The 66,158-nt window shown below is 34.2% G+C and overlaps 4 protein-coding genes across 8 annotated transcripts; 3 read left to right on the top strand and 1 right to left on the bottom strand.

Moving 5' to 3' along the window:
• The first annotated feature begins 2,763 nt into the window (after nucleotides 1-2,763).
• Nucleotides 2,764-6,642, top strand: LOC106126036 (inactive peptidyl-prolyl cis-trans isomerase shutdown). Its single transcript, XM_013323496.1, has 6 exons — nucleotides 2,764-2,872; nucleotides 3,120-3,239; nucleotides 3,739-3,887; nucleotides 4,608-4,723; nucleotides 5,348-5,550; nucleotides 5,836-6,642. Exons 1-6 carry the CDS (start codon nucleotides 2,820-2,822, stop codon nucleotides 6,575-6,577), a joined length of 1,383 nt encoding a protein of 460 aa, XP_013178950.1. The 5' UTR covers nucleotides 2,764-2,819; the 3' UTR covers nucleotides 6,578-6,642.
• A 231-nt stretch (nucleotides 6,643-6,873) lies between these two features.
• On the top strand, nucleotides 6,874-17,747 carry LOC106126031 (multiple coagulation factor deficiency protein 2 homolog). 5 transcript variants are annotated; one of them, XM_013323488.1, is made up of 7 exons: nucleotides 6,874-7,083; nucleotides 7,351-7,457; nucleotides 8,277-8,306; nucleotides 8,699-8,834; nucleotides 9,861-9,903; nucleotides 10,224-10,372; nucleotides 16,514-16,683. In XM_013323488.1, the coding sequence occupies exons 2-7, from the start codon at nucleotides 7,359-7,361 to the stop codon at nucleotides 16,666-16,668; spliced, it is 612 nt and encodes a 203-aa protein (XP_013178942.1). In that variant the 5' UTR covers nucleotides 6,874-7,083; nucleotides 7,351-7,358; the 3' UTR covers nucleotides 16,669-16,683. The 5 variants fall into 5 exon arrangements, with proteins under 5 accessions (XP_013178942.1, XP_013178943.1, XP_013178944.1 ...); XM_013323489.1 differs by lacking the exon at nucleotides 16,514-16,683 and adding an exon at nucleotides 13,864-14,045 and having other exon boundaries at nucleotides 6,876-7,083; XM_013323490.1 differs by lacking the exon at nucleotides 16,514-16,683 and adding an exon at nucleotides 17,494-17,747 and having other exon boundaries at nucleotides 6,883-7,083.
• Nucleotides 17,748-19,761: 2,014 nt separating this feature from the next.
• Nucleotides 19,762-30,812, bottom strand: nvd (cholesterol 7-desaturase nvd). Its single transcript, XM_013323528.1, has 9 exons — nucleotides 30,725-30,812; nucleotides 24,686-24,954; nucleotides 23,827-24,010; nucleotides 22,643-22,828; nucleotides 21,949-22,121; nucleotides 21,706-21,811; nucleotides 21,247-21,371; nucleotides 20,484-20,654; nucleotides 19,762-20,038 (listed from the first exon to the last, which is right to left on the bottom strand). Exons 2-9 carry the CDS (start codon nucleotides 24,944-24,946, stop codon nucleotides 19,874-19,876), a joined length of 1,371 nt encoding a protein of 456 aa, XP_013178982.1. The 5' UTR covers nucleotides 24,947-24,954; nucleotides 30,725-30,812; the 3' UTR covers nucleotides 19,762-19,873.
• A 20,990-nt stretch (nucleotides 30,813-51,802) lies between these two features.
• On the top strand, nucleotides 51,803-58,910 carry Cyp307a1 (cytochrome P450, family 307, subfamily a, polypeptide 1). Its single transcript, XM_013323527.1, has 2 exons — nucleotides 51,803-52,274; nucleotides 57,406-58,910. The coding sequence occupies exons 1-2, from the start codon at nucleotides 51,899-51,901 to the stop codon at nucleotides 58,638-58,640; spliced, it is 1,611 nt and encodes a 536-aa protein (XP_013178981.1). The 5' UTR covers nucleotides 51,803-51,898; the 3' UTR covers nucleotides 58,641-58,910.
• The last annotated feature ends 7,248 nt before the right edge of the window (nucleotides 58,911-66,158 follow it).

Below are 66,158 nucleotides of genomic sequence, written 5' to 3' on the forward strand. Positions count from 1 at the left end.
CACATCTTTAGGTTTGTTATAATAAAATTATGAATAACATCAACAATATGTGATTTAATAAAAATAAAGGTATCTGTAATAGTTTATTTTTCTATTTAAACTAAGTTACCAGCAGTTACATCCAACCTCTGAAGTTTTTGTAACTTATTAAATTATAAGAATAAGCTTTACAGTTATAATTAACTACAAAGGAAGAACATTGTATGAACAACTTATCAATTTTTAATACTTTCTGTTTTTAGGTGTGAAACAAGTAAAAAGCAGTAGAAAACATAATCTATGGATTCACAGAAATAGAATTTGAACAAAGATAAAATTTTACATTCTATTCATATTTAAAAGAACTAAATGTTGAACTAGAACTTATGACCTTTTGCTAATTGCTGAAAAGTAAATTTACAACAAAAAATGATGAAAATAACATAAAAGTAAGTACAAGACATATGCCAAATTCTACATGGTAAGTGGTAAATATTAAGTATTAATAATAATTCCCAAAGCACATATTTCCAGCAATTATTTGAACAATTTTAACCTTTTAAATTGGCTTGATATTTAGTATAATATGGTTTGCTCGAAACATGAAAAAGATTCAATAATAAAAATTAACTTAAACATTATTTAGGTTGTGTGTAGAATATCTCTCTATTATTGTTTCAAATATTGTAGATTAAACTGTAAATTGGTCATGTCATGACAAGTTTTTCAAACTAATTTGATTAATGATTCTATCATAGACATTTCACAAAAATGGGCAGGCAATAAAAGTTCCAAAAAATCTGTACCTGTAAAAACTAATCATCATTTTTACATGGTTTGTGAGTTCCATCATTGTAGAGAATTGAATTTCAAATAAGTTTTGTAAGTAAATGGGGAGAAATCTATATAATCAAAGAAAACCAGTTTTTTTTAATAAGGTATGTAATTAGGTGGAAAGCAATAATTAAGTTGATTATGTTGTAGACTTGAATCAATTAATTACCATTTCATACTGTTGCAGATGAATGATTGCACCTCTTCAAGTTCTACAGAATTATTAAATGAAGGAATCTGCTTCAGAATTACTGACTGCATGTCGCTGCAACATCTGTGCTACAAAGTTTGACTGTTTAAAATATTGTAATTCTAAACTAAATTTTGAAAAATAACTTATTATATGAAGTAGTTTAACCGCAAATCTAAAAAAGAGTCACCATGTTGCAGGAAATGCACAAGCATAATAACTATATTAATGTCAATATTGATATATAGATGTGTAACCTATACATTATTTATATTATAATTTAGTGTTTTATACTAGTTTGATGTTAATATTATGACAATTTTTAGAAATATGTATTAGACTTTAATATAAAATATTCACTAACATAATAAGATTTTCTCGAAATTGGGAAATGCAGTGTATAGAAAATAAAAATATACTAAAATATAGGGAATTAAGTATCAAGTACAAAAGATAAAAAAAATGCCATTTAGTGAAAAATATGAAACAAAATTAATTTATTAAATTTGGATTTTACAAATATCACAACTTATTATATATCTTAAACTTTTTTTGAACTAAGTAATAAAAAATAAACAGAGATTGTATACAATTTTCTTACAAGTAATTTAAATTTCAACACAGGTACTTTTCCCCAAAATGATGCCTCCTAAGCTCATTATTTTTCCTCGTTAAGGAATCTATAGGTTACACATCTATGGAGAATAGTAATAACAAAAGAGTTAAAATGCGGAATCTTTAGGTTCATGATAATTTTATGAATTTATTTGAGAAGTAAAACTTAAATATTGTATTCTATTTTTACAGTACATAATATTTAACATGACTTGTACATTTGCAATGTTTTGATAGGAAAAGTTTGGATTAGGGGACTATTTGGAGCGTCGGCAGTGCAGTTGGCGCTTGACCGGATCATATTTTACATATCCAGGTACGATCTCCGCTATATAGTAATGAGTTCTTCGAATTTCATGATAACATCCATCAGACATTCTTACTGTAATTACAAATTGCATACAACTGCATAGAAATTCAAAGATATGTGTGAAGTCAACCAACCCTCACCGGCTCTGCATTGTTGAATAAGACCTAGTCGCATTCTTGAGGGTAGGCTCCGAGCTCCTCAGTGGAGTATAGTGTGATTTGTTTTGCTTCAATGCATATTGTCTTGTTAGCAATTTTCTAAATATTTTACCAACAGAGAGGAGCTAATCTCTTTCCAGTGTTATTCTATTTCTCAAGACAAGAGTGGCACTACTACTCCAGTTCTATCAGAAAATATGATCTATCAAATAAACAAACTGGAACAAATAAGCGTTTATCAAAGTTGGGGTATTTTGTTGGTGAACTAAACAATAATGGTATTATTACGAAAGCAATGAGCATTATGTTGCGTTCTTAAAATATGTTCGCTTTAGTCAGAAGATTAAATAAAGTTGCAATTAACGAAATTGTTTTATTTTTCCAAAATTGTTTTCCCTCGAATAATACTTTCAAACGTCAAAAAGGAAATTGACAGATTGATTTTTTTAGGTTGGTAGCAACGTAGACTTGTTCATAATATTGCTAGCATTGAAAATGTCAATTTTTATTCTCCGTTTGTGTATCTAATTAGTCAAGAGTCCCGTCTCTTATTTTATATACTCTTTGGTCCCGTCTCTTATTTTATATACTCTTTGGTTTCGTTGTGTCTGATCAATTTTGATATGTTTTGCCGATTTATTTAGATATTTTAATTGAGATATTTTTCGATTTATTGCGTTTGTAATTTTTATAAGTTTATAATTAAGGAAAGTTTGTATAAAATAGTTTCAAAATGGAAGATGTTTTAAAAGAGCCCGTACAACTTTCGAAAGGAATTAATTTAAAGTAAGCAAATTACGAAATGATTATTTTATAAATTTAACTTCAATTTTATTTTTTCTACTGAGAATTAAAAGTAACTCACACATTATTATATCCAAGGCTTATACTTAGTAATATTGTACATAAAATTAATTTGTTATTTTATTAAAGAAGCCAAGTCGAACCGCAATATTTTTCCCGCTCATCCGAGTTTCTCGCTTATCCACATTCGACTCACATATACAAATACTTGAGAGTTTGTTTCTTACAGGGAACTATTCACATCACAAACGGAGTTTCACATCGATACAGACTTTAAAAAGAAGAGGCCTGATTCCTTTTTAAATATGAACAATGATTTAATGCTGGATACTGATGATGAAGATGACAGGTAATTGAAATAATATAGAATTAACTTAATAGTAAAGAGTTGATGGAAGTGGGGACTTATAGGCAGGAGATCCTACACCAGATGTGGTCTGAAACTCTGTCCATGTGTTCTTCCAGACTATGTTCTACATCTATGTCAAATATCAGCAAGATCCTTGCAGCTGTTCTTGAGATACATTCAAACAAACATACATCTAAATATTCGCATTTATAATATTAGTAAGATAAGATTGTCCCTCTGGTTTCCATTAATGGTAGGTATATGCAATCTTTTATATAGTCCTTAATGTCAATGGGATGTCCCTTCAACTGTATGATCAGTTTACATCTCCACTGAGGTTCTCAGAGCCTACCCTAAGTTAGACTATGTGATAGTGAATGCTGACCCAGTGCATGACTTCACACATTTTGACTTTCTCAGATATGTGCAGCATCGCAATGTTTTCCCTCACCGTAACAACATAGGATAAATGTCAAATGCTTTTTTCTAATTGTTGCAGTGATACTGAAGATATTTTGAAAAATATTGAAACTTCAACGGAACAAATGTTGCTTTCCTCACCGGAATATCATTCGTTTAAGGATTTAGCTGCTAAAATGATTGATTGTGTACCCACTGGTGATGTAAAGATGTTAATTATTGAAGAAGGTAAATTTTACTTGCCCACCTTAACTTAGCCAGCGCAGTAAAAAATATAGCCTAGAACATGTCCGAATACATCAGGTACCTTCCAGTCCAAGTCACATCAAAATCTGTCCACCCGTTCTGGAGATGACCAGGGACAAACGCGGCCTTGTGTACAGACCTATAGACAAATAGATGGAAATTGGTTTTTCATTATTGTTTTTTTTCGATATTACATACAGACATTCCAATTAAGATTCTGACCGCTTGTAAAAAAAATTAGTAGCCTATGTGTTCTTCCAGACTATGTTCTATATGTATGTCAAATATAGTATATATAATCTAAATACATTGAGCCATTCCGGAGATAACTTCTATCAAACATCTAAACATTTCATCATCATCATCATCATCAGCACACTATATGTCCCCACCGAGGGGCTCGGACCCTACCCTAAGTTAAGGGTGATTAGGCCATAGTCAACCATGCTGGCCAAGTGCGGGTTGACTACACACATATCTTTGAATTACTTCTCAGATATGTGCAGCATCACGATGTTTCCTTTCAACGTAATAACGTCGAATAAATGTACATATGTAAATCGGAAATCGAGAAACACATTGGTACATGGCGGGATTCGAACCCAGGACCTGCAGATTGCAAGTCAAGTGCTTGACCGCTGAGCCACCGACGCTCAGTGGTCTAAACATTTGCATTTATAATTTTAGTAAAATTACTTTTAGGTGATGGTCCCCTAGTACCTGTAGATGCGGAGGTAACTCTACACTATGCTGCATATTGGGAGAAAGCTAAAATACCCTTTGATTCAACGCTAACAATGAATTCTGGCATGCCAATGGTATGTATCATCTTCATTCATCTTTCATCAGCTCTATAGATCCCCACTGAGGGTCTCGGAGTACCCTAAGTGAGACTATGTGATAGTGAATGCTGATCCAGTGCAAGACTTGACACATATGTTTGAGTTTGTCAGATATGTGCAGCATCACGATGTTTTCCTTCATTTTTCTATCACTCTTGGGAAGCTACAGTTTATATTGTGTGTTGGTCCTTCGAGTCAGATTTTGTCCACTTTGCTTGTCTTCCTACACTTTTAATTCATAATTACTGTATAATAGTACTAGCTGTCGCCCGCGACTCTGTCCGCGTGGTAATAGAAAAAACTAAATTAGTAGCCTATGTGTTTTTTATTACTATGTTCTATATGTATGCCAAATTTCAGCGAGATTACAGCCGTTCTAGATATACCTTAACATCCATCCATCCAAACATTCATATTTATAATATTAGTAACATAAATGTAATTTTGCTGCATTTCAGTTTGATATAGAGTTTAGTTAAAGTAAAATTATCTTTCAATGCAGCACTCAGAGACCTCAATTGGTCAATAAGGTACACTCTTAGTGTAAATTTTATACTAAAAATACATTAAGTGACCTTATATTAAACTAAATATTTTCAGCATATTCGTTTAGGAACAGGCAGCGTGTTACTAGGTCTAGAAATAGGTCTAACAGCAGTCAAAGGACCTAAGGCTAGGTTCCATTTACTGCTGCAGCCTAAAGTTGCGTGGGGTGAGAAGGGTGCCCCTCCCCGAGTGAAACCTGAGCCTGTGTTGTTCGTGATTGCATTGTATGATGTACGGGATACACAGGCTGGAACTAGGTTTGTTTTATTTTATTTTATTTAATCTGTGGAAGCCTTGACAAAGAGTAGACTTGTTAATCTTTTTTAATCGGTGATAACGATTAAGGTTTGGACAAAGAATAGTTAAACATTTAAGTAAAGAACTGTTTTTTTTTAATTTATGAATAAGATTTAAGAAATGAGTAAAAATTTTAGGTTTTGTTTTTTTTAATGGTTTTAGTGAAGAAGGTTCGACCAAAAAGTTTTCATGTTATATTTTATTTTTTTTGTTATGACTGATTTTAAATAAGTTTTCTTTTTAAGATTCAACGACCTACCAATGGAAGAACAAAAAAAATTCGAAGTAACAATGAGAACAGTTAAATCATTACACGCGCAAGCTAAAGACTATTTTGTTAAAAGAAAATACAAAAAAGCAATACAAAATTATCAACAATCACTTGCAGTGCTACGAATATCACAACCAAATGATCAAACCGAAGAAAATGAAATAAAAAATCTTCAAATAGTCGTATTTGTTAATCTAGCAGTATGTTACTATAAAATCGATAAACCTAAATACGTTATAAATATGTGCGAAAATCTAGACCGAATTATAGATATAGAAACTCATTGTAAAGGATTATTTTATTATGGTAGAGCATACGAAATGTTAGGTAAAAGGGAAGAGGCGTTAAAATATTATAATAAAGCCTTAAAATTAGAACCGAAAAATAAAGAAATCGGCAAAGCGTTAGTTGATTTTGAACGTTACGTTCAAGATTCTTCGCAGAAAGAGAAAGAAATGTGGCAGAACGCCTTCAAGGCGACGCAAAAGAAAAAAACAAATGTTGTCTATGACGTGGATGAAGAATTTCAAAATGGCGTCCGAGAGATGTGTCAAAATTTGATTGACAATGAAGAGCGCGCTCAATTTGAGTTGTCAACTGGACTAACTAGGAATGAATTAGATTTTTTAAAAGCGTTAGTTACTGAATTCGATGAACTAATTATTGATGAAGAGGGCGAAGGCAAAAGAAAAAGAGTGACTGTGGTAAAACTTTAGCTACGAACAAAATGAAAGTTGATTTTTAAGCGTAATTTATTTTTAAAGATTTTTTATTATGTTTCTATAATTTGTTTTATTTTTATCTATTATTTATTTTAGCTATAAAGATATTTGAATTGATGTGAAATACAATGTTGGCGATATTTGAAACCACCTTTCCTTTGTGATTAATTTATTACTGTAAATATTTCGAATTTTTGGTTTCTTTAAGTAAATTTTGTGTCTTAAATACTAAAATAATCTAATTTTATACAAATTTTATCGATAGTTTTAAAAATTAAAAAACAAGATATAAAAATTATAATCGAAAGTAAAACACATGTGAAATGAAACGTGTCTGAGTTTGACATTCAACGTCAAAGTCGAAAAACATTGACGCGTTGGCTTAAAATTTAGTTTCACAACCCTGTTTTCGAAAAACTCACGTGGAAACATTTATGTTATCAATAAATTTAATCGATAAGCCGCCTATCTACTATTCGTCCACGTAGTGTTATTACCAGGTAATTTGATTCTCCATACTTTAGTTACGGTTAATACTTACGTGTATTTAACTTAAACATTTAACTTATACAAACTCCTAAAAGTAAGACTTAAAATAGTTATTAATAAAGAGAGAGTTTTTAAAATCAGCTACCTTCTTTTACGTAGCAAATTTTAAAGATCCTTTCGTATTTAATACAAAAGTCGAAAGTGAAAAGAGTTTTTAACCAGCTTGGTTAGTTGAAAGTAAAAAGGTTTTATGCATTTTTTTTTACTTTTTATTACAGACAGTAAAATGTTGAGGTTATTAATTGTTGCTGCCTTCGTGCAATGCACAATATCACAACAATATCAACAGAAAGTAGCTCCTGGAGTGCCTCCACAGAATTATCAGGTAATCTTACTAATATTATAAATGCGAATGTTTAAATATCACCGGAACAGTTCAATGGATCTTGATGAAATTTAAACACATAGGTTACTTGCTTTCTTGGCTCTTAAGGTTTTAATTTCATGTGAACATTAAAAACATTATCATGGAGTGTTATAAACCTTTTAGAAGAGATGTATCTCGTAATTTCGTCAAAGAAGTCTGAAAAAAAACGAGAAATTTGATTCAATCAAAATTTAAGTATAGTAGAATAAGCTTTTTTTTTATACCATAAGGTGGCAAACAAGCGAGCGGCCACTTGTAATCGATGAAATAGCGAAGCGACCGTTGCCCATAGACATACGCAATTGCATTGATGCACAGAAAGAAAATATTTTCCCCTTCCATGCATCCGGAAAGTCCATTTCCACTTCACATCCCTTCCTTATGAGAAAAAGGGTGGGAAGGGTAAGAGGACTAAATTAGGCATCCGGGACGCACACTCATCAGACGAAACGCGGAATTGCTCCCACTTCACGCCTGTCTTCTGTGTGGTCAGATGTTAAAGCGGTCTCTACCACAGTTAGAAGCTATTTAAAAATTTCTGAATGTATATTACATTTAAATTTCTAACATTTGATGACAAATATTAGTTCGAAATAGTTATACAAGATAATTTATTGTTAGAAAGAAAATCCGACACTGTCCGACATCAGGGCAACATTGGCCTTGTTAAAATGTCAATGTTAATGTCCCCTCACTACATCTGACACTTGACTTGGTAACAAAACCGCACCATTCGCTCTAAATAATTCTAACTAATATTTATCTTCTTTCTTCTAGAACTACCAGCCTCCACCTCCACCACAGCAAGTAAGTTGTTAAATTGTTTAACTCTTGACTAAACAGATCTAGATAATATGTGGCACCTGTAGACTAGAGCGTCGGTGACTTAGTTGTTAAGCTCTTAATTTGCAATCTGCAAGTCCTAGGTTCGAATCCCGACATCTACTAATATGTTACATTTATCTTATGTTGTTACGGTGAAGGAAAACATCGTGTTGCACATATCTGAGAAAGTCAAAATGTGTGGAGTCTTGCACTAAACCAGCATTCACTATCACATACTCTCACTTATAAGCTCCGAGCGATCATTATAGATTACTGTCTTAAGGACATATGTTATTTACTTAGTTTCTAATTGTTTCAATTTTCACACAAATCTAATTAAAATAAGCTAAATTATAAAATTGTTTCATCTTCAGCAATACCAACAACAACCACCGCAGCAACAATTCCAACAACCGCAACAAATGCAGCAACAACACTATCAGCAACAAGTTCCAGTGCAACAAATACCTGTTCAAGTCTCACCACAACAAGGACATGCTCATCATGGTGGTGAGTATTGATTTGATTGGTAAACAAGCGGTCACCTGAAATCGCTGAAATAACGAAGTGACCGTTGCCCATAGACATACTCAATTGTATATACGTTGCCTTTAATCAACAAAGGAGAGGATGCATAGAAAGAAAATATTTTCCCTTTCCATGCATCCTCTTATCCAGAAAGTCCACTTCCACTTCCTTTCCTTATAAGGGTGGGAAAATAAAGAGGACTAAATTAGGCCTCCGGGGCGGACACTCATCAGACTGTAGTTGGAATTGCTTCGCACTTGAGTCGTGTCTTCTGTGTGGTCTTGGTATTTTACCGGGCGAGGCCAATTCTTGCGAAGATGTTAAAGCGGGCTCTACCACTGTTGCAGTGGTGTGCCTTGTCCGCCGCAATACCACGACCTCACAGAACACATGTCTCGAGTCACAACTCATTACAACTACAGTCTGATGAGTGTGCATGCTGGAGGACTCATTTTAGTATTTCCTTTCCCACCCTTTTCTTATAAGGAAAGGATTGGAAGGGGAAGTGGATTTGACAGAGTAGGGATATACTGTGCGTCCCCTCTGTGAATTAAAGGAAAACTATACATCTGCAATTGGAGATGTTTATGGGCATCGGTCACTTTTTTGACGAATCCAGTTGGCCGTTTCCTCGTTTGTCACCTAATGATATAAAAAAAACTTTCTAGCGTAAATCTTGTAGATATATAGAATGTCAAAGGAAACGCAAAAAACTAGAATTATTTAGTCTCTGAATAAACAAGATATTAGGAATATCTATGTAACTAAGCGTCAATAGCCTAATGGTTAAGGGTACGGATTAACGGTCACGAGGTCGGGGGTTCGAATCCCGACATTCGACTATTGTCGTAAACCATATCCTAGCACAAGCATAGAGCTTAGTTGAAGTACAAGAAATATTAGGAAATGTACAAAAAAATCTGCTTATATTAAAAAAACTAAGTTTATTATTTGAATGGAATCGCAGTTGACTTTTAGTCTTTAATAAAAAAATGTATAATTTTTCAGATCCTCAACTTTTAAATCCGGCTAACATAGCTCAAGAAAGAGAGTAAGTTTACCAAATTTTAATCTTTATTTCTTCTTACTAATATTATAAATGTAAAAGTAACTCTGTATGTCCCGCTTTAACGCCAAACCACTGATTTGATATAAAATCTGGTACACAAAGAGTTTGAATGTATATATGTTACCACATAACTCAAGACTGGTTAAAATTCCAAATAATAAGACTGCAATAGAAATTACACTATTTTATCCATAAAAAATAAGTTTTTGTTAATAATTTTTTATTGTTTTTAGTATTTCTTTTAAATTAATATGCAATAGACATTGTAATTAAGTAGTTTGATATTGTTAACCTTTTCGCAGCCATATCAAAGAACATATGGATGTTCCAATTGATACATCGAAGATGTCTGAACAAGAATTACAGTTTCATTACTTCAAGATGCATGACGCTGATAATAATGACAAGCTTGACGGATGTGAGCTGATTAAATCGTTAATACATTGGCACGGTGAGTGTTTTTGATTTACACACTTCATTACACACTCTTACATTGTTATTACACACTATCATATTGATTACACAATTTCGCTTAATAGAAAATTTTCATTTTAAATTTGATTTTTACACATTTCCATGATATTTTATTTGAGTGAACACCACTTTTATTTTTTACACACTTTCTAATAGTTATTAGCCACTTTAAAATGTATTTTGTGTAACATTTTACATACATTACACACTTTTACTAATATTTATCGAAATTTAACTACAATTTGAACAACTTTTCACTTTTACATAATTTCAAATACAGTCTGAACTTGGGTAAGCGTGAGTCTAAGGGACTGTGATAAATTTCTCGCTTATAGATGTTTCTCTCTTACCTGTTTCTCGATTATGGAAGTCTTCCTCCGTACCAATGACTCTATCTTACCCATCTTAGACTACACACTATTATGTTGTATATTTTAATCTTTAATTAAATTAATTGTTGTAAATATTCAGTGGATTAATTAATAAAGTGCGTTTAAATTTATTTTTTCATATTTATATGTTTTGTTTTGGGGGTTTTTTACTGTGTAAAATGTATTGTGTTGACAAAATTCATTGGGAAATTGCTTTGTGGGGGATGAAATTTATTGCGGGGTTTATATTGTTTTGGGAGAAATCATATTGGGATAGTATGGAAGTACTTCAAAATGTTTTTATTTTTTATTTTTTGAAGGTTTTTTTTTAGATTTAATTTATATTTCATAGAAATGTTAAATATAGTGCTTAAATTTGTGCTCTTTTAGTGTTTTGCTGTATTAAATTTGATAGTAGGGTAACAAATTTAATTTCTAAACTACAAATTTGACATCGGAATTTTCAATATTATTTGAAGTACTTTCATACATATATATTATACATATTTTATGTGTTTTTTGCATAGATAATAAATATTTGATCATCAGCTCACTATATGTCCACATTGAGGGGCTCGGAGCCTACCCTAAGTTAAGGGTGGTTAGGCCATAGTCAACCATGCTGGTCAAGTGCGGGTTGACTTCACACATATCTTTGAATTTCTCAGATATGTGCAGCATCACGATGTTTTCCTTCCGATATAAATATACAATTACTAATTTTACGTAAATTAACTTTAATACTCAGAGTTATTAATTTTGAATTACAGCCTAATTATTTTATTATCTATGTAAATGGCGCGAAACCACTGACATTCCAATGGACAGGATTATACAGACATTTTTTTGTTTTTTTTTTAAAACGCTAATCGAAGTTACTGTCAAATTGAAAATGGCACAAAATACAATACCTATAGCCTGTCTATTGGAATATATAGGATGAGTGAAATTCATTTTCGTGTTTGTTTTTTTATGTGTTGCCATCGCTGCTGGGAAAAAAACTACCATAAATAGAACAAGGTCATAAACAACAACCCCAAGCAGGGTCACCACCAGTTGGTGAGAAAATATTCAATGATGATGAACTGGTTAATTTAATAGATCCAATTTTAAATATGGATGACCATAATAGAGACGGATTTATAGATTATCCTGAGTTTGTAAGAGCGCAACAGAAGAGTCAAAATAAAGATAATTAATTTGTAAAGTTTGTAATCGGACTAGGTTAACGTTAAATTGTGAACTACGTGAAGTCGATTTTTAATAAGAATCATTTGAGAAATAAAAGAAAATTATGAATTTTTTTTACAAAAAAAATATCTCCGTTAACTCATATTACGTCGTTTACATTTTTTTGTGTTTTTTCTGTTTTTAGTTCACATTTGTATGACTAGTCAGATTATAAACTGACGTTATACGCGATATAAATACACATTCCTCGAGGAATTAGTAATTGAGATTCTTCAAATTTTTTAATTTTTTTTTTATTTTTTTTACTCAAATAGTTGATTTTTTGTATGACAACATTGTCAATTATGTATTGAAAAATGAACATTAAGTTAGAAGTCACAAATTTGAGTTTAATTGAGCAAAGACAATTGTATATTTTGGTTGTAAATTTTTTTTTATTAGTCTTCCTGAAAGTGCTTCCTTTACAAGTTTTGAGAGTGAATATGAAGTTAACAGAATTTACAGTGAAGTTATATTAAAAAAAATAACTCTGCTATTGGTCGAAATTTGGATATGTCTTTTAATTAAAAAAATACGCAAACACTTTTTTTTAGAAAAAATTACTTCAAATTTAAGCATTTTTATTCTCAAAACTTGTATTTTACTCGAATATTCTATATATAAGGTTTTATTTTCTTCCAATCCTAATAATAGTTTGTCATTTCATCGAATATTTATAATATACGCCAAACTTTATATGTTTATTTAAATAAAAAGACCCTAAGTTACTTAAATAAAAAAGATAATGGCGTTTCTCCAGACTTTTGGGAGTAATAATAAGTCTAGACTGAATTTACAAAATGGCATTTTTTTCCGCAAAAATTAGAATCTCGATTACACGTCAAACTTAAATTACACACTACACTATAAATGCGAATGGATGGATGGATAGATGGATGTTTGTCAGAAGGTATCTCCTAACTAGAACGGTTAGAATGGATCTCGATCAAATTTGTCATACATATAGAACATAGTCTGAAAGAACACATATGCTATTAATTTTTTCAATTCCGCGCGGACGCAATCGCGGGAGACCGCTAGTATATTTATGATTATATAATATTTAAAGATATCTTTTATTGTAACTATTGTTTTTATATATGTATGTAATCTGTATAAAATATTAGGCTTGGATTGTCTCGATTACTTACTTTTCTCCACTATTCTTGTGATATTATTTTTCTTTGAAGAAAACTTTATTTTCCTTATGAATAAAAACTCATCTGATGAGTATTTGTTGTGTATGAAGTGAATTAAATGATAATTATTTGAAAATATGGATTAAATAGTTATTTTCTTGTAATAACCCCTGAATCTTTTATAATTTATTTACGCGCGTATTAAGTTTTGACAGCTGACATTTATAGCGGAAAATAGCTGGTGTTATATAACGTTAATATGCGTTATTTTTATAACCGTTAATTTAACGGTTTATAAAAGTTATTTGACTTTTTAATTTAATAGACGTTATGTGAATAAAAAAAAATTGAATTATGTATGAAAAATAAAGTCTATTTTAACAAACATAGCCTTTATATTAAAAAAATATCACAGAAATTGTAATAATTGTTTTTTTTTTATAGCCACGATATAACTTACTAACCTAAAGAAAAGAAGGCAATATTTTTGACATTTTTTTTTTCACTAAAAAAATCTAACCTGCGCTTTTTTTAAATCTTGCTGACCAAGTTATTATGCTGCGATGTTATTTATTAACTAATATGAAGACGTAAACATGCAAATTAAGAGTTTTGCAGTATTTGTGAACAGATTCTTAGGGTCTTTTGGTATCGATCTGATTTTTTTTTATTTTTTATATATTTTTTAAGTAATAGTTCTATAGTTAACTAGAATAGATTTATTACAGAAGAAAGCGGTATTAGTTTACATAGAAGTCTAGCTTTAGAAGAAGCTATACCTGTTGTGGATAAATTGTTGTACCAAATGGACGTCGACAACGATGGATACGTTGATTGGCCGGAATTAAAAGTTTATCATGCTAGACTATAGATTATATGAGATGGGAACTCGTTAGTCAGCTCTGCAACGCTGAAAAATATAAATATTTTTTTTTTTTTACAAAATTAAAAATTGATTTTTTGTTACTTTTTTATTATTTTTTAATGTACCTTTTTATTGAATATTAGTGAATGATTGTAATTTTATAAATTGATTTTTTTCCCTTTTAAAAATTTTGCAAAATTACCATTTACGTTTTTGGAATATTGAACGGTCGACGATATTATTTACTGGTAACTAACATTTTATTTTAAATAAAATGTCGTATATTATTAACGATTTACGAATAATAACAATCATATATTAAAAAATATATATTTTTTACGATTTTTTTTACATGTTTTACCAATTTTATTTATTTCATCTGTTGAAACATTTGGGCGTTTTTCATAAAAGTCACGTATGTGCTAATTTTTACAATCATTGGTATATACACTATTTATCTAAATTTAGACATATATTTTTATATATGTAAATTAATTCGATCAAATCGTATCTAACATATTTTCAAATAAAAATACGTTGATAGCTTTTTAATTATTCAAAAACAGTTGATTAACTGTTATCGATAGTGAATAACGTTATTAAACGGTTAATAGTTAATAACGGTTAACGTAAACAGTTATTAATCGTTTCAGACGAACACGTCAAAATCGATCCTAATGTTCAAACTTTATCAGACGAAAGATTGGCTTCGATAATCGATGTAGTTTTTGAGCAAATGGATACAAATTTAGATGGATATATTACATGGGTTGAATCCAAAGCTAAAAATGGCGTTGCTGTGTTACCAAAATGATGTTAATTAAATTTGTTGACTGTTTTAAATTTCTTTTTATTACGTTTGGCAATTGATAATTTATATATAAATTAATATAGTTATTACAACCTTACATCTTACTAATATTATAAATGCGAATGTTTAGAACAGTGGTTCCCAAACTTATTTTATCTACAGCCCACTTTGAGAATAAATATTTTTTTTAGCGCCCCCATATTTTCACATATTTAAAAGCCACTATAACTTCAAATTAAATTAATTATTATGACATATATATGTATATTAACGGAGAATTCTAAACGAAACTTTTACTATAACCCGCAACTTGAGACCTGCAGCGCCCACAACGGGACGTTATCGCCCACTTTGGGAAAGACTGGTTTAGATGGATGGATGTTTGTTTTTAGATATCTCCAGAACGAATGCATGGATTTCGTTGAAATTTAGCATAGATGTAAAACATAGTCTGGAAGAACACATAGGCGGCTACTTATTAAGGTTGTTTTTTGTTCCGCGCGGACGGAGTCGCAGGCGATAGCTAGTTTATACAAAATGACATTTGAAAAATCGACTCTTTGATTAGATGTCAAATTTGAAACATTCTATATATAGGTTATGGGAGGAAGATTTTAGAAGATGAAAAGTTTAGCAAGACAACGTAAATTAAGGTAATATCCATCTCAGAATTATTAATTAGTCACTAAGGTAGACCGTTAGAATTGTCTTTAAGCTTTAGCTTTTATATGTGGTGTTGGAAATTTGTGTAGATTATAAAAAATAAGTGAAATATGCTTCGTTAAAATGTTTGTTGCATTTTTGAACCACTGACATCTGATATACGTTGGACTACTGACCTCTATAAATGGATAGGCGATTGCTTGGAAATGGCAGTTTATGCTCCGTTTAAATGCGTCTGTTGATGTTACGTGACATTCTATCTCTATTTTTATTTCTTCTTCACACCACCGCAAAAGGCTACCATCAGCGTCAAAATGGCGGAAATCAAAAACGCACAAAACACTACTTCTTAAAGCCAGTCCGTTTATAGAGGTTAGTAATGGCACAAAATAACACGGACTATAGCCTGTCCAGTGTAAAAATCTCTTTGAAAACAGAGTATAAAATAAACGTCATCTGTCAAGTTTTTTTACCGCGAACATAACCTAATTAACAGGACGAAGTATTGTGTTGTTTTTTTAAAACTCCTCACTTAATCTGGGGTAAGTTTGTGATTTTTTTTTGATATAAGTTTTTTTTTAATTTATTTGCGTCTCAACATGACATAGTTCTTATCTTTAGGAAATTATTTTCTAGAATTAAATATCGTTGAATTGTTTCTGCGTTTCACAGTATTTTGCAAGGAAGGTGACACTTTATATCTATCCCTTTCATTTTCTTAGTAGTGTGACATGTCATAATAGTGACATGTCGTGTTATAGAACAATGACGTAAGTAAGTCATAGAAGAACGTTTTGAAATTTGGTCGCTTTTTTATTTTTCTTAAATGTTTAAATGTTACTAATATTATAAATGCGAATGGTTATATGTTTGTTAGAATCTCCAGAACAGCTGCATGGTTCTTGATGAAATTAATCATAGATGTAGAACATCTGGAAGAACACTTTAAGCCATTTTTGTATATTTTACTTACGTCATTATTCTATTGTATAAGCGTTATAAGTCTGCTGTTTGCAGTTAATTAACAAATATGTTTTAGGTCAAGTTGATAAAAATCATGATGTATACACGGACGAACAATTGGAAGAGCTTTTGGAACATGTATTCAAACATACAGATTTAAATAACGATGGATATATCAGTTATTTGGAATATAGAGTTAGTAATTACAAGGGACAAGTGTCAAGAAAGTAATAAAATTCCGATGCCGAAATGTCTTGCAAAAATACAATTTGTCTCTGTCTATTTAAGATGGATTAGTTTGACAAGTGACGTGTATAAAGTATAGAATTAGTATTGTATGAGAATTAATGTTGTACTTAATGTACGTGATAGTGTCGGAGTGTCGAGAATCAAATCTTGTTATAAAATTAATCCAACAAATTAGTAATATAATTTAGGTGTATTATAACTTTTTGAATTTATAACATATGGCTACGTATCGCACAATTAATTTAAAAAAATATATCACTTTTTTTGTTTGATAGCACTAGGATTTTTGATTTAAAATTATATTTCTTTATGTAGTTATTTCTTTAGTAGGCACATAATAAATCAATTTTATTTATATTGTAATTCAAGAACAATAATCAAGAAATTTTAGATGTAAGTATTTCGGTAACGGAAAAAAATAGTTTTTCTAGTACAGATAAAAAAAAATCGTCTTTTATTCAACGCATTTCCAGAACATACTAATAATTAACAAAATAAATTAAATCGTTTATATGGTGTTTTTATTTACCTTACGTTTTTAGCTTTTATTAAGATACAGGTAAGTTTTGAAGTTAAGTTATAAACAATTTGAGCAATAATGTCAGTAAAGGTCGCCGACTTGCAAACAAAATGAATATGTAAATATATGGGAAATGGGAACAATTTTTTAGTTACGCTACTCGACACTAGATGTCATTGTTTCAAATGGTGGGTGGTTCTGCTTTCCTTTTCCGACACTAGATGGCACTATTACTAAAAATTGTTTCAAAAATGTAAACATTGGCTTATTACGTTTGTTTTTTACAGACGACCATGGAAAAATTGTTGAATCCGAAGTTAAATATGGAGACAAAGATCTGGAGGAAATTGTGAACGGAGCTTTGAAGCAGGCGGATCGTAATAATGACGGCTATATCGATTATTTTGAGTACAAATCCGTATAAAAGAACAAAATTGTATTCAAATGACAGCTGTCAACGCTATTTTGCTTACGAATGCGCCATTATGTGACGTTATTTTTATTAAATTAGAATAGTTTTATGTATGAACAAAAAACTTTTTATAGTAAAAAGAATTTGGATATTTAGAAGTATTTTAATAAAGCAAAATTAAGGAAAATACATTAAAATACTCTTTAATATACGTAATTTTGTTTTAAATAACTGATTAAGACTAGTCAAAGGTTTTGTAAAGCAAATTTATATTTGTCCGACTTTTCTCTCTATTTTTTAAATAAAAGACTTGATTGAAACACACAATTTTATTTTTTAAAACTTAAACGTTTAAAATCAAAAATTAAAGTCTTAATACAAAAAAGAGTTAAATTAAAGGAATTACATTTTTTTAATTATTTCCGCCATTTCGTATTTTAAACTCTTAATTTGAAATCAATGACATTAATGGCACAGATAAATGCAAAATACATATTATTTTTAAATGCAAATTGAATCAGAACAAGCCACTAACAGTTTGAGTAACTCCATTTGTTAAAAACATAATAAAATATATCGCCCTCCCAATTCTATTAATATAAAATAATTTTGTCAACATTCCGTGGGTTTCTGAGACGAAAATCTCTGATAAAAACATATTGTCTCAGTTTTATCATCATCATTCATCATTAAATTTATTAAGATAAAGATTGGGATGACGATATGTTTTATATAGAGATTTTTGTCTCAGAAAATCCCGTTTAGTCACCAATTTCAGAAAATATTCCATTTAATATTCAAATAAATTAGCAAATATTTGATTCAACAATACAGCTACTCGAATAAAACTGGGCCTATTTACTATAAAAGCAAACATATAATTAAATCAATAAAAAAACCTAATAACTAACACTATTTTTAAGAAAAAAGGTCACAGCGCCAATATTAAAAACTAAATACAGGATGTTATAATTAAAATATAATTAATTAAATTTATAATTAATAAAAAAATGCAAAATATAACATCATCATCAGCTCACTATACGTCCCCACCGAGGGGCTTGGAGCCTACTAAGTTAAGGGTGATTTGACCATAGTCAACCACGCTGACCAAGTGCGGGTTGACTTCACACATATCTTTGAATTTCTTATCAGATATGTGCAGATATGTGTTATATCGTGATACAAAATATAACGTTACAATACTTTTGACGAGTCTTTTCCGTGAGTTCCTAAGCCCGAAATCTCTATATAAAATATATCATCCCTGTCTTACATCTTTGACAAAACAGAGATATTTTAAACGAAGATTTCGGGCTCAGAAACTAACGGTAAGTCATCTATTATAGCATTCGTTTGAAGTTTCATTTAATTATCTAATATTAGGATGATAAATATATGAATATATAGTATAAGATTTAAACATCGAATGTTACTTTATTTTGGTGTTTGCCGTTGGACATATTGAAGGGTAGACCGTTCGACCAAACAGGCAACGTGTCTTTACTTTAATTGTGGATTGTTGGGTTTCGACAACTATTTACTTATCTTATATAGTCTAAAAAGTATAAAAACTACATAGATTCTAAAATCAGATTTAATATTTTGTATATCTACCAATAACCTTTGTTATCTCATAAAGCATAAATATATAAAATAAAATAAGAAAAAATAGATTAACTTTTAAAACGAAAAGAATTAAAATTAGTGCTTACTCTTGAATTAAAACATCTTTTTGCCACTCAACACTAGATGTCGTGACCATAACTTGATACATTGGACTGACAAAATGTTTGAATGTTTAGATTTTTAGATTATCTGATGAAAAAAATAAATAAATTTAAATCATATTCCTAAGGGATTAATACGTCAAATGACGCTATATCAATGTTCAATAAACTTTGTAACGGCGTGAAAAGTAATCCAAAATAGTCTTAAGCTGACTAAAATATAATTTATATTTTTTATAATACGCGAATTTCATATAATTACAAATATTAATATATAATTGTATCTTTCCCCCTTTATTTAACTTAAAAATAAACAATTTATAGTATAAAAAAGACAGCACACAAAAGAAACAGCACATATTATTTTTATAATTACGATAAAATCCAAAAAATAATAGTAAATAGTGTAATTTCATAACTTTTATATATAGGCAATATCTAAGCTATCTATCATCAATTAGTTTCCACGCCATCTATAGTTAACATTTAATTTAATTCAAGATTAGTTTGCACGCCATCTATCGGTCACCAGTCGAGTGGGTTCTGCATCGCCTGCTTGAGCGAGACGCTACTTTCACTGTAGAATTGCATGTACCAAGCGCGGAAAGCGCGGATTGTCTTGTCTGAACGCACGTACGCGGGCGAGCTCACGTAGCGTTTGCTGTTCCAGATTGCCACGTCTCGTTTGAACTATATATACAAGACATGGTATATAAATGGCTATCATTCGATAATTACTTTTCTGTTAACCACAATGTTACAAGACTTTTTATAGTAAAAGCTGGGAAACTTGGAAAAAGTGACTTGCACATAGACAAAGGAGGGGACATTGTTCCACTTTCGTTCCCACTTCGGCCAAATCCACTACCCCTTCTCATCATTTCCTTAAAGGGTGGGAAGGGAACTAAAATTAGGCTTCTGGAACACACTCATCAAACTGTAGAATGAGTTGTCACTCAAGGAGCGTCTTCTGTGTGGTCGCGGTATTGCATATGTATAAAGTTTGAATCACACAAAGGAACTGACTTCAGAGCTAAAAAGAGAGTGCCGTAAATATCTCGACCAGGGTGCTAGTAAACCTTCACGTTACTGTAAGAAAATCTTTAAACCTTCACAAAATACATTTTCCACTGACCTGAGAAGCCTCAGCTAGTACCATGAATGCTCCGAATATCGCGTTGTGTTTCGGAGTGAAGACGCGAGTCACAACGCGCTGCAGTAACGCGCTGAGAGGAGTTACCGACTGAGCCACGAGTAGAGAGCCAAAGGGACTTTCGAAGTGTAAACGCACGTGGCTCGGACCGATCTAATGAATATTAGATTTAAAAATGCACTCAGAGATGTTTAAGGGTAACACTTATGGTAGATTTATGATGAGTATCTATTCAAACGACTACTAATATGTTTGAATACGATAGTAAGCAGACAAATGAAGGAATAATTCAAAATAATAAACAGAAAAAAACTGAATGCTTGATCGGGATAATACTATTTAAAAAACCTAAACTTAATTTTAAAAACCAAAAAACTTTACTGACAAGTTCTAAAGAATTAAATAGCGCCATCTATTATCAGCATTTTAAAACAAAGATTTTTAAAATTTCAAATTTTAACTGTGACATGACTCAAAATATGTAAAAAAGAGATATGATGAGTAAAAACTCATTATGCTTATTTAGAATTTTATTTCTCACATTCACTGTACGTATTTTATTCCTATGTAATATACTTAATGACACTCTTTGTAAGAATACAAATAGAATGACACCTCACACGTCAAAATCTGTTCACTCCTTTACGATACAGGATGTTACAATTTAATTTACTAGTACTTGTTTCGTCTCTAGGCCTCAATGTACCTCGTACATCACCTCCTAAGTTAGAATTATTTATATTACCTGTGTCACAGAAACTTTCATTGGGAAGACATCGCATTTCATCACAATGTACTTCTGCTCAATCACCATGTGAGCCTCATGCGCCTTCTCACCGCGACACCACTCCGCTGCCCAGATGTGTTGACCTACGTTTTTTATATAAAAAGTCAAATGAAAATTGAAACGCCTTATATCAGTTCAAGTGTAGCATTTGTTGCGTTATATTTGGGTCGTTCACGTACATACACGTGCTACCGGTCCAAAGGTCCAACATCGACTGACGCCTCCTCTCTCAAAACATCAACCATCCATCATTCCATCAAAACATTCGCATTTATAATATTAGTAACATAGTAAGATGGGTACATTGTATCATCTCTTTAAACAAGGATTTCCCGTGTCTTTCCAGAACTTAATTTAAAATTAATACTTCGAATAAAATGGAACATTCGAGACAGCTTGGAACTTAAATTTACTTACCAATGATGTTATGTAAGATAGGAAATCGATTCCCAATTTCAGTAAGCAATGAAGTTGAATGGAGAGCATTTAGATGAGCCACATCAGCACCATTTTCTGGTATTTCCTGAAAAATGAAAAGCTAGATTAAATCTAGCAGATCATCCTTTAGAATTTCAGCTAAAATAATAGACCAAGATTTTGTCCAATAGCTCCATCATTCCAGCCATAAAGATGTTTTTCTTACCATGACTCCTCACTTACCTGAATATGAGCGTTGATCATAAACTCATTCCTTCCTCTAAATTTCATGTTCTTCATCTCCGGAGCTTCAGATACTATCCATAGTGGATCACGACCTTCAGCATCATGCCACACCCAAACTGCACCATCTATCTCCGTGGTATGGTACTTCTTGATACTGATGCCAGCTGGCACTGTGAAGAATACTCTATTGTGTGAAAGGGAGCTATAAATTCTGATATGAAGAGTTTGGAGTTAGTATATAATATGTAGTTGAGCGTACATGGCTCAGAGGAGAAGCGCTTGACTTGCTGCAAGTCCTGGGTTCTAATCCCACCATATACTAATGTGTTTTTCGATTTCTGATTTACATATGTATATTTATCCTACTTTCTTACGGTGAAGGAAAACATCGTGATGCTGCACATATCTGGGAAAGTCAAAGATATGTGTAAAGTCAACCCGTACTTGGCCAGCGTGGTTGACTATTGTCTAGTCTCCCCTTAATTTAGATAGGCTCCGAGCTCCTCAGTGGGGACGTATAGTGAGCTGATGATGAAAATAATACGTAGTAGGCTTCTTAAGGATAATGGGCACGGCTGATAGAGATGTACGGATGTACATACATAATGTGTCGACCTTCCGTAGGGATGAAGGCAGGTTGATATTCCTGAATCTAGTGTGCAAATGTTTTTCTTGTTGCCGTGAGACTTACCAGTTTCTACATCAGGTATTCCAACGCATTGACCCTCGGCGTTGAACCTCCACTGGTGGAATGGACATGTGATACAGCTGCCGTTGACCGTACCTCCTATACCCAGGTTAGCACCCAAATGGGGACAATATGCCTCCACACAGCGAGCCACACCGTCCTCACCACGGTAGACGCAGAGATTTAATCCTATCAGAAATAATTATACAAAATAACATTTGATAAAGGTTCGTATACACTTAAGAACCGTACGAACAACGCTCGGCTGTCGAATGTTGCTCGGAAGCGACAGCCGAGCCTTGTTCGTACGGTTCTAGTTTATGTCTAAACAAACCTTAATACTTTCCTAAGATAAAATATAGACATAAAGAGTAATTTTTTTAGGCAACGTTTACATGACAGAAATGTAAAATTCTTAATAATGAGTGTTGCCTACAGATACGGAACCTTCTTACACGTTTTTTAATCATAATTTTTATATTTGGAACTATATATTTTTTCATTCTTTTTCTTTGTATGACATAGCAGTTGTAAATATATCTTCTAACAGTGCGTGCTTATCTCTTCATGTTCATAATTCTATTTTATCCCACTTCTGACACCAAATAAAGACGAAGGAAAATATGAAGATGGAAAGAGCGGTTGAAAGAAGAATTTTGGAATTTATATAATAAAATTAAAAGACAAAATGAAAATATAAAATAGAATTATGAAAATGAAGAGATAAACACTGGAGTAGGAGATGCATTGGAAGGGACATCTTTCCGTACGTCCCTTTCTCCGTCGATTAAAGGTAGACAATGCATCTGGAATTGCCGATGTTTGTGGACGATTCAACGAATTCATGTGTACGTTCGTTTACACGTATACGTTATAATATAAAAAAATGCTTGGAGAAATATATTATACTAGCGGACCCGACAGACGTTGTCTGACAATTTGACACTGTGATGGTAGCGCCGTCTGTCGGATCCAATGTAAAACATTCCAAAATCAACAACTACTAATAAATTAAAAATTAATTAAAAAAAAAACATTGTCCAGCGGACAAAATTGTGAATCTAAGCCATTCCCAGATCCCCTTGAACACACACAAAAAATTTCATTAAAATCGGTCCAGTCGTTTGAGAGAAGTTCAGTGACACACACTCACAGAAGAATTATATATACAAAGATAGGCAACTTACCTAATGCATCTACGGAGATCACCTTGCCGACTTTAAGATCCCTACTTTCAGCGACAGCGAACCAGCCATTAGGGTAAGGAGGTGGGAGCTTATTTCCTAATTGCTTTGCACTCTGTACCCTGTTGATATTCATTGCCCTGTCTTTTTTGCCACTTATATGTTCATAACCAATGTCAGTCAATTCCTGAAATATTAATATATGTAAGATTTATGATATTAAAAACTTTATAATACGATAAGCATTTGAACTACAAATATAGAAGGGTAGAAAAAAATGTTTTAGACATTATTAGTTAAAATCCTTTGCCGCGAATGACGTGCTTTCGTTACAAAGTCAAGTGTCAGAATGAATAGTGAGGGGACATAAAAGTTGTCATGTTAGTAAGGCTAGTGTTGGGTCAATACACTGACACATTTTCGGATTTTCTTCCTAACACATATTAAAAGAATCTTCTTTGTAGTAGTAAAAAATAGACTAGGGTTTAAACACGATCAAAATATAGCAATAATTACAAGGACGTTGATGACAAGGAGGGTATAGCAAAATTTATTTTTAGGGTTCCGCACCTCGAAAGGAATAATACGGAACTCTTATAGGATCACTTTGCTGCCCGTACGTGTCTGTCAAGACATTTTAATTCTAAAAAAACTGAAGAAGTAGTTATGTTTATATATGTTTAAAAACTCCAGAGCTGGGTGGATGCCCCTGTTGTCGACAACCATAAAAATAAAGCTAACATGGTTTTAACCAAAAAAAAAATTGGAAGAAATATAACATTATAAATTGTTGAAACGTAAAAACATTGTGTCAATGATATACGGTAGTTGGATATTTTATTATATAAATAATATTACTAACCTTCACATAAATCGGTGGACTGAAATAACTCTTGTATAAAATATATAATAAAAATAATATTATTCCACAAAATATTAAATAACCAATGTTGTCAATAAACAAATTGATTCCTGAACGAACAGTAGCCATTGCCAAGTTCGTCGTGAATACGTTAACTTCCTGTTCCATATTCAAATAATGACATTGCGCGGGAATTGTTTTTCCATCCGCCATCTTGTCTTGATAAAATTCGCCCGCAGTATTATCTGCCGTATTTATCATAGAGATGTCTGCAAATAAAAAACTGTTTTATGCTTCAATTGAATAAAATGTATATTTTTGATTTGTTTTTAATCTTACTATAGTGTTTCTTTCTTTATATATATAAAAGGAAGTCGTGTTAGTTACACTATTTATAACTCAAGAACGGCTTTACCTATATGCCTGAAAATTGTTGAGGAGGTAGCTTACAGCCAGGAGACGGACATAGGATACTATTTATTCATTTTTTTTCGAATTTATGCCTTGAAGAGTTGCTTTTTATTTAACTTACTAATATTATAAATGCAAATGTTTAGATGGATGTGATGTGGATGTATGGATGGGTGTTTGAAGATATCTCTAGAACGGCTGAACGGATCTCGATTAAATTTGGCTTAGATGTAGAACATAGTCTGGAAGAACACATAGGGTAGTTATTTAGTTTTTATTTTTTCCACGCGGTCTGAGTAAAAGGCGACAGGTAGTATAAAGTTGAGTTGTCTGCTACTCGCTGTTAGATGTCGCTAAAATTAATTTATACAAAAACCCATACAATTTTATATTCTTAAAGAGCGTCGGTGGCTCAGTGGTCAAGCACTTGATTTGCAATCTGCAGGTCCTGGGTTCGAATCTCGCCATGTACCGATGTGTTTTTCGATTTCCGACTTACATATGTACATTTATCTGTCGTTCTTACGGTAAAGGAAAACATCGTGATGCTGCACATATCTAAGAAAGTCAAAGATATGTGTGAAGTCAACCTGCACTTGGTTAGCGTGGTTGACTATGACCTAATCACAGTTAACTTAGGGTAGGCTCCGAGCCCCTCAGTGGGGACGAATAGTGAGCTGATGATTCTTAAACTTAATTTACTTGTATAATACTTTTAAATGTGATAATAATTAATTTGTTTTATTTTTTATTTACTTTTTTTAATGTTACTTTTATATTAAAATGCATTTGAAAGATAACGAAGTTATCAATCCAACTATTTTATACAAGTACTTACGATGTGAAATTAATTAAAAAACGTAAAAAATCGTACTTTATTTGACATTTAATTAATGGTAGGTTTTTACAATGAATTTAAAATTGTTTCACATAATATTGTCCATTTTTATCAAAGAGTATCTTATATATAAAAGAAAGTGGTGTTAGTTACACTATTTATAATTCAAAAACGGCTTTACCGATATGCCTGAAAATTGGTGAGGAGGTAGCTTAGAGCCAGGAGACGGACATAGGATACTATTTATTCATTTTTTTATTCGAATTTATGCCTTGAAGAGCTGCTTTTTACTTAACTTATCTATATATTAAGTTTTTTATATGTCCACACGGACGGAGTCGCGGGCGACAGCGACTAAAGATAGAGTGGGGTAAACGAACCATTTTTTGGCCACCGGCAAAACTCGTATGAATAAATTATAGATTTAAAAATAAGGTTATCTTTTTTAAATTCAATGTAACAATTTCGCAACTCGTGTAATATTTTAATTGCTTCATAAATAAAATAAAAAATAATTAAAATTACTATATAGACCTAAATATTCGAATTAATTAATTGATAGGCGTTTCAATTTACATATGTAAATATTTAAACAATCCTCAATGTTAGTTCTCTTACTTGTCAGGCTAGCTTTCACCCGCGAATTCGTCATCGTAGAAAAAAAAGTTGTATATAACATGGCCACGTACATCAACTACCTTCAAGTCAAAGTCCCGTCAAAATCTGTCCACACGTTCCCGAGATTATACGGTACAAACGCGACCTTGTAGCCAGACTTTAGACTTTAACAGTGGTAGAGCCCGCTTTAACATCTTCGCACGAATCGGCCCGGCTCGCCCGGTGAAATACCACGACCATACAGAAGACACGCCTCAAGTAGAAGCAATTCCAACTACAGTCTGATGAGTGTGCGTCCCGGATGCCTAATTTAGTCCTCTTTCCCTTCCTACCCTTTTTCTTATAAGGAAATGATAGGAAGTGGAAGTGGACTTCCCGGATGAGATGCATGGGAAGGGAAAATATTTTCTTTCTGTGCATCCTCTCCTACGTCGATTTAAGGTAGGCAACGCATATGCAATTGCGTATGTCTATTGGCAACGGTCACTTCGCTATTTCAGCGATTTCAAATGACTCACCCGTTTGCCACCATATGATATAAAAAAATACCCAAAGACAGAATTTCACACGGACGAAGTCGCGGGCACAGCCAGTACATAAAGAAAGGGCAGTAAGGAGTGCCTTTGTTTTAGACAATATTATATAATGAACCAAAGTAATTTTTATTCGTTTAATTTACATCGTTTAATTTTTTGTTTGATTTTTCCTTGAATACGAGATTTAATAGGAAGTATTATTTTTAAATGTATTATATAAAACTCGAATATACAATGAGCCTATTTAATAAAAATTGAGCATTAAAAAATCTTATTAGATGCCCAACGAACCGTTACATTTGTGGTCTTAATTAAGGACATTGTGATAAGCATTTCTAAACAGTTTAGTATTTTGTTTATATCATTTTATTATAATAAATAATTTTACGTGTAACCATTTTTTTGTGGATGTTACCCGACTAATTTCTATGTGATTTACCCTAATATATTTTATGATATTATAAGATTGCAAACGAGCGAGCGGCCACCTGAAATCGCTGAATGACAAAGTGATCATTGCCCATAGACATACGCAATTGCATATGCGTTGCCTACATTTAATCGACGGATAGGATGCACCGAAATAAAATATATTCCCCTTTCTATGAATCTCATCCGGAAATTTCAGTTCCACTTTCCATCATTTCCTTATAAGAAAAAGGGTGGGAAGGGAAAGAGGACTAAATTAGGCCTCCGGGTCGCACACTCATCAGACTGTACGCAGAATTGTTTCCATTTTCCGCCTGTCTTCTGTGTGGTCGTAATACGATAATACTCAGTCGTCTACATTGAGTCGATAGAGTCTAGTCCCAATCTAGCACGAAATGCGACACGTGATATTACAAAATCTATCAAATATGTCGATATATTAAAAACTGGAAGATCACATAGGGCTAATTTTTTTTAATTCGCTCGGCTGGAGTTGCTGGAGTTTCCTTATAAGGAAAGGATGGGAAGGGTATGTAGATATGACAGAGGAGAGGAGGTATAGGTAAGGATATATCCCCTTTCTGTGTCTCCTCCGTCAATTAAAGGTAGGCAACGCATATGCAATTGCGTATGTCTATCGACAGCGGTCGCTTCGCTATTTTGATGAATTCAGGTGCACGCTTGCACGTTTCAATATTTCGTTTTTGCGTTAATGTCTACTAGCTGTCGCCGGCGACTCCGTCCGTGTAGAATTTTAAAGGAACATAATTAGTAGGCTATGTGTTCTTCCAGGCTATGTATGCCATATTTTATCGAGATCTATGCAGCCGTTCTGGAGTTACCTTTAAACATCCATCCAGACACGCATTTATATTATTAGTAAGTTTATATGTTTTTGCCGTGTTTCATTATTTAGGCATGCGTTAGTTATCAAATTACGAGTACTTATAATCAAAAAATTTCCTTATATTATATTTATTACATAAAACTAGCCTTGTTTACGTCGACAATTAAATATATTAGGTCAATATCATATTTTAAAAAACCTTACTAATATTATAAATGCGAATGTTTAGAGCGTCGGTGGCTCAATGGTCAAGTACTTGGCTTGCAAATTGCAGGTACTGGGTTCGAATCCCGCCATGTACCAATGTGTGTTTCGATTTCCGATTTACATATGTACATTTGAGGAATGAATGTACACATGAAGGAAAACATCGTGATGCAACCTGCACATACCTGAGAAGAAATTCAAAGATATGTGTGAAGTCAACCAACCCGCACCTGGCCAGCGTGGTTGACTATGGCCTAATCACCCTTAACTTAGGGTAGGCTTCGAGCCCCTCAGTGGGGACGTATAGTGAGCTGATGATGAATGTTTAGATGTTAACAGAACGGTTCTACGGATCTCGTTGATTTAATATAATAGAACAAAGCCTAGAAGATTATTAACACTATGCGTCCCCACTGGGTGTCTCTGTGTCTACCCTAGTTACACTATTTATAACTCAAGAACGGCTTTACCGATATGACTGAAAATTGTTGAGGAGGTAGCTTAGAGCCAGGAGACGGACATAGGATACTATTTATTCATTTATTTCGAATTTATGCCTTGAAGAGCTGCTTTTTATTTAACTTACTAATATAAATGCGAATATTTAGATGGATGTGATGTGGATGGATGGATCTCGATTAAATTTGACATACATATAGAACATAGTCTGGAAGAAGACATAGGCTACACTAATTAAGTTTTTTTATGTATCCACGCGGACGGAGTCGCGGTCGACAGCTAGTTTATAATATTTAAATCATCAGTCAGTAACTAAATATCTTATTTTAGCCCCCCATAGACACTCCTTCAGGCCTCACTTGATTAATGGACGAACCCAAAGGTATAGGCACTTCAGTAAGTGAAATGGGTATCGTCAAATTTATTCAACGGTACGATCGGTCTGGTTTGCAACTGTTTAATAATTTATATGATTTTAAAATAGGTTTTTTTTTTTTAACTTGAATCACGAATAAGAGGTTTTTTTTATTATACAGGGTGTCCGGGATTGACGTATACAGTGTACCACAGATTCCTTGTTCGAAAATATACAGATTTAATGTAGCTAAGGCGTAGTTTAGGCGCGACATTTATTCAAACACTAGCTGTCGCCCGCTACTCCGTCCGTGCCGAACTACAAAAGTAGTAACCTATGTGTTTTTCCAGACTATATTCTAGATCTATGCCAGATTTTAGCAAGATCTATACAGCCATTCTGTTGATACATTCAAACAAACATCCATCCATCCAGATAAGCGACATAAGCGCCAATAGCCTAATGATTAAGGTTACGGATTTACGATCATGTGGTCGAGAGTCGAATCCCGCCGTTCGACTATTGTCGTTAACCATATCCTAGCACAAGCGTAGAGCTTAGTTGGAATGGTAAAAGACATATTAGTAAATTTATGAAAAAATCAGCTAATATTTTAAATATATAAAAAAAAGATAACTTGAAAACTTCGATTATCTTTACATAAGTGAATTTGTAACGTAATTGTAAAGAAAACTTTTTACAAAAATATGATTAATTACGACATGAAATAAATATGAATATGAAAAATGAAAGCTCAATTTAGTTATTTTTAACATGTTTCTATAGATGTTTTTCAACAGTGAAAACAGTTAAAAAACAAAATCAATCTATCGTCTTAACTTCGTTTAATTGTCGAAACTTTTTAAATGTAATTTAAATATATATAAAAAAGTTAATTAGTGTAGCCTATGTCATCTTTCAGACTATGTTCTATATGTATGCGAAATTTAATCGAGATCCGTTCAGCCGTTCTAGAGATATCTTCAAACACCCATCCATCCACATCACATCCATCTAAACATTTGCATTTATAATATTAGTAAGTTAAATAAAAACCAACTCTTCAAGGAATATTAAAATAAAATGAATAAATAGTATCCCATGTCCGTCTCCTGGCTCTAAGCTACCTCCTCAACAATTTTCAGGCATATCAGTAAAGTCGTTCTTGAGTTATAAATAGTGTAACTAACACAACTTTCTTTTATATATATAGAAAGATAATTATTGTTAATAAATTTAATTTTTTTACTAAAAAAGAATCTTTTGGTTCAAGAAAAATAATCTTAAAAATCAACAAACAAACACAAAGTAAATAACTAGTATAAAAAAATAAACTTACCTATTTTATTACTAGTATTCAGTTACACTAATATTTTGATATTAAAATTTTTTTTTTCCTAATTTTCAAAACACGACCTGCTTCCCAGACCGCCTAAAAACAACTGAACTGAAACACGTGAGATGCCTTTTATGTATGTCTAGCACAAATGCGATCGAGTTTTTTTTATAAAAAGGTAAGGGAACGTACCCATACTACGTGACCTGTTTAGAGGGGGCGGGGGGAGTCTTTAAAATACTACGGTCAGTCACAGTCTATGTGTTCTTCCAGACTATGTTCACATCTATAAGAAAATTGAACAAGTACCTTCTTTCTGGAGATATCTTCTAACATACATCTAAACATTCGCATTTATAATATTCGTAAGAGTATTATTTATAAGGAGGCTAAGCGGGGAGTTCGGGATTCACTCGAGGAGCAAACATAAAGGAGGAATCTTTCACCCAATCATGTACTCAAATATATAAAACTCTTCATACAAGGACGCACGTTAAGACAGATAAGGATATAAAGTAAAAAAGTCTATTAAAAATGCTCTTGCAGATTGAGACAGAATAAGGTAATCTTATATATAAAATTATCGTATTACAATTTTCGTTCCCATACTCCTCTGAAACGGCTTGACCGATTCTCATAAAATTTTGGGAGCATATTGAGTAGGTCTGAGAATCGGACAACATCTATTTTTAATACTACAGACAGCTAGTTTTTGTATAAAATTGTAACATTTAATTACCTGACAATTTGCTTGTTACATCTTACTAATATTATAAATGCGAATGTTTAGATGTATGTTAGAAGATATCTCCAGAACAGCTGCATGGATCTTGATGAAATTTGGCATACATATAGAACATAGTCTGGAAGAATATGTTGTTTTTCACAAAGTTGCAAGAACAAATCGTTACTAGTAACATGTCGCTATAAAATCATAAAATTTAGATTGACCTACATATAATTAACTCATCCTGCATTAATCTGTCACGGTTTAGTACTTTTTTTTTATAACAGAAGGGGGTAAAGGGAACACCGAGGTGTTCAACGACCATGGACATCAGCAATACCAGAGGAACCGCAGATGCGTTGCCGGCCTTTGAGATAGTGATAAGCTCGCTTCTTGAAGGACCCTTTTTTTTCCAGAGAGGAATGCTTTATGCATACTCCGCGCATTGGGGGGATGCGGTAGTTATGTGGGATTCTCCTCCATAGCGGAGTCATACCCACTAAACCTCTCTGTTCCTACAACGCATCGGGACGGGACCACGGGCACGCTTTCGCTCTCGTCCGCGGCCACTTGAATGACTCTAAGTCGTAGCGGTTATCTTATAAAACAGAGATTTTTTTACTTAGTATTCTGACTATATAGGATATTGTATGTGTGATAGTTTGAGTGTATTGTTCCCTATATTTAACTATGCTCGTAAATCGCATAATCCCCGCTTTACCCCTTAAAAAGTTTAACGCAAATCATTGCGTTATGTTATGTATAAAATTGAGGTTAATGTATATGCTTAAAATCCTTTGCAAAACATAAGACCTTTTACATTTTCTTTGGATATAAGGTCAAGAAAGCTATATTTATTTAAATAACAAAAATCTTATATATAAAATTCTCGTGTCACAATTTTCGTTCGACCGATTCTCATGAAATTTTGTGAGCATATTGAGCAGGTCTGAGAATCGGCCAACATCTATTTTTAATCCCGCGCGAACGGAGTCGCGGACGACAACTAGTATTCACATTAATAAAGCTATCGCTCGCGACTCCGTTCGCACGGAATAAAAAAATAGTAGCTTAGGGAACATACCCATACTACGTGACCTAATTTTTTTAGTTTTGTTGACCCCTCCCTCCCCTCGGTGACTCGTAGTACATGCCAAGACACCCCCTTTAGTTTTTACGTAGTAATTCATAATTAAAAATTGAAAAAGAAATAATTTGGCTCATACTCTTCTTTATAGCATAAGACTGCATGCATACTTAAATTACTAGTGAATTATGTATTATGAAAAAAAAACAAGTAACGACTACGTGACTAAAATCTGAGACCCCCCCCGCTCCTATGACTGACCGTAGTATTTTAAGGACTCCCCCCTCCTAAACGGGTCACGTAGTATGGTTACCTTCCCATATGTGTTCTTCCAGACTACAGATCTATGCCAAATAACAAGATCTGTTAAGCTGTTCCGGCAACTTCTAACATACATCTTAACATTCGCATTTATAATATTAGTAAGATTATAAGATTTTGATTTGAACCTGACATTTATTCCATATGAACAAAACCTGTGTTCCATATTACTAGCGTTTTTATTCGCTTCTGTCCCGTTTTATTTTCTCTTCCCTGGTAGACCTAATTTGCTTCGATGCAACTTTGCAAAAAGGAAATAGAAACATCAAATTTCAAACATTACGGCCAATATTTACTTGGTTTTATCAGATTTTTTCATGAAAATTGTGACATAAAGTTTAGTTTTATTGTAAATTAAGTTTAAGTTATTATACTTAGTTATTTTACAATGTACGAGCTTAAGCAGTATTCGCAAAATAAGGCTTAAAATCTTGAAAGCGCTCTCTGTCGTCAAATTGAATAAACTTTATTTTCTAAAGACCACCACTAGATGGCAGTAGGCAACGGATTTGTTAAACAAGACAATTGAAGAACAAAATGCTATATTCATTTGCATTTAACAGTGGTAGAGCCCGCTTAAACATCTACGCACAAATTGTCCGTCTCGTCCGGTGAAATACTACGACCACACAGAAGACATGCGTCAAGTGCGCAGCTTTTCCAACTACAGTCTGATGAGTGTGCGTCCCAGAGGCCTAATTTAGTCCTCTTTCCCTTCCCATTCTTTATCTTATAAGTAAAGGATGGGAATTTGACGTGGATTTTCCGGATGAGATGCATGGGAAGGGATTTTTCCTTCCCATGCATTCACTTTCTGAGCATTACCACCGTCGATTAAAGGTAGGCAAGGCATTTGCAATTGCGTATGTATATGGGTCACTGTTTGCCACCTTATGATTTAAAAATGCAAAGAAATTACCTTTAAATCTATGATATTAAATAAAATATTAAAAACGAATAATTAACTAAAATATATTATTAAAAGGAGTCCCTTTAGTTAAGGTTCCGAAGATACTGGCAGCGTTCTCCTTTTGAATAACTAAATTAAATCTTTGTACCAGGATTCCAGAATTAAAGAAACTTAATTTGTAGTCTATGTGTTCTTCCAGACTATGTTCTACATCCATCCAGCCATTCTGGAGATACCTTCAAACATCCATCCATCCATAAGTAAGATATAGTTCGATTTTATGCATGACGACTAAACATCAATGTTGTTTTAAATTATTCAAATATGTAAGATGTTCAAATTATTCATAGCTAACTGTAGAATGAACGTCACGTCTAAACGGAATAAATGCATTAGATATAGTACGACAAACTTTACTGGCCCGGTGGACATAAATGAAACTAGCTCACTAGCGCCTCTCATAATGTAACCAGATCATTCCCAGACTAGTCTTTGTAGTAATTTTTTATATCTTAAATGTTTTTATATATTTTCCTACAGAATTAAAAGACGTAAAATAAAACTGACTGAAAATCTGCTTAATATATTATTCTATCTATTGGCAGCAGCAGCAAGGGCGCATCCAGCTTTGGTACCAGGAGGGGGTCACATAGTTGTGGTCAAGTCAAGAACTAATAATTTAATATTGTTAACAATGTCCAGCTAAGTCCTTGAACCAGCTCAGAGGTCATGAACCCCCCCTCTCCCCTCTGGATCCTCCGTTGAACAGCAGCTTGAATGTCCAGTTCGCGTTGTGTTTCACGAAAGAATGTTATCACGAATGTGGAGGGCATGACATGTCCCTAATTTACACCAATAGCTTAGAGCTATAACTTATCAGCGAGGCTAGATAAAGTGCATTCGTTTTGAAGCGATTCCGTAACAAACTTCACAAATGGCACTGAAAGTAAGTAGTTTCGCTAAGTAGCGAATGCACTTTGTCTAGCCCCGCTGGACCGCTAAGAGGCGCTGCTATCGCGTTTAGTGGCACAGAATATAAAAATGTACGCTTTGAAAATGCTTAAAAGAAAGTAGAAACAGCGTCAGTACATCTTGTGGCAATTTTGACATTGAGAGAGTAACGCTAGTGAGTTCTCATGTTTTAATTCCACCGGGTCAGATTACTTTGTACGTCTATACGTCATTGTAAATGCTATTTTTGACACTGTTTCGTTCCGTTGGTGTCGGGGTGGCGCCATTTCGGTGCGTTCGGATATTCTGAAATGATGTTGTTTTTTAAAACGACTTAAAACTGTTCCCTACGACTACGCTTGCGTGGAATTAAAAAACAAAAGACTTCGTTGCTTTGAAATATAAACAAATCTATTCTATTGGAACTGTTTTTTTCGGGATATTTAGCCTATGTATGACTAAACGGATTTCGATAAGATGATTGTCGACTCGTAATATCCCCAACAATTAACCATTTTTTAAATTGAATAATTTTTTTTTAAAACAATGGACTTAAGATCGAAAAAAAATATTGCACATTTATAAATGCTTATGGTTTTCTGATAATATATATCATCATCAGCTCACTATACGTTCCTACCGAGGGGCTCGGAGCCTATACCCTAAGTTAACTGTGATTAGGCCATAGTCAACCACGCTGACCAAGTGCGGGTTGGTTGACTTCACACATATCTTTGAATTTCTTCTCAGATATGTGCAGGTTGCATCACGATGTTTTCCTTCACCGTAAGAACGTCGGATTCTGACAATAATAGAAATATAAATATTTATCTTTACTAAAAAAAACAAAATGCTGCCGTCAATGGCTTTGTACGCGGTAAGGAGTTAATTTCTTTTTTTATATTATAAGGTGGCAAACGAATGAGCAGCCACCTGAATTCGCCGAAGTTTATTTCCTTACCTTGCCAACTTTTAATCAAGTAAGATGAGGGGCACAGAACGAGAATATTTCCCCTACCCACGCGTTCTGATCTTAAATCCAAATCCACTTCCCCTTCCCATCCTTTCTGTTTGCAAGTCTGCGTTTGTTCCGGAAAATCCCCGGAACGACTGGACCTATTTTGTCAGGACTTGGTCCGGAAGGTAGATGATGTACGTTGGCATATTATAGGTTTGTTATCTGCGCTAAAGAAGTAGCGGACGACCGGTGATTGACTTATAAAGGATCAAGGAAAAACTCATAGCAAAATTTATAATTTAATTAACCTACTACGTAGATCTTTTCGGCAACACAATTTAACATCAAGGTTGTAGTTCAAGAGACATTATTTATTTTTTAAAGGAGTCAATGTCATGAGGACGTACTCGAAGCTTATAAGTGAGACTATGTGATAGTGAATACTGGTCCAGTGCAAGACTTCACACATTTTGACTTTAGATGATGTGCAGCATCACGTTTTCTTTCAACGTAATTGTTATTTCTTTTTTTCAGAGTTCCTCTGTTCAATTGCCTTTTGCCTTCTGTTCATAAAAAAAAAGTTAAAAAAAAAGTTATTTTCCAATACGTGCGTCGTATCCGAACGGGACCGTCAATATTAATTCGAACTGGATACAATATTTATGGTGTATTTACGTCAGGCGATGTTCTCTGTGGTGCATTTGAATAATGTTTGTATCCGATTTGAATTTCGAATCGGGACTCGATACGAACGCGGGTGCTCGTTGCAAAACCGGTGACCGTGAATTGTGTTTTTTTTATTGGATTTTTATACTGCCAGTATTGTTACTTTTACAAGTTTTTTAATCTGTTCCCTATTTAATTGTAGTACGTCAAATTTGTCACAGTAAGGGTGGCGTTCGTATCGCCGTTAGCTGTCAGGAAATATGTTAAATCAATGGAAAAAGGAGGAAGGCAGGAGGGCGCTAATGTCGCTATATTACCCGACAGACAGAAAAGGTATTTTTTTGTACGTATATAAGTTTTTTTTTTAATTTTTTATCAGTGATAGACGCCAACGTCTGTTGTACAAAATGGATGCCTGTTAAAATTATTTCCTTCGCACGCTTTTTTATAAGAAAAGGAGGAAGGAATACATAGGAAGGGGAAACATTCTCTTTCTGTGCGTCCCCTACTCCGTCGAATGTACGAGTTCGAATCTCATTCCCATTCTTTTGTTGTATGTATTTGTGTTACTTTTTCGATTTTTTTCATAAATATTCTCAAATAAAAAAGTGTTTTTTTGTACAAGATTTGAATTTGTTAAATTTTAATTAAAAAAAATTTAAAATTCTTTGTTTTAAAAAGCAAAAAATAGATGGCGCTATATTTTATCCACAATCTCAGTCAGTTGTTTTTTAATTTAGGTAACCTAACCTTAAATTAACATTCATTTGATATGTTTGTTGTTCTGTATGTCTATTAAAATTAAAACGAGCGTCGGTGGATCAGTGGTCAAGCACTTGACTTGTAATCTGCAGGTCCTAGGTTCGAATCCCGCCATGTACCAATGTGTTTTTCGATTTCCGATTTACATATGTACATTTATCCGACGTTCATACGGTGAAGGAAAACATCGTGATGCAACCTGCACATATCTAAGAAGTTCAAAGATATGTGTGAAGTCAACCAACCCGCACCATTAACTTAGGGTAGGCTCCGAGCCCCTCGGTGGGGACGTATAGTGAGCTGATGATGTCTAGTGAAATTTCCTGTAGCTTAAATGAATCAATATTGAAGTGTGATTTTTCCGTTCTGGATAGCTTTTTAAACTCTCTAATTATCTTATCGCAAAATATTCGTTTAATATAACTTATTAATATTTTTTTCATAAATTATCGATAATGCACCAACGTAAATCATGCTAAAAAAACATGTAAAAAAAATGAATTCACTTACTAACCTATAAATAATGACAGTTGTTTTTTTTTTCAAACAAGGCAAAGGTATTTGGTGCGTGCAGCCACAACAAACATTACGTATCACTTTCTCCATTACTCTGGTAAATCAAACAATTATGTAAATGTTGTTTACGAGCTAATGTTTCGAGTTTAGTGTTGCATTAAGAAAATTTATGTGACGCGTTAGGGTTGCCACACCATTATAATAATTTTACTAATATTATAAAATTTCTGGATATACTGAAGATTAATTATACCAATTACTTATATCCAAAATATTAATATTTACGTAAATCATCGTTCTTTATGTGACCTCTTTGGTGCGAAATAAAAAAAAATCTTCCAGACTATGTTTTGCATCTATGCCAAATTTCATCGAGGATTTTGGAGATACCTTCAAACATCCATCTAAACATTTACATTTATAATATTAGTAACATCTTATTCGTATTAAATCTTAAATATATAAAAGAAAATGGTGTTAGTTACACTATTTATAACTCAAGAACGGCTTTACCGATATGACTGAAAATTGTTGAGGAGGTAGCTTAGAGCCAGGAGACGGACATAGGATACTATTTATTCATTTTTTTGGAATTGATGCCTTGAAGAGCTGCTTTTTATTTAACTTACTAATATTATAAATGCGAACGTTTAGATGGATGTGATGTTTTATATATATCTACGCGGACGGAGCGTCGGGCGACAGCTAGTTTTTATTAAAATTTGAACTAATACGAACAATATTAACATCGTTCTTTATGTTAGAAGGCTGTTGCCAGCGACATCTTTGGTGCGAAATAAAAAAAAATCTTCCAGACTATGTATGCTACACTAATTAAGTTTTTTATATATATCCACGCGGACGGAGTCGCGGGCTACAGCTAGTTAATTATATTTGTTACAACCCTGAACTTCGCAATGAAATATAATATAATAAGTAATAAGTGATTTAAATTTAAATTCGCGATCGCTTTTTGATTTACCTCGCGCCATGATCGCGTGTTCGGTATTTGAAGAGCTATTAATGTTATAGAGCCGGTTATAATTAATTATGTAATATTATATTTTGACGGCATAGCGTAAATAGAATTATGTAGTCTTTAAGCATAAATAGACGTGACTCGGTTAGGATAAGAGATAAAAAAAATATGGAAAATAGCAACAAGAAATTGCGTATTTGTTTACGCGTAAAATTTCTAAGGATAATAAATTAAAAAAAAATGTATGCGAATGTTTAGATGGATGTTAGTTTCTCCAGAATGGCTCAACAGATATCGATGAAATTAAGCATAAATATAGAACATAGTCCGGAAGAAAACATAGGCTACTAATTAAGTTTCTTTTCGGCGGGCGACAGCTCATTGCTCATGACAATTTTAATTAGTGTTACAATAAATTATTTTTTTTTATTTGTAACCATCTTTGTATTATGGTTTACAATAGATCGAATGGAATCCGTCGGTGGCTCAGTGGTCAAGCACTTGACTTGCAATCTGCAGGTCCTGGGTTCGAATCCCGCCATGTACCAACGTGTTTTTCGATTTTCGATTTACATATGTACATTTATCCGACGTTCTTACGGTGAAGGAAAACATCGTGATGCAACCTGCACATATCTGAGAAGAAATTCAAAGATACGTGTGAAGTCAACCAACCCGCACTTGGCCAGCGTGGTTGACTATGGCCTAATCACCCTTAACTTAGGGTAGGCTCCGAGCCCCTCGGTGGGGACGTATAGTAAGCTGATGATGTCATGAATGGAATCCATGTTTTTATCATGTTTTACTTATCAATTAGGGTTTTTTTTTTAATTAAACCAACATCCTTTAACCTCTTGTGTGTGAAGCGTCCAAATTTGAGACGCTCGAATTTTTTTCTTGTCCGCGGGGCGTCTTGTTTCGGGACGATGACACACTGCGTTGACAGTGTTTAGTTTTGCGCGTTTTGAGGTGCATATAGTGTTTACTGTTTTGCACTTAGGAAAATCGGAATCGTAAGTAATATTTAATCGTCCTATTCTAGGACTCTCCACAGACAGACTCCTGTCTGTGAGAGCGTTCTGTATTGGGACTCACAGATGGGCTGATTTTGACATTTTGACAGTTAACATACGAGAGGTTAAATTAACTTTCATTTCTGTGAATACCTTTTACTAAGCTTACGATCCCGCTTGTTTTTCTCACACCCCAAAATTAATTAGGTTATTAGCGCATTAAAAATGTCCTGTCTAACATATTATATTGTCTACAGTACCGGTGACATAATTCAAGTGTAGTAGGAACAAAATTGAAAACGAACCAAAAACGAAATCGAAATTCGTGGAAGTAGTTTTTTTTTAAAGAATTTATTAATTGAATAAATTCAATTGCGATTAATAAGATTATGGAATGATAATAAAAACAAATATTGTACCAAAACGTCGATGGCTCAGTGGTTAAGCAGTTGGCTTGTAATCAGATCCTATGTTCGAATCCCGTCATGTAGCAATGTGTTTTTACATATATACATTTATCCTATGTTGTTACGGTGAAGGAAAACATCGTGATGCTGCACATATCTGACAAAGTCAAAATGTGTAAAGTCTTCCACTGGGTCAGCATTCACTATCACATAGTCTCACTTATAGGGTCCGAGACCATTAGTGGAGTATAGTGAGCTGATGACTGTAGTCCGCGAGTTTGTCTGCAAGGAATTAAACTTAGCCAAATACCTAGCTTCGTAAGTAATGTGTGAAGTCAACCCGCGCTGTGCCAGCGTGGTTGACTATGGCCTAGTCACCCCTAACTTAGGGTAGGTTCCGAGCCCCTCAGTGGGGACATATACTGAGCTGATGATGGTGAAATACATAGATTATGTGTTTTTATAAGTTAAATAAATGAATTAGTTATAAATAAAAAAAGAAACAATCCCAAATATTTTAACATATATAAAAATCACACCTGAAAAGTCTTATTAACATATTAGCCGATGTTTTTTGACGTCTACTCGACGAAGGTCGGAGCTTTGGATGATTTTTATTCGCGATACGTTTCCGTAGTAACGAGGGCTGTCAAATTTAAGTCGGCAAACGGTTTGCAATCAAGGTTCGTCATCAGCTCACTATACGTCCCCACCGAGGGGCTCGGAGCCTACCCTAAGTTAAGGGTGATTAACCACGCTGGCCAAGTGCGGGTTGACTTCACACATATCTTTGACTTTCTCTGATATGTGCACCATCACGATGTTTTCATTCACCGTTAGAACATCGGATAAATGTACATATGTAAATCGGAAATCGACAAACACATTGGTACATGATGGGATTCGAACCCAGGACCTGCAGATTGCAAGTCAAGTGCTTGACCACTGAGCCACCGACGCTCTCAATCAAGATCAAGATTAGATCAATGTATTCGCTACGATTCGATTCCATAGCGAACTTTGGATAAGTCACGTGATTGTCGCGCCTCAGTTCTGTACATTTATGGAGTTCGTTATGGCATCGCTACGTAGCCAATATACTTTGTCTAACCCTCAAGATCTGTATGAATAGGCGATTGCTTGGAAATTAAAGCTTTTCATTCAATTAATTATATTTAATAAGTATCATAATATCTTACTAATATATTACAAATGCGAATGTTTAGATGGATGTGATGTGGACGGATGGATGGGGGTTTGAAGTGTCACCCACGACTCCGTCCGCGTGGATATATAAAAAAACTTAATTAGTGTAGCCTACGTGTTCTTTCAGACTATGTTCTATACGTATGTCAAATTTAATCGAGATCCGTTCAGCCGTTCTATAGATAATATAATATTAATAAAGTAATATAATCCTGGTGACAACCCTAACGGGACGATGTTTTTTCTATCGCCATCTCAAAATTTGACAACATCTCGAATAAATTGGGTCAAATCGGGTCACATTGGTTGAAAAAAACAAAATGTATACGCATCAAGTCTTCCGGTATTGCTATATAACGACGTATTGTTTAGTCTGTTGTGAAAAAAACGAGGAATTTTAAATTGACGGAAGGTTTACGCGCCAAAATAAAATTGTTATTTGATTTTCTTCTTACAGTCTTGAAGGTTGGCTAACTTTTATATAACATAAGATGGAAAACGAGCGAGCGGTCAAGTGAAAGCGCTGAAATGAAGTGACCATTGCCCATAGAGATACGCAATTGCATATGCGTTGCCTACTTTTAACCGACGGAGGAGAGGATGCACTCATCCGGAAAGTCCACTTCCACTTCCCATCCTTTCCTTATATGAAAAAAGGTGGGAAGGGAAAGAGGACTAAATTAGGTCCCTGGGACGCACACTCATCAGACTGTGGTTGGAATAGCTTCGCACTTGAGGCGTGTCTTCTGTGTGGTCGTGGTATTGCACCGGGAGAGCTGATACCGAGTCGCAGGACATCTAGTATTTAAATACTGTTCTGTTCAACTGTTCATTTTAATTCCCAGACAATAGATGGCTCTACTTCATCTATTATAGCTTCGTCAATCGGATGTATTGCCTTCTTTCACTGTCGTCCTCAACTCCGTCTGGGCGGAGTTAAAAAAAAACTTGATTAGTAGCTTATGTGTTCTTCCAGACTATGTTCTATACAGGGTGTCCCAAAAGCAACGTACATAGGAAGGGGGATGATAGGGGTGGTCACAAGGGTCACCAGAAAAATTAAATAAAATTTCCCCTCTGGGTATTAAAAAAAGTAAATGGCATTTTTTAAAAACTTAAAAATTTTACACCTTCTGGGGCAATTTTGTAACCGATGACCTACAAATATTGCTATATTTAAAAAAAACCTATTATGTCATCGTCAATAACCCTTTATCAATATGAAATAAAAAAAAAAACAATACAACTAACAAAGATTTTAAAGAAAATTAAAATTGCCCCAGAAGGTGTAAAATTTTTAAGTTTTTAAAAAATGCCATTTATTTTTTTTAATACCCAAAAGGGAATTTTTATTTAATTTTTCTAGTGACCCGTGTGACCACCCCTATCATCCCCCTTCCTATGTACGTAACCTTTTGGGACACCCTATATGTATGACAAAGTACATCGAGATCTATACAGATGTTCTACAGATACCTTCAAACAAAGATCTAGACATTCGCATTTATAATATTAGTAAGATTATACACCAAACAGTTAGTCCAGGAAGTCTCCCGAATACATCGCAATGGAATAACGTAGACAATTCCTGAAAAAATGTTTCCGTAACGAAAACTTGAATGATATTTGGTTATCATTCATATGAGTTGTAACTTAGTCAGAGTATCCAACTTGGCCTTAACTTTGCTTTTCATGTATAAATCATAAAAATAATTTTAAATCTTTAAAGAGGACTTGTTTTTTATTCATTGGCTTATGTCAAACGGTACGTACTTTGTTACTAAGCAAAGATATTGGAGTTTATTCTGCTAGATGTCGCCCGCGACTCCGTTCGCTTGGAATTAAAAACTTAATAAGTAGTCTATGTGTTCTTCCAGACTATGTTCTACATCTATGACAAATTTCATCAAGATCTGTTGAGCCGATCCGGAGATATCTTCAAATAAACATCCATCCATCTAAACATTTGAATTTTTAACATTAACTAACTATTATCCGCGACTCCGTCCGCGTGGAATTAAAAAAGCTTATAAATTAGCCTATGCGTGCTCCCAGACTATGTTCTACATCTATGACAAATTCCATCAAGATCTGTTGAGCTGTTCTGGACATACCTTCAAACAAACATCCATCTAAACATTCGCATTTATAATATTAGTTAGAAATATGATATATCGAACCTAGCCTCGTATCGAAATGTCATTGTATTAAAATGTGTGCAGCGCCCCTATCGGACGAAAAGTACACTAAAATCTCATACTAAACCCACTCTTTTCTTGTAATAGAACTATGATTTGGATTATACGGAGGAAGAGATGCATAGGAAGGTGAAATATTCTCGTTCCGTATCTCCTCTGTTGATTAAAAGTAGCCAACGCATATGCAATTGCGTATATCCAACGTCATGATAAACATTGTATCGCAGAACGAATTAAACACAGAGTATGGAAGGAAAGGATACTATTTTGTTTCTAGAACTTTCTCAATTATTCAATATCGTAAATATTTCTAAGAATCTACTTGCCATGGCTATCCCCGTGACCCCAATAATGTGACCCATTTAAACTGACACTCGAATACATTATAAAAGACAAAGAATTGGAGAAAAACAATGTAATCTTTCTCAATCTAATTAAAACTAGCTGTCGCCCGCGACTTCGTTCACGTGGATATATAAAAAAGTTAATTAGTATAGCCTATGTGTTCTTTCAGACTATGTTCTATACGTATGTCAACTTTAATCGAGATCCGTTCAGCCACATCACATCCATCTAAACATTCGCATTTATAATATTAGTAAGTTAAATAAAAAGCAGCTCTTCAAGGCTTAAATTCGAAAAAAAAACTAAACTAAAAAAAAATATAGTATAGTATCCTATGTCCGTCTCCTGGCTCTAAGCTACCTCCTCGCCAATTTTCAGGCATATCAGTAAAGTCGTTCTTGAGTTATAAATAGTGTAACTAACACCACTTTCTTTTATATATATAGATAGTTCTTTAACAAGCTAGCCAACATGCTAAAACGTAGTTATTGTAGAGAAAAGACGTTTGCAGAAAGAGGAGGCTTATCTTTCTTTGATAGGGACAAACAATTGCCTGGGACATTATGCGTAAAGAAAATCTTGTTAAACTACGTAACGTCACCTGAATAATGTACCTTCCCGAAAGCGAAAGAAGTTTACAAAACAGTTCTGCAGTTTTGGAGCATATTCAAAACAAATAAACGGACCTATAGCATTATATAGTTCTTTATACTTAAGAACATACTTTTCTGAAAACGTATCATAAAATTATGAAAGATATTAATTTTATATTGTTCTGAAGCTATTTATCTAGCTATTTTTTTATATCATAAGATGGCAAACGAGCGAGCGGTCACCTGAAATCGCTGAAATAGCGAAGTGACCGTCGCCCATAGACATACGCTATTGCATATGCGTTGCCTACCTTTAATCGACGGAGGAGAGCTGCACAGAAAGAAAATATCTTCCCTTTCCATGCATCCTCTCATCCGGAAAGTCCACTTCCAATTCCCATCCTTTCTTTATAAAGAAAAGGATGGGAAGGAAAGAGGACTAAATTAGGCCTCCGGGACGCACACTCATCAGACGAAACGCGGAATTGCTTCCACTTCACGCCTGTCTTCTGTGTGGTCGTGGTATTTACCGAAGATGTTAAAGCGGGCTAGAGCAATGGTAGACCATTGTTAAATCTATCTATATATATGGTCTATCTTACTAATATTATAATTGCGAATGTTTAGATGTTTGTTAGAATGTATCTCCTGAACTGCTGCATGGATCTCAATGGAATTTGGCATAGATGTAGACCATAGTCTGGAAGAACACATAGACTACTAATTAAGTACACTACATATTAACAGTGGTAGAGCCCGCTTTGACATCTTCGCACGACTTGTCCTCGCCCGGTGAAATACCACGACCACACAGAAGACACGCCTCAAGTGGAAGCAATTCCAACTACAGTCTGATGAGTGTGCGTCCCGGAGGCCTAAGTTAGTCCTCTTTCCCGTCCCACTCTTTTTCTTATGGGTTGGGAAGTAGAAGTGGGCTTTCCGGATGAGAGGATGCATGGAAAGGGAACATATTTTCTTTCTGTGCATCCTTTCCGTCGATTAAAGGTAGGCGACGCATATGCAATTGCGTATGTCTATGAGCAACGGTCACTTCGCTATCAGCGATTTCTGGTGGCCGCTCGCTCATTTGCCATCTTATAATATAAAAAAATATTTTTAGTTCCGATCGAACGGAGTCGTGGGCGACAGCTAATTTAGCAATAAAGATAGCCTATATCATCCAGAGATAGTGTTGCTTCCAAACAGTTAAAGTTTTTTTCAAATTGGAGCTGTTTCGGAACATATTCAATATAAACAAGCAAATCTTTTATAATATTAGTAAAGAAGACTCGGAAGGAAAATGATCTATAGTTTTCTTCAGCAAAACACCAATAAAACAAAACATCCTCTAGTTGTAATAACACGTTTATACTAAATCTCCAGGAATCGAAGTCGAAATGAGGGTAAATTTTAGACAAACACTAGTCTGTGACTAGATACATATCCGATCGATCCACTTTACCAATTTCACCTGTTTTACAAGGAAAAGTGATAGGGTTGTCAAATTTAAGTTATACGACGAAATAAAATAACTAAATAGTCTATGTGTTCTACCAGACTATGTTCTACATCAATGCCAAATTTCATCGAGATGTATGTATGTTCTAGGATACCTTCTAACAAACATCCATACATCTAAGAATTCGAATTTATAATATTAGTAAGATATTATTTTTTATATGGTGGCAAACGAGCAAGCGGCCTTCTGGATTTGACGAATTAACGAAGCGACCGTCACCCATAGACATACGCAATTGCAGATGCGTTGTCTACCATTTATCGACGGAGGAGGGGACGCATAGAAAGAAGATATTTTCTCTTTGTTCTTTGCTCTTTCGTAAAATCCATTACCCCTTCCCATCATCTTATATATAAAATTATCGTGTCACGATTTTCGTTCCCATACTCCTCCGAAACGGCTTGAACGATTCTCATGAAATTTCGTGAGCATATTGAGTAACTCTGAGAATCGGCCAACATCTATTTTTAAGCGCGGACGGAGTCGCGGGCGACAGCTAGTTTTCTTATAATAATACGTTGGAAAGGGAACATGGAATAAAATTAGCTCTAAAATACGATAAAATAAAAGTTAACCAAAATGAGACCGCGTTGTGCCGCTAGTATATTAAAAACTGTCAATTTTAAAGTCTTCATAAAAATAGAAACAGTCAACTACTACGTACTCCGTCCGAGTGGAATTGAAAACATTCTAATAAGTGTGTAAAGCTAATTTGAGCAAGATCTGTTGAGCCGTTCTGGATATACTTTCTTACAAACATCCATCTAAACATTCGCATTTATAATATTAGTAATAAAATAAAAACCGTTCAACCCTATTTATAACAGGTCATTGTGAAATGTGACTCAATGATTTCGTAACCGTCTGTAGGCCTCCACTCAAGGGCCACACGTGATCACTTGTTTACGTTTGATCCAGAGTAAAAGTGGACCTTGGGATACTAATCGACAATTCAACATAAACAGGAAAAATATTTCTTTGTAAAAAATATTGATAGAGACGGGGAAGGGACTAAAAGCTGAAAGTCTTCAATCGCTCGACGACAGAAGAGGGACAGAATACGTAGTAGAGTTTCTAACAATGGTAGAGCCAGCTTTAACATCTTCGCACGAATTGGCGAAGAAATTCCAAGTACAGTCTGATGAGTGTGAGTCCCGGAGGCCTAATTTTAGTCCACTTTCCCTTCCCACCCTCTTATAAGGAAGGGATGGGAAGTGGAAGTGGATTTTCCGGATGATGGGATGCATGGGAAAGAAAAATGTTCACTTTCTGTGCATCACCTCCTCTGTCGATCAAAGGTTGGCAACGCATCTGCAATTGCGTATGTCAGTGCAAAGGTTCCATCGCTATTTCAGCGATTTCAGGGCGCTCGCTCGTTTACCACCTTATGATATAAAAATGTGCTTGTTTGATTTTCACCTTAAAGCTATCGGACATCATTGCATCATAAAATGGTCCTTCGAGCCGGATAGATAAAAAAACATGTCATAGAGAGTTGAATTTAGTTTTATACAAAACGCGTAGAAATCCAGAGCCTATCTCGTATAGGACATACAAGGAACCGATATTTCGTTGTATGTATTCAACCTAAATACATAAATAAATATCCGTAGCTGAAAATCAACATACCGTTAGAAATCATACGGTATCTTCACGACGCATACATAATAAGGTAGACAAACAAATTACTTTTTTTTATATCATGAGGTGGCACACAAGCAGCCACCTGAAATCGCTGAAATAGTGCGACCGTTGCATACCGTAATTGCAGATGCGTTTCGATGCAGCGAATGATAGATGTAGCTCTATGGTTCCGGTGCGTTCCTTTGGAGATCACGGGACCCTCGCAGTCGCAATGAGAGGGTTACAGGGAGTAAGAATCCCACATAACCCTGTCTTTCCCCCAAAAGGCTAGGGTAGGGTATCTTACGAAGATTCCCCCAACCCAAAACATTTTGTTAAACAAAGCAAATTAAAATCCGTTGCGAGCCGTACGGTGCGTCCGGCGCGGGATAACGGACACGTACCTTAAATCTCATTAACCATAACACGAATTTTATTTTACAGACAAATAGAAAAGTGTTACAAATATCGTTCCTTACAACACTTTATCACGTAACTGTACTCGCCAAATAGGGCAATATTAAAAAATTCGTGGACATCTGAATTATTCAATGTTTTTTTTTCTTCTATTCAAACTTCGAACTATAAATAACGCAGGAAATCGTATTTGTATGGAAAAATATTGGTCGTAACTAACAGCGGTTGGCAACACGTAAAACAAGATGGCGGAGTATGACGTCATAGAGTCCGTTTTATGTTAATTTTTGACGTCTATGAAGTATTGAATAAATTTTGTATGTATATTAATGTTGTACTTTATTGAAGGGTGTGATAGTATCGTAATATAATAAATTTAATAAAATCTAAATTTTGTCTGTTAACGAACGAGCTGTCGCTAGCGACATCGTCAGCGCGGAATTAAAAATAAACTATGCCTATGTGTTCTTCCAGAATATGTTCTCCATCTATGTCAAATTTCAACGAGATCCATACATCCGTTCTGGAGATACCTTCTAACATCCATCCATCTAAACATTCGCAATGCAACAATTGTAAGGAAAATGATAAATTTTTCCTTACTTCGAAAATATTCGATTTCTTTGAAATGGGATGTCGAAATGGCCCAATTTGTTAATTTTCGTATACGTTAAAGGAATAACGGAAAAGTCAAGGAAACCGTAACTAACGGTAAATCGTATCTTTCGTTCCTACTTTTTTACGTCATAACTAACTGTTGCCCGCGACACTATCTGCACTTAATTAAAAAAAAAACCGCGATTAGCCTATGTGTTCATCCAGACTATGTTCTACATCTATGCCAAATTTCAGCGAGATCCATTCAGCCGTTCTGGTGATACCATCAAACAAACATCCGTCCATCCAAACATTCGCATTTATAACATTAGTAAGAAGTAGCAAACGAGCAAGCGGCTACCTAAATTTGCTGAAATAGCGAAACCACCCATAGACATCCGCAATCGCATATCTTTAACCTAGAAGGGGGACCTAGGACGTACAGAAAGAGTTTCCCCCTTCCTATGCGTTCCCATCAAATACCCTTCCCATCCTTTTCTGATAAGAAATAGGTGGAAAGGGAAAGAGGAGTAAAATGAGTCCTCAGGCACGCACACTCATCGGAGTGCACTTGTAAGAAGTTGTGATTTGAGGCGTGTGTTCTGTGAGGTCGTGTTGCAGCGAACGAGGTACAGACTGCAACTCTTGTTGTTGCTAGCCTCCTCTACGGATGTCTATGGGCAGCGATCGCTTAGCTTTTCGAGCAAAGTGGCCGCTTACTTGTTAACAACCTTATAATATAAAAAATAATAACTATGAGTACAGGATGTTATTTTTTCCAAACTGAAACTACGTATATAAGTTCCATTCGATATGCGAGAGTAATTTAAGTTTTTTTTTTGTTTTTTTATACAACAGCTTTAGGCAACAGAGGACAAGTTTTTTTTTTAATAAGACATCCTTTACGTCGCTTGCGTCCGTTGTACATTTTAATGTACTTTTTTCGTGTAAAATCTTTTTTAAAATGAAAACAATTTATACAACACGCCCTCTTTAATATAAGCTCTGACGTAGAAGATCGTAAGACGAGTGTTATATCAAGTCTTTGTACGCGAATAATTTTATAATCTCATTATATAGACCTACAAACTTGTTTGACCCGGTGAGGCCATGTTCTCCCGATTCTCTCTGACTTTATACCTACTTAGGTATAGAAAATGATAAAAAAAACTGACCGTTATGGATGCAAAATTCATAAACGACAGCTCACTAGCCTATCAATAAAAAAGGCCCTTAAACTGATAAGGATCTCGTGACAGTTTTTTGACATTGACATGAGGGTGTTAGTGAGCTATCATAATTTAGTTTGACGCACACCGGGTCAAACATCTGTGTTGATCTGTACAATGACGTCAGCTCAAACACGTGTTTGGGGGCTCGAGCCTTTTTTTCAGATAGGAATGTTTTATGCATGCGCAATGTCCCGGGGGAGGCAAGATAGGTAATTGTGATTCATCCCCATCTCTAGCGCTTACTGGAAAAGAACAGTGACTTTAACCCCTAGATCTGTTCCCTTACACACATAATGTGGTACGCCATCTTACTAATATTATAAATGCGAATGTTTAGATGGATGTTTGCTTAAAGATATTTCCGGAACGGCATAACGGATCTTGATGGAATTTTGCACAGATGTAGAACATAGTCTGTAAAAACACATAAGCTACTTATTATTTTTAATACCGCGCGGACGGAGTCTCGGGCAACAACTAGTTGTATTATGAAGCATATATATGCGACCATGACGCCCAGTGACCGACTTAACAAGGGCATCGCTGCGTTCCTAGAAGGGCGCGGGTTAGCAGTTCCTCGGCAACACCGTGCAATGCAAGCTAGGAATCTCCACCCTGGGGAGGATAGCTCTAGCCTCGTACTGGTGAGACATCGAGAAATATATCGCGGTTCTTTTGTCTCTCGCTTATCCAGTTTTGACTATATTTATACTGCATTCATATATTTGTACTGGCTGTTGATCACCACTCCGTGCGTTCGTTGTTTTAAGAAACATAATAAGTTGTCTATGTGTTCTTTCAGTCTATGTTCTATATGTATGGCGAATTTCATCAAAATCCATACAGCAGTTCTGGAGATATCTTCTAAAAATCATCCATCTAAACTTTCGCATATAATAATACTAGCAGTGACCCAGTCTTCCAGTCTTCCAGACTTTGTTCTACGTGTATGATAAATTCCATGAAGATCCATACAACCGTTCTGGAGATAACTTCTAACAAACATCTAAATTTTCGCATTTCTAATATTACTAGCAATCGCCCGCCACTCCACTTCACAGACTTAAAAAGACATAATTAGTAGTCTATGTGTTCTTCCAGATTATGTTCTACATGTATTTTAAAACATCGCGATCAGTTCAACCGTTGGTATCTTCAAACATCTATCTAATTGGCTTTTATAATATTAGTAAGATGTAACGTTGTGGTGTGCTTTAGTTTTAAATTGTAAGTGCAAATAATATTATATATGCTTTCAAATTGCTATATCGTTTATATTAGCTGTCGCCCGTGTCTCCATCCGAGTATGTAGGCCAAATTTCATCGCGATCCGTTCTGGAGATACCTTCAAACGAACATCCATCTAAACATTCGCATATTAGTAAGATAGAAAATTAAAAGTAGATTTTAATTGCTGTAACATTAAAGTATTATCGTCCCACGTAATCTGTATTAAAATTTTAAATAACAAAAAGTGGACGATCGTAAAAAAAACATCATTTGACTCTCGATGTTTCAAAATCATTCCAATCGTAATAGTTTTTTCAATGAAGCTATATACTTAAAAATAATATAAACCTTAAATCTAAACTTATAAAGCGGAAGAGTTTGTTTAAACGCGCTAATCTCAGGAACTACTGGTCCGATTTAAAAAAATATTTTCTTGTTGGCTAGTCCATTTATATAGGAAGGCTTTAGTCTATAACATTATGCTGCAACCAATAGTTTATTTTCATACCGCGCGGACGGAGTCACGGGCGACAGCTAGTAAAACATAAAAGCGATAAATTCATTTGATAAATATTAGTTTGATTTATAAATTTGTTTGTTTCATACGTTTTTTTTCAAATCGAAAACATCGACCAACCGAAATATTCGATCATACGAAATAAGACAAAATTATATATTACACTTGTATAAACCTTATTCCTATACGATAAGGTTCATTTTAGTTATGTTTAGTTGTACAACTGTCAAACGGGGCGCAGTCCTAAAATGCAAATGGCCGCCGTATAAAATGTCTACTGCCATCCCAGCTGACGCAGTGCCGGCCGGCGAACGCTCCTGGTTCCCGCCAAAACTCCTGTCAAACCAGTGTCTAGTAGCCACTCGATAAAAAATTTCTTTTTTAGGAAAATAAAAAAATCATCATGAGTGCGCTTTTAATAATTGTTATCATCGCCCTAGTGGTATATAAAATGTTTACGCGAAGAACTATCGCGTTGAAAACAACCAAACAAGGGTATACAGTATTGGCAGAGTTTCAGCAAGCACCAGGACCGATACCTTTGCCTTTCATCGGCAGTTTACATCTATTGGGTAAAAGAGAATCACCATTCCAGGCATTTACGGATCTAGCGAAGAAATATGGCGACATTTTTAGTATAAAACTAGGAAGTAGCCAGTGTTTGGTTGTCAATAACTTGGAATTGATAAGAGAGGTGTTGAATCAGAATGGAAAATTCTTCGGAGGCAGACCAGACTTTTTGAGGTTTCACAAACTCTTCGCCGGTGACAGAAATAACTGTAAGTTATTTTTTTTTTATTTCTAATAATATTTCTTCTTGCTATAAAATATTATATTAAATTTTCCTGCCAAAAAAAACTATTCCAACTGTCGTAATTGTTAAATAATATTTTTATTAACAATTCCTAGGAATTTAAGTCTGTTAAGAAGCTTTAATACTCTCGATTTAATACTATAAAATATTATCAAATTATTATGTTACTATTTATAATAGAAATTTTGATAAATTTATGTAAAAAAAATCAAATTAAGTTTATTAAATTTTCAAATTAAAAGCTACTTTTAAAAAAGTCTTGCAGCGTAAACAATTTATTACGTTCCAATAGTCAAATTAAAAAAATCAAATATCACTCACCATTTTAAACATCAATTTTATTCCGTTCACTAAAAACATTTATAAAATCACGAAATAATTAAAAACACAAATCGACTGTCGTTTATTTCAATAATAATTAAAATTTAACTTCAACTTTTCACCGCCAATAAACGTCATTTGACGTTATATATTTTTTTTAAATTTCCAATGCAAAGACAACACACGCTACAGGGCCCAAGTCCACAATACACCTGGCAGAATGCAACACGCAACTTCGTCTTTGATATTATCTATGCATTTTTCATTTTTATGGTATAGATTAAAAAGTCCTCTATTATGAAAGTTCATAAGTTTTATAATTAATTTTAGTAAATTTCAAAGAATATGGCACCTTTTTTTTAAACTAACCAACGTATTAACCAAGTTCTTACATAAATTCATTTTACACCTTTTAAGCAATTATAATAATATATTAAACGTATTTGAATACAAGAAATACGCGTGACTTCGTCTTCGCGAAATAAAAAAAAATAGTCTATGTCACTAGGGGATAGCGTAGCTTCCCAACAGTTAAAGAATTTTTCCAATCGGATAAGTAATTCCGTACACTACTCAATGCAAATAATAAAATCTATTTATCATAATATAGACAGCCTAAAAATTAACATAGTTAGTCATTCTTTGATATGTGATATTAATGGTTAAGATCTAGACCTTTCCTGTGACACATATCCTGTGCGTGACCTAAGAAATTAGGACACCCTTGTAAACCTACACCTAAAAACATTAAGATATAGATGGTTTGGTATAATTCATAAGAGGAAGCGGGTAGATAAGATTCTCGTACCTTCTAATGTTTTAGAACAGATAAATAGTTTGCCACTGATGTAACGATCAGGGGGGTTAGACAAAATGCGGAGAGTCCGTTTCTACACAGGTACAGTCATGGGTTTAGAGCTCTACTAATTCTTGCCCATCAAGATCGCAATCGTTTGGTGGGACGTTGCAGATCGCGGCAAATGGAGGAAGAGCCTTTGAGTTAATCTCAATTAGCTTTAACGGGTTCGATGTAGGGGTTAGACAAAGTGTATTCGATACGAAACGATTCCAAAACGAACTTCAAAAATGTATAGAACTGACAGTAAGTTTGGATAAGTCACGTGATTGTGCGCGTCAGGTCTATACGTTTTTGAAGTTCGTTATGTCTCCCCAAAATTTACTTTTATCTTACTAATGTTATAAATGTGAATGTTTTGATAGATGGATGTTTGTTAGAAGGTGTCTCCAGAACGGCTGTATTGATCTTGCTGAAATTTGGCATACATGTAGAACATAGTCTGGAAGGACACATAGTCTACATAAGAATCCGGTATATAAGTACGGTTTATGTAGTATATGTTAGATTTACATATTTAGTGGATAGCTCCGCAACATCTCATTGAAATTGGCACAGATATAGAACATAGTCTCGAGTAACATGAGACGCTTTTCTTTTCTTTTTTTCTAATTCTGCACACATAAATTCTACCAGTATTCTGCCATCAAAATCTCTGTATAAAACATATAGTCGTCCCTGTCTTTCATATTTGATAAAAAAGAGATAGATATTTCATACGGAGATCAGAGTCAGAGTAAATCCGCTGTCGCTCATAATTTGGACATCACCGTAATATAATACTGATGCACGTATAATAAAAATAAAAACGCACTGGCGCCTTATAATATTGCATCATGCATTTCACGTAACCTAATACTAGGCAACTAAACTATGCCTAAGTAGCATCAGCATTTTTTAACCTTGACAAGTTTTAAAAGTAAGTAAGGTTGATGTTTAAGTTTGACGTCGATGATCTAATTTATATAAAAGAAAGTGGTGTTAGTTACACTATTTATAACTCAAGAACGGCTTTACCGATATCCCTGAAAATTTGTGAGGAGGTAGCTTAGAGACAGGAGACGGACATAGGATACTATTTATTCTTTTTTTTTTCGAATTTATGCCTTGAAGAGCTGCTTTTTGTTTACCTTACTAATATTTTAAATGCGAATGTTAAGATCGATGTGACATGGATGGATGGGTGTTTGAAGATATCTCTAGAACAAGCATCCAATAGTAGATTAGTAATCGTAAATAGTAATTATTAGATTACTAGCTGTCGCCCGCGACTCCGTCCGCGTGGATACATAGAAAAACTTAATTAGTGTAGCTTATGCGTTCTTTCAGACTATGTTCTATATGTATGACAAATTTTATCAACATCCATTGAGCCGTATCGGAGATATTTTTAAAGAAACATCCATCATCCATTAGTAAGATTTTTTTATAAGCTTATTTTTCTATGTTCCGTTCTGAAATTATTTTTAAAATGTTATTTATGCGTTACTCTGTTGCTTGAATGATTTTAATCTGGAAACCATAGACTATTATGCACGCGGGTAAAGACGTAGTCGTCAGCTATTCACAAATAAATGCCTATGAGTTGTCCTAGATGTCAGTAAAATGATATTACCGTATTTAATTCTTCCTATTTACATTGTCAGCGTGTAACATTATACCAATCACGAGGTATTAACGTAATTTTTATTTGACATAGATTTTTTTAATGCGCGGGAAAATTATGCGTGACATTGTTAGTGTTTAAATTATTTTTAAAATCATTAACATGTTTAGTTGGAATAGTTTTTCTACGAACGCACTTTCAAAAGCTTTCGTAATGTTACTTCTTACTAATATTATAAAGTAGCTGTCGCCCGCGACTCCGTCCGCGTGGATTTTTTAAAAACTTAATATATAGATAAGTTAAATAAAAAGCAGCTCTTCAAGGCATAAATTCGAAAAAAAATGAATAAATAGTATCCTACGTCCGTCTCCTGGCTCTAAGCTACCTCCTCGCCAATTTACAGGCATAACTGTAAAGCCGTTCTTGAGTTATAAATAGTGTAACTAACACCACTTTCTTTTATATATATAGATGAGAATGTTTGGGTGGATGAAATTTGATATATATGATGAACATAGTCTGGAAGAACACATACAGTGCAGACGATGTTACGCGCGACAGCTAGTAGGTTATAAATCTATTGCCGCCATATTTTAAATTATAAAATTACGCGTTTCACAAATTAAAACAAACTTTAAATTTTTTACATTTATAATAATTAATTTGTCAATATTTGACACTTCAAATTCCCGCCAAAACTTTCCCTTGATACGTCACGTCACTAAAATTGTTGTCTGTGATACCAAGGTGCACTTTTTCCGTCCAAAGAGTTTTTAATCGTGTATTATTAAGCCATAAACAAGAGTAACATTTCTCTCTGCCGTGGTATGTACTTTTTCCTTCACGCACTGATTGCCTTACCGCATCATTACACGATGCATTTTCAATTTTATTCGCTTCTTATTACAGTTGCATCACATTGGAAGTATCCGACCGTGATTTCTTATTTTTTGCTCTATGTTAAACCAGTGATTCGCAAACTGCTGATCCCATGGAGTATTTAATAGACATGGCAACACAGAAAGAAAAAAGCCAGTATTATATTATTATATATAAGTTAAAAAAATCTTATTGTAACTAATTTTATAAATAAGAATGTTTCGATGGATGAAATATGGCATAGATATAGAACATAGTCTGAAGGAAAACATAGATTATTAAGTTTTTTTTTTAATCCGCGTAAACTGAGTATTGGACAAAGGCTAGTTTATGTGTATTTAAATGGATGGTTCCTAAAGTATTCCCGTTGTGGTTTTTAGTAAATTCAAATTATGTACTTTAAGAAATATAGCAGCAGGGGATCCATAAAAAGATTTTATGAGTAACAAAAAGCGTAGTAAAATTTAAGGTGTGTTGCCAGCTTAAAGTTTGAGAATCCCTGACATAGATGCTAGACTTTTTGCTAGACGTTCAGTGTTGCTATACTCAATACACCATAGATTTAACAATACTGTTATTATTACTCGACTAACTCAGGACAATATTCACGTATATTTATGTTACTATGTATATAGGTTTGTATATTAGTTTAATTGTAACATCCTGTAGAGTAAACGAGTGAACAGATTTTGACAAATGAGGTGTCATTCGATTCGTATACTTACAAAGAGTGTCATAGGATACAGTCTTTCGAGATTTTCGTTTTCATTCGATCGGTATTAATAAATTTATAACGTTCTAAATGCGAATCTTTAGATGGATGTTTGTTAGAAGATATCTCCAGAACAGCTGAACGGATCTCGATTAAATTTGTCATACATATAGAACATAGTCTGGAAGAACATATAGGCTACTAATTATGTTTTTAGTTCCGCGCAGATTCGCGGGCGACAGCTAGTCAACCGGTGTTAGTGTAGTTATCCAACAGTGAAATTTGTCAAATCGTTTCATTAGTTTCACCTAGTCAATACAAACATATCTTTCCTCTTTATATAAATATGTATGAATTAGACTTGTTTAGAAAAGATTTCAGTATCATCAGCTCACTATACGTCCCCACCGAGGAGCTCGGAACCTACCCTAAGTTAAGGGTGATAATACATAGTCAACCACACTGGCCAAGTGCGGGTTGGTTGACTTCACACATATCTTTGAATTACTTCACAGATATGTGCAGGTTGCGTCACGATGTTTTCGTAAATCGGAAATCGAAAAACACATTGGTACATGGCGGGATTCGAACCTTAGACCTGCAGATTGCAAGTCAAGTGCTTGACCCCTGAGCCACCGACGCTCAGTTCAGTATAGTTAGTTGCAAATATCTTTTACAATCTTTTTTTTCTTTTTCTGAAGCAATCTTATCTTTGTCCACAGCATTAGCCCTCTGTGATTGGTCGAATCTTCAACTGAGAAGACGTAATCTTGCCCGTCGTCATTGCGGTCCAAAGCAACATACAGATAATTTCTCACGTATCGGAACAGTGGCTACATTTGAATCTGTCGAATTATTGCATACATTGAAACAAGTGACCAGGAACACAGAAGGCAGCATTAATATAAAACCTTTTTTGATGTCGAGCGCGATGAATATGTTCACAAATTATATGTGCAACATAAGATTCGATACAGAAAATGATGTTGAATTCAAAAAAATCGTCGATCACTTCGACGAAATATTCTGGGAGATAAATCAAGGATACGCAGTCGACTTCCTACCATGGTTGGCTCCGTTTTACAAGAAACACATGGAAAAATTATCAAACTGGTCACAAGATATAAGATCTTTCATATTATCGAGGATTGTAGATCATAGGGAGATTAATCTCGATACAGAAGGACCAGAAAAAGATTTCCTAGATGGCCTTTTAAGAGTACTACATGAAGATCCAAATGTTGACAGGAATACTATAATTTTCATGTTAGAAGATTTCTTAGGCGGACATTCATCTGTTGGGAATCTTGTCATGTTATGTCTTGCAGCTGTTGCAAGAGATCCTGATGTTGGTAAGAAGATAAAAGCTGAAATCGATGGTATCACTAAAGGGAAACGAGCTGTTACACTCACAGATAGAATCAACCTTCCTTACACTGAAGCGACAATACTAGAATGTTTAAGATATGCTTCATCACCAATCGTACCCCATGTAGCAACCGAACCTGCTGTTATAGCGGGATACGGTGTCGAAAAGGGTACCGTTGTCTTCATAAATAATTACGAATTAAATAAATCAGAGAAATATTGGGAAAACCCTGGGAAATTTGATCCTAATAGATTTTTGGAACGCAACAAAATACGTGTCAGAAGAAATTCACAATGCGATTCGGGTATGGAATCCGACAGCGAAAGATCTCCGATAAACAAGACAACTGAACCGGAGAAAGAATTGGTTACAGTTAAGAAAAATATTCCGCATTTCTTGCCATTTAGCATCGGAAAAAGAACTTGCATAGGACAAACTTTGGTAACAACAATGAGCTTTGTTATGTTCGCTAATATTATTCAAGAATTCGATATACGAGCTGAAAAAATTGATGATTTGAAACAAAGGCCGGCATGTGTTGCATTACCTAAAGACACGTTCAATTTGTATTTAATGCCAAGAAAATAATAGATATGTGTGATCTGATTAACTCAACTGGTCCGGTGAGAAACGCTTTCGCGTTCAGCAGTTATGGGCTGCAGGGAAAATGAGCTCCAGAGGTCCATCGGGTCAGATAACTTCGTCTATATTTTTGTAGATAAATTACTCTGGGCGGCCATACGGAATTCTGTTGTGGATTTCTCTCAAATATCCCACCAGAAGTTTTAAAGGTTTTATACTAATTATGTTCTTTTTAGTTTTTATAAATTAGGTATAAATTAAATCAATTTTTTAAGTGAAAATTTATTTCTTGTTTTTTTTTATTTTTTATGGAATTTATGATTTTATAATTAGTTTTTAAAAACACAGATAACCGTATGGCCATAGAGAAAGGCTCAAAATAATATTTATTGATCATAAAAAAATATTTTTTTATAGTTTTTACGCTGTCAAAAATCAAATACGCATAACTTAAATACAAGTTTAAAGTTGTTTAAATCGACTGCTTATTTTTTAGTGTTTAGGGGGCGTCGATAAATTAAGTGAGGTGTTTAAGGGGGGAGGGGGTCGAGTCCAATCTCATCTAATTACTTTAGAGAGAGGGTCTCGGCAAATATCACGCTATTTTTTTTCTGATTAAAACAAAAAACAGCAAAAGCTCGAAGCATTTTTTTTATTCTTTTTACAATGACAATCCAACGCGTTTACGTAAGAAACTCACATTTTGGAATCTCACGTAAGATTGGGGGATGGGGGTTGAATAAAATCTCACGACATCTCACCATTTTGAAAATTAAAAAAAACACCTCACGTAATTTCTGGACGTCCCCTTATCGAGTTTCAATCTTTATAACTGGCATGGAATTTTAAAATTAAAAATAGTCTTCTTTACGTCTTTATGTATGAAGAGTAAAACAAAAATTGTAGATTAAAAATTAATCATTTAATTTTTTATGTATTAAATAAAAGCATTTATAATAATGATATTACGTTTCTAATGTTTTTTTTTAATAATTTTATATGTATTTTATTATCACTGCCAATTTTTTATTGTAGCAACATTTATAAAGTACGTTCAAAATACGAAGAGAAATTGCTGTCATAATACAAACGTAGAATTTTTTTATTTTACTTTTCTATCGATGATATTCGAAATATTCCAAAAAATTGTAACAAAAATATATTAAAATTAATATTTGGTAATTTTTTTATATAATTATTTAAATTCCGAATTGTATTTTAATTTTTTTTTATGTTAATAAGAAATTAGTAAATCGCAAAATTGTTACATTTTTAATCTATATTTTTGTTGTTTTAATCTGTGGAAATTATGTTTTTTGATTATCTGTAGTTTTTTTATGTTCGTCAAAAAATGCATTTTTGTTGGCATTTATAACTGTATTTATCGTCTATGTTTTTTTTATAATTAGCTAGTAAATAGAATCATTGTGATTGGTAGAACGTATGTTAGAAATTTTAAATTATAGTTTTTTGCAATTGATATTATGAGTTCTTTTTTTCACCTTTTTATTTTGACACATTTTTAACAACTTAGAGAAAACACATGCATACAAAAAGCAACAAAACAACTCACGTCATAGTTAAGTTTTCGTCTTCGTGAAATCGCTGATATAGCGAAGTGACTACCCATAGACATACGCAATTACATATGCGTTGCCTACCTTTAATCGACGGAGGAGAGGATGCACAGAGAGAAAATATTTCCATGCATCCTCTCATCTGGAAAGTCCACGTCCACTTCCCATCCTCTCCTTATAAGAAAAAGGGTGGGAAGGGAAAGAGGACTAAATTAGGCCTCCGGGACCCACGCTTATCAGACTGTAGTTGGAATTGCTTCGCACATGAGGCGTGTCTTCTGTGTGATCGTGGTATTTCACCGGACGAGCCCGGTCAATTCGTGCGAAGATGTTAAAGCGGGCTCTACCACTGTTTCAGTTTGAAGCTATACAAAATCCCCTAAATCTAGTCTAGATAGTCATGGCGATAGTCTTGCAGATTTACTTGATTTATTGTACATACACTAACTGTAACCCACGACTCCGTTCACGTGTTCTACCAGAGTATGTTCTACATCTAGGCCAAATTTCACCGAGATCTCCCGTTCTAGAGATATCAACAACATCCATCCATACATTTAAAGTGTTTGGATCGATTAATATTTAATAAGAAGGTTTTATAATACATAATTACATATCAGAACTCTTTGGTGGACGTAGTAGATCAAACTTTCTACCATGGTTGTGGCATAATAGCCGAGAGCCTTTGCCTTTTACATTAAAAAAAATATAAGTGACATAAATATAGAACAGAACCGCGCGGGAAGTGTTGACAACAAAAAGTGAATAGATTTAGTTGGATTATTTTATAATATTACCAGTGGAGAAACAGATCTGGGTAAAAATTTGCCATAGTGTTTCTTTACTGTCAGGATTAACGCGTAGGCGACTGGATCGTTCATTTATCACGTGACTTGAAATGGATTGGATGCCAAAATAAAGCACGAAACATCACAAAGAGGGGGAGGAATAAAATAAGATAACTAATGTAAGTAATTCCTGACTAATAAATTTAAATTTAAGTATATTATTTGACAATTTCAATATTTGTACCAAAAATACGTACAAAGTTATGACAGTTAAGGGGAGTCTAAAATCTAAAAAGTTGTTAAAAAAACACGCGAATAATTTAAGGCTTACTAATTTGCGACAATCGTGAACAGAACTTAATAACCCGAATCTTCGCACCACGTTATCTGTCTTTGTAGTCCAAACCACGACTTAGGTTCCTTCAAGAAGCGTATCTTCTCAAATCCGGCAACGCTTCTGCGGTCCCCGCTCGTTTGCCCCCTTCTCTTATTAAAAAAACTCTAACCAGAGGTCAAATATGTTGTTTAATTCATGACTGTCGGAAGCGTTTCCGTTCGTTTAGTTGTTTTTTATAGAATAACTTTCGGTTTACATTGTATATATATAACACACTAGCCGTCGCCCGCGAATCCGTCCGCGTTGATATATAAAAAACTTAATTAGTGTAGCCCACCCATCCACACATCAAATCCATCTAAACATTCACATTTATAATATTAGTAAGTTAAATAAAAGCAGCTGTTCAAGGCATAAATTCGAAAAAAATGAATAAATAGTATCCTATGTCCGTCTCCTGGCTGTAAGCTTCCTCCACACCAATTTTCAGGCATATCGGTAAAGCCGTTCTTGAGTTATAAATAGTGTAACTAACACGACTTTCTTTTATATATATATGTATATATATAAGATATAAAAATCTGGATGACGGAGCTTTGCTCGGTATTTTTTTTTAATTGTGTTTTTTGGAAATTATATTTAAGTACGAATTACTAATAAAATGATGAAATATGAATAATATTTTTCGATCTTACCGATAGAAAAAGTTAAGTTTATGTTTAAGTTGATTATCGATAGAACACGAATAAAATGACATTTCCGAAAAATAATTCCTAGCTAGATCGATTTATCGCCCCCCGAAACCCCCTATATACTAAATTTTATGAAAATCGTTGGAGAATTGCTCATTTAAAGATATGATACGATACAATTTTGCGCAGCGCCATCTATTGTTCAATAAGTACTAACATCAAAAGTACAGTCAGCGTCATATAGATCGACACAGACAAGATATGCAAATATATAGGTACACCAACAGTATTCAATTATATCGGTACAACAAAAGTCCTCAAAATAATAGATACATTCACCCTGCTCAAATACATCGGTACATACACAGCGTCAAATATATGAGTACATGCAAGATGCTCATAAATATCGTAGCAGCCACAGCGTCATAAGTAACGAAGCAGTCACGGTGCGCAAAAATATCGGTACATTTGACAAAATTGAACTCTATCTCTATATACTTGTGATACAATTTGGAATAAACTACTTCTGTTACATTCATTTGACACTTTGTATTAACATTATAGGTTGTCCGGAAAGTTCGTTCTGATTTTCGATATAAAGCTTACAATAGACTGTAGCTGAAGTGGTTTTATTTTCGGATTTCCACCATTATCAAACGTCACAAAAATTTCTATATTGTGAATAATTTCATTTCATTGGTTGAGATAAAAACTAATTTTTAAAATTTTAGCCAAAAATAAAAGACATTTTAGGTATAGAGTCGTACCAATATAATTTAAAAACATTTCCAAAAATTTAAGAGAACAGGGTTTCAATTTTCCTTATAAAGCGGCACGAACTTACTGGGCAACCCAATATTTTTCTTCTCCTGTCATAACGCTTAAATATATTATAAAAGTTTGTCACGCCGAATATGACAGATACGTACTAATATAAAATTTTGCCTTGTCACAATATATACTAGTTTGGCGCAATATTCTAGTATGTTTGCTGTAATATGTAAGTTTACCGGTTCAAATCTCAGGCTACTTTTTTTTCATTTTATCAATCACGGGGTTATTTTTTCATAACCAGTAAAAATTTGGTAATGTAAAATTTTGCTCGACAATTTTTTTTTTATAATTTTCGCTGTCGTGTAGAAAGAAATTTAAATAAAGTTAACAACAATTAGGTCAGACCATCGCCGGTGAAGTGAGTGGGCGGAGCGTGGATTGTCTTTGCGGGTTTTAAGAATGGTACGCGCGGAAACTATACGTACAAGTGTTATCTACATATGTGTGCGCGCCCACGCACACTGGAATGTTTATTGCAATCGACCAAAAATTTGATGTAGTTTGTAGATGTAGTAGTTTATTCCAAATTGTATCACAAGTATGTAGAGATAGAGTTCAATTTTGTCAAATGTACCGATATTTTTGCGCATCTTGACTGCTTCGTTACTTATGACGCTGTGGCTGCTACGATATTTATGAGCATCTTGCATGTACTCATATATTTGACGCTGTGTATGTACCGATGTATTTGAGCAGGGTGAATGTATCTATTATTTTGAGGACTTTTGTTGTACCGATATAATTGATTACTTTTGATGTACCTATATATTTGCATATCTTGTCTGTTACGATCTATATGACGCTGACTGTACAAGATAAGTCTTAACACTTTCGCTTTTCGCATTCTTACATCTAAGTATTTTGATTGTTCAAAGCTTAATTAAAATACACGCCAATACATTCACATCTTACTAATATTATAAATGCGAATGTTTAGATGGATGTTTGTTAGAAGGTATCTCCAGAACAGCTGCTTGGATCACGCTGAGATTTGGCATAGATGTAGAACATAGTCTGGAAGAATACATAGGATACTTATTAAGTTTTTTAAAGCGACCGGATACGCGAACAGCTAGTATGTAATAAAAATGCCAATGAACTGAAGTTAAGGGGTAAAACAACCCCTACTTCTTTCACCATACTAATATTAGGGGGGAGCGTCGGTGGCTCAGACGGCACTTGACTTGCAATCTGCAAGTCCTGGGTTCGAATCCCGCCATGTACCAATGTGTTTTTCTATTTCTGATTTACATATGCACACCCGACGTTCTTACGGTGAAGGAAAACATCGTGATACAACCTGCACATATCTGAGAAGATATTCAAAGATATGTGTGAAGTCAACCAACCCGCACTTGGCCAGCGTGGTTGACTATGGCCTAATCACCCTTAACTTAGGGTAGACTCTGAGCCCCTCGGTGGCGACGTATGATGAGCTGATGATGATGAATATTAGGAATGTGAAAGTTAAAGCCTTGTACAGACAAGCATTACTTTCCTGTCAACAGAGGCAACTGCAATTGCCGCCATTGGTTAACAGGAAATGTCGACCATTTTTTTAATAACTAAAAAGGCAAAGGTCGTGGCCAGTATGCCACAATTTTGGCACAATCCGATTTACATATGTACATTTATCCGACATTGTGGTGAAGGAAAACATCGTGATGCTGCACATATCTAAAGTCAAAGATATGTGTGAAGTCAACCCGCACTTGTCCAGCGTGGTTGACTATGGTATAATCACCCTTAACTTAGGGTAGGCTCCAAGCCCCGCAGGGACGTTCAGTGATCTGACGATGATTCAACATGAACAACTGAACGGATGTGAATGGAATTTTGAACATAGATAAATTACAGTCTAGATTTTTTTAATACCACTTCGATAAAGTCAGACTAGAGCTATTTATCTAGATATCTAGTATATCTCACTGTTCCTATGGATACAAAATTAGACGGCCTAAGTCCAGACTTTATACATTATTCAATTCCGGACCTACCTCAATGTCATTTTAAAAAACGCGACGAACGGGCATTATCTCTTGCATACGTCATGCAAGAAAAGGGCAAAACCACACTGAATACTATACAAAAGTTCCAGTTTTCTTCCAGACTATGTTCTACATCTATGACAAATTTCATCAAGATCTATACATCCGCTCCGGAGATATCTTCTAACATACATCTAAACATTCGCATCTAATAACTATTCATTTACGTGCATATAAACATTTAATAATTAAAACATAATCTTATTAAATAAACTATATACTAAAACTAAAAATAAAACTAAATAATATAAAAAATCGACCACAAATCGCTGCGGTCGCACGGTAGGGTTCCCAAGAGGCTGGCGGCATTTCCCCGTTGGATGGCCAGGCTCAACCTATGTCCGAAATACGCACCAGCCCTTGGATCCCCTGAGGCCTTGATGAAGCGTTCGCATTTATAATATTATAATAGTAAGATAAATGCGTAAGTTAAGATGGATGAATAGATGCGCTACACCCCCACCAACCGTACACACCTAAAGTTGTGTTTTGCGAAGTTAAGGCTAAATATCATAAACTCTATTGCTCACATAAACGATAAACCATCAGCTCACTATACATCCCAACTGAGGGTCTCAGAGTCTACCCTAAGTGAGACTATGTGATAGTGAATGCTGACCCAGTGTAAGACTTCACACATTTGACTTTCTCTCTTGACTTTCTTGATATGTGCATCACGATGTTTTCCTTCACCGTAACAACATAGGATAAATGTACATATGTAAATATAAAACATTTGTACGATATGTCAAGAGCTTAAACCTTATAATCCACTAAAAGACCGGCGTGAATTGGAAGCAATTCCGCGTTTCGTCTGATGAGTGTGCGTCCAGGAGGCCCAATTTAGCCATCTTTCCCTTCCCACCCTTTTTCTTACAAGAAAATGATGGGAAGTGGAAGTTGGATTTCTGGATGGGAGGATGCATGGTGAGGGAAAATATTTTCTTTCTGTGCATCCTCTTCTCCGTCGATTAAAGGTAGGCAACGCATATGCAATTGCGTATGTCTATGGGCAACGGTCACTTCGCTATTTCAGCGATTTCAGGTGGCTGTTAGCTCGGTTGCCACCTTATGATATAAAAAAAAATCCACAGTCAAACGATTGAAGTTAGATTATTTCCATTTGTGTGTACGAGGCTTTATTTAATACTGGTTGCAAACTCCAAGGACATAAGTAACCTTGAAATTTATATCTACAAAGCTAATGTATACACATCCATACATTTATTTATACATTTCATACATATT

This window comes from Papilio xuthus, unplaced genomic scaffold, assembly GCF_000836235.2.
Source record: "Papilio xuthus unplaced genomic scaffold, Pxut_1.1 DF825355.1, whole genome shotgun sequence".
NCBI lineage: Eukaryota > Metazoa > Arthropoda > Insecta > Lepidoptera > Papilionidae > Papilio > Papilio xuthus.

Bases quoted from the DNA above. Each gene is read 5' to 3' on its own strand.
- LOC106126036 (XM_013323496.1), top strand. From the start codon at position 2,820: ATGGAAGATGTTTTAAAAGAGCCCGTACAACTTTCGAAAGGAATTAAT. The intron at 3,888-4,607 runs GTAAATTTTACT...AATTACTTTTAG, and splicing joins GATGTTAATTATTGAAGAAG to GTGATGGTCCCCTAGTACCT. The intron at 5,551-5,835 runs GTTTGTTTTATT...TTTCTTTTTAAG, and splicing joins GATACACAGGCTGGAACTAG to ATTCAACGACCTACCAATGG.
- LOC106126031 (XM_013323486.1), top strand. From the start codon at position 7,359: ATGTTGAGGTTATTAATTGTTGCTGCCTTCGTGCAATGCACAATATCA. The intron at 9,904-10,223 runs GTAAGTTTACCA...ACCTTTTCGCAG, and splicing joins AACATAGCTCAAGAAAGAGA to CCATATCAAAGAACATATGG. The intron at 10,373-11,780 runs GTGAGTGTTTTT...TACCATAAATAG, and splicing joins ATCGTTAATACATTGGCACG to AACAAGGTCATAAACAACAA.
- nvd (XM_013323528.1), bottom strand. From the start codon at position 24,946: ATGATAAATACGGCAGATAATACTGCGGGCGAATTTTATCAAGACAAG. The intron at 24,011-24,685 runs GTTAGTAATATT...TTAATATTTCAG, and splicing joins GTCCACCGATTTATGTGAAG to GAATTGACTGACATTGGTTA. The intron at 22,122-22,642 runs GTAAGTCTCACG...TATTCTTCACAG, and splicing joins AATACCTGATGTAGAAACTG to TGCCAGCTGGCATCAGTATC.
- Cyp307a1 (XM_013323527.1), top strand. From the start codon at position 51,899: ATGAGTGCGCTTTTAATAATTGTTATCATCGCCCTAGTGGTATATAAA. The intron at 52,275-57,405 runs GTAAGTTATTTT...CTTTGTCCACAG, and splicing joins CGCCGGTGACAGAAATAACT to CATTAGCCCTCTGTGATTGG.